This window comes from Mus musculus, chromosome 19 (genome assembly GCF_000001635.26).
Source record: "Mus musculus strain C57BL/6J chromosome 19, GRCm38.p6 C57BL/6J".
In the NCBI taxonomy this organism is placed as follows: Eukaryota; Metazoa; Chordata; class Mammalia; order Rodentia; family Muridae; genus Mus; species Mus musculus.
The window spans coordinates 8,629,597-8,690,544 of record NC_000085.6 but is presented as its reverse complement, the minus strand read 5'-3'; the positions used below and the strand labels follow the sequence as shown (position 1 = coordinate 8,690,544).

General features: G+C 46.1%; 1 protein-coding gene and 1 long non-coding RNA gene across 3 annotated transcripts; one reads left to right on the top strand and one right to left on the bottom strand.

Annotated features, from left to right (window-relative positions):
* Window positions 1-6,938: 6,938 nt before the first annotated feature.
* Window positions 6,939-26,540, bottom strand: Chrm1 (cholinergic receptor, muscarinic 1, CNS). Of its 2 annotated transcripts, NM_001112697.1 has the most exons (3): window positions 26,088-26,540; window positions 25,545-25,636; window positions 6,939-12,683 (listed from the first exon to the last, which is right to left on the bottom strand). In NM_001112697.1, exon 3 carries the CDS (start codon window positions 12,610-12,612, stop codon window positions 11,230-11,232), a length of 1,383 nt encoding a protein of 460 aa, NP_001106167.1. In that variant the 5' UTR covers window positions 12,613-12,683; window positions 25,545-25,636; window positions 26,088-26,540; the 3' UTR covers window positions 6,939-11,229. The 2 variants fall into 2 exon arrangements, with proteins under 2 accessions (NP_001106167.1, NP_031724.2); NM_007698.3 differs by lacking the exon at window positions 25,545-25,636.
* A 669-nt stretch (window positions 26,541-27,209) lies between these two features.
* Window positions 27,210-38,749, top strand: 9830166K06Rik (RIKEN cDNA 9830166K06 gene). The gene is made up of 3 exons (NR_045314.1): window positions 27,210-27,804; window positions 30,233-31,447; window positions 37,815-38,749. It is a non-coding gene; the product is annotated as an RIKEN cDNA 9830166K06 gene (long non-coding RNA).
* The last annotated feature ends 22,199 nt before the right edge of the window (window positions 38,750-60,948 follow it).

The window sequence follows — 60,948 nt, the reverse complement described above, 5'->3', positions numbered from 1 at the left end:
TTCCTGCTCATGTGACCTTTTCAGAGTTCCATATTGGAGGGCTATTCAGACTTCCTGTACCATACTCACCATTAAAAGTGGTTTACATGGTGGCTGGAGAGATGGCTCAGCTGCTAACAGCACTGACTGCTCTGCCAAAGGTCCTGTGTTCAATTCCCAGCAACCACATGGTGGCTCACATCCATCTGTAATGAGATCTGACACCGTCTTGTGGTATGTCTGAAGACAGCTACAGTGTACTCATATAAAAAAAATCTTAAAAAAAAAAGAGAGAAAAAAAACCTCTTTTTAAAAAAGTGGTTTACATTATGGCCTGGTAGATGTGTGTATGTGTGAGTTTTCTCTTTGTAAGTTCAAAAGGCAGCTTGGCAGGTAAAGGTAAAGGTGCTTGCTGCTAAGCCCAGGAACCCCAGTTTGATCCCCAGAAGGAAAAAACAGATTACCCCAAACTGCCTTCTGATGTCTGAAGATGCTCAGTGGCACCCATGTGCATGTGGTGTGCACACACACGTAATAAATGATATAATATAAAATCTATAAGGGGCTGGAGAGATGGCTCAGTGGTTTAGAGCATTGACTGCTTTTCCAGAGGTCCTGAGTTCAATTCCCAGCAACCACATGGTGGCTCACAACCATCTGTAATGGGATCCGATGGCCTCTTCTCATATACATAAAATAAATCTTTAAAAGAATATCTCCAACAAAAGCCTCAAAGAGTGCTCTTTTCCTTCGTGTGTGACACTGTCCAAATATATCCTAAACTACTGCATTTAGAGAAAATTCTAGAGTCTCGAGAACAAAGTGCTTACTAGCATGCACAAGGTCTTGGATTACATTCTCAGTACTAAGTAATATCGGGGTTGGCCTTGTGTGCTGTGTATTCAGATGGTGAGTTCTGTACCCCAAGAGCAGATTGCAGTCTGGACATAGGTATTATATTGATCAATGTGCTGTAAAGAATGTTTCCCAAAAGTCTCTGACTGGTATATAAAAAGCTAGAGCCTCTGACTGGGCAGGGGAGATAGGAAAGAGGAACTCCAGACTGAGTGAGGGGATTTCAACTAGGGACCACAAGGAGAAGAAGGAGGAGACGGAAGAAGGGAATTGTCATGGGGCAAGGTGGAACATAAACATGTGGCTAAGAGAAGCTAGCACTGAGGACACACATGGAACAGAACCAGACTCAGATGGCAAGTTATGGGGTATTTATCTGATTATTAATAGCCTAGCTGGGTTAGAATAGCTCAGAATCTGCCCAGCATAGTGCCAGCAACCTGTTAAAAAAGTCTGATGTTTCTGTGTTGTTTACTTGAGAGCTAAGTAGGTTAGAGGGGGGCAGAAACCCCATGTAGATTTTTAGGAGCAAAAGGAGGCATAACTCTCCCATAATATTACTACCATAAACCAACAGTTAACCAACTAACTAATGAAAATATCTCTGTGATCAGGGTCTGGAGAGGTGGTTTAGTGGTTAAAAGCAGTGGCTACTCTTTCAGAAGAGCCAGGTTTGATTCCCAGCATCCACATGGTGGCTCACAACTGCCTGAAACTCCAGTTCCACGGGATTCTGGCCCCTGTGGGTACCAGGCACATGTTCATATGTGCAGACAAAACACCAATACAGATAAAATAATTAGAAAATATTGCCAATCATGACTTACAAATGGGCCTTACAGTGACTTACAGGGGACATTTTGAATTTCATCTTGAGACTGAGCCTCTCAAGTGTGGAGGCTCCGTCATTGCTTCTTCAGCTGTAACAGCTCTGCCTTCCCAGGAAGGAAACAAAAGCTCAGAGATGTGCAGAAAGTCAACCAGCTTATAGAGGAGTCGGTGTTGAGATAAAACCTTGGTTAGGTTCCACCTTCCTGGCCTGGTTCTGCCACGACCAATCTGGTTTCAAGAAAGCACAACTCTGTGGGCTAGGGAGATGACTTAGAACTTAAGAATGCTTGTTATGCAGTTATGAGGACCGAAGTTCAGACTCCCAGTAGTCAGATAACAAGACAGGTGTCCCACAAATGCCCTTAACTCCAGCCCTGAGGGATCTAACATCTCCTTTTGGCTTCTGTGAACCACGGACACACATACTGGGACATACATGTGCACAGACATAGGCAGAAACACACACACACACACACATCTTTTTTTTTTTTAAGATTTATTTATTATATGTAAGTACTGTAGCTGTCTCAGACACACCAGAAGAGGGCATCAGATCTCATTATAGATGGTTGTGAGCCACCATGTGGTTGCTGGGATTTGAACTCAGGACCTTCAGAAGAGCAGTTGGTGCTCTTAACCGCTGAGCCATCTCTCCAGCCTCCCCCCGCCCCCCACATCTTAAGAGAAGAAAATGTCATTTTGTCCAAGGGTGGACTCCTATGCACATCACCGTAGCAGATGTCTCTCTGGAGATTGTTGTTTGGATATGCAATGTCTTCCTTGTTTTGTATTAAAGTCTTGTTCTCTACTTAGTGGACCCCAATAAGAAGCAAGTGAATCAGGAGAGTGGGTACTAACTTTAAAAACGGGCTACCGGAAAGTGGGGCCTGGTTGGAGCAAGTAGTCCCTGGAGACTGTCTTTGAGGAGTGTGCTTTGCTGTGGCCCTTTCCAAGTGAGCACTTCTATCATGCCCTCTCTGCCTGACAGTCTGCCTCACTAGAGGCACAGAAGTGTGCATCCAAGGGACTGTGGACTGAAACCACTGACACTGTTTTCCTTCTTTTAAATCATTTCTTTCAGTGACAACCAAGATGTCAGGTAACCAGGCTCCTCCGAGGCTGAGATTGTCTACAGTAGGAGTGATGGAGATACTAAAGGTGAAGTGAGGGTAGAAAGAGCTTGAAAGACAAGATTCATTCTCTCTGGGACCCACACACGCAAACCCACTTTGGAACAGATTTCCAGGGAAGACCAGAGAGGAGAAGGAGGAGGAAGGATGTGTGTGTGCGCATGTATGTATATGTGTACGCTTTTCTATTGCTGCGAAGACACAACATGACTAAACCAACTTATAAAAGGAAATGTTTACTGTAGCTCATGGTGTCAGAGGGTTAGAGTTCATAATCATAATGGCAGGGATTATGACAGCAGGCAGGCATAGCTGTAGCTGAGAGCTGACACCCTAATCTAGAGGATCTGTCTCTCTTTGTCTCTCTCTGTCTCTCTCAGTCTCTGTCTCTCTCTCTCTGTCTCTCTGTCTCTCCCTGTCTCTGTCTCTCTTTCTCTCTCTCTCCCTCTCACTGGGAATGGTGTGGGCCTTTGAAACTGCAAGGCCTGTCCCCCAGTGACACACCTCCTAATTCTTCTGAAATAGTTCCATCAAATGTGGACCAAGCATTCAAACATATAAGTTTATGGTGGGCATTCGCATTCAAACCATTACTATGTATATGCATTCATGCGTGCACATATACACGGAGGCCAAAGGTTGGCATGTAGCATCTTCCTTTATCATTTCTACTTTAATTTAAGTTTAATTTTTGGAGACAGGATCTTATCGTGTAACCCTGGCTGGCTTATAACTTGCTTTATAGATCAGAGTGGCCTATAACTCATAGAGATCAGCCTACTTCTGCCAGATTGCTGCAGTTGAAGGCAGCCACCATCATGCTGGGCTTGACTTATTTTTTGTGATAGGGTTTCTCACTGAACCCAGAGCTTGCCATTTTAGGTAGACTGGCTGACTAGGGAAATTTCCACTCCCCCGGAATCTGTGCCCCCCCCCCCAGCACTGGGGTTACAGGTGTGCCAGGCTTTTATGTAGGTGCTGGGAATCTAGACTGTGGTCCCTACAGTTGTGAAGGAAGCACTTTGCCAACGGAATCATCTTCTGAGCCCTCCCATGTTCCTTAATTGCCATTTTTCCTGTTTATCTCTGCAAAGCCCTTACTCCCAGACATCTCCCCAATGTTCTCTCTGTTTAATGGTTTTCTGGTTCTAGTGCTCCTGCATTCCGGTTCCTCTCTGGTCATCTCTTCCACCTCCAGGCTGGCTGAAATCTGTTGTCTTCTGAGGGGCCTGGAGCCCTAGTGTGTAAATGCTGCTTCTTTCTGGATCCTGAAGGGAGCACAGGCAGTCTTGAAGCAAAGCAGGATAAGAAGAGCCTAAGCAGAGGAGTTGGAAAGAGTTGGACATGAAGGCGTGAGTCCAGCACCTATGCGAAGACCAGAATTCCAGAACCTGTAGGAGGGCTCATTCACCCAAGGGGCTGAATGTGAAGACCTTTGGCTAAGGGGCTTGCTTTGGGTTTTAGAGATAAGGTCTCACTTTTGGTATCCCTGGTTAGCCTGGAACTCTGTAGCCCAGGTTGGCCTCAAGCTTGAAATCCTCCTGCCTCAGTTTTCAAGCTGCTGAGATTACATATGTAACTAGCTTTGAGTTTGGGTTCTCTCTCTCTCCTTCCGTCTCTCCCTTCATCTCTTTCTTTTTAAAAAAGATTTATTTATTTTTTATTTATATGAGTACACTGCAGCTGTCTTCAGACACACACTAGAAGAGTGCATCAGATCTCATTACGGAGGGTCGTGAGCCACCATGTGGTTGCTGAGAATTGAACTCAGGACCTCTGGAAGAACAGTCAGGGCTCTTAACTGCCGAGCCATCTCTCTAGCCCACTCTCTTTCTTTTTTGAGACAGAGTTTTATATAGTTCAAGTTGATCATAAACTCCTGATCCTCCTGCTTCTATCTCTTGAATGCTGTGACTACTCCACGAAAGTACAGTGTGTGTGTGTGTGTGTGTGTGTGTGTGTGTGTGTGTGTGTGTGTTTGTGTATTAAGGTTTTAAAAAGCCAGGCATCGCTGGGCAGTGGTGGCACACACCTTTAATCTCAGCACTTGGGAGGCAGAGACAGGCAGCCAGGGATGTACAAAGAAACCCTGTCTCGAAAAACCAAAAAAAAAAAAAAAAAAAAAAAAAAAAAAAAAAAAAGTTAAAAGATGTACCTATTTTTATTTGACGTGGATGAGTGTTTTGCCTGCATGTATGCATATGTGTGTCTGTACCACCTTTGTGCCCACAGAGGCCAGAGGAAGGAGTCAGATCCCCTGAAGCTTCTGCTATGGATGTTTGTGAGCACCATGGGGTTGCTGGGAACTGAACCTGGGTCCTCTGTAAGTTCAACAAATGCAGGCTGGAGAGATGGCTCAGTGATTAAGAGCACTGACTGCTCTTCCAGAGGTCCTGAGTTCAATTCCCAGAAACCACGTGGTGGCTCACAACCATCAGTAATGGGGTCAGATGCCTTCTTCTAGTGTGTCTGAGGAGAGCAATAGTGGTGTACGCCTATGCATAAAATTAAATAAATCTTTAAAATCAACAAATGCTCTTAACCTCTGAACCGTCTCCTCAACCCGTGGGTTTTGAAGGCCTAAACACCAGAACTGTGGCTGGAGCGATGGCTCAGAGCACTGGCTGCCCTTGCACTGGACCCAAGTTCAGTTCCGCAACACTCACATAGTGATTTGCAACCACTTCGGCTTCAGTTCCAGGGGATCTGGTAACCCTCTTCTGACCTCCACACACACACACATGGTGCATATACATATATGCAGGCAACATATTCATACCCATAAAATAAACAAATCTTTAAAAGATAAAACCATAAAAAAGGCAATAATATTTTGTGATGCATGTTAGGTTCAAATGAAGTTTTATTGGTGTACAGCCATTCTTATTTGCTCTAGTATGTTTTTTATGGCTGCCTTCAACTGCAGTGACAGAGCATATAACACAGGAGTGCTCATGGGTGTTCTTCCTTTTGTCTCTTGTCTTTCAGAGTCTGAAATGTCTGCTCCCTGGCCTTTTACAGAAAAAGTTTGATGCTGAAGTCTGAATTGAGGGATTGTTTTAGCACGGTATGCAAGAGCAATGGAGAAAACAGGATATGTTCGTGAATTGTTTAGAGGTAGACTGGGTACAGGCAGTGCGAAGGAGTCTAGGTTGACTTATAGCTCTCTGGCTTGAGGAACTGTGTGAATGGTGGTTCCAGGAAGGCAGAAATACCAAATACCAGGGCCAGGAGGACAAGGATTGGGAGAGAAAGAGAGAGATGGACTTTTAGAATAGAATACTCCTTCTGCTAACTCTGGTTTATCATGAAAGCAAAGGCCCCAGGAGCAATGCATTCTTCAGAGCCCAAGGCTGTCAGGGGAAAACGTGTTGAAAGAGCATTCTTGCTTTAAAGGTGAGCAGGTTCCAAATGCAATTTCTATTTGGAGTTAGTCATAGTCCTGTGAAACCTAAGCTAGGCGCCTAAGAATAAAACCAGGGATTCTACAGGCCTTGGGAGACTCTGCAAGGATAGGTCACGCAGAAGGAAGACTGTAAAGGCTTCAGGCTAAGGGGCTTGCTTTTGTTTGTTTTTGAGACTTGCATGGATGATATTTGGTATCCCCAAATATCAAGACCCCTTTGCCTCCATGGTGATGATGTACTATTCAGAGAGGGCGGGACCTGTTTCTGAATGTTTATGTGTGTAGGTGTCTCTTCACACTTGTGTGCCTGGTGCTGGAGGAGGGCAAAAGAAGACATGGAATCCTGTAGGGCTGCAGTGAGTTCCCTTTTGTTTCCTTGAGACAAGATTACACACATAGCCCTGGCTGTCCTGGAACTCTCTATGCAGACCAGGGTGGCCTCAGACGCATAGGTAGCCTGCCTCTACCTCCCAAATGCTGGAATTAAAGGTGTATGCTCTCATGACTGGCACATTGTTTATTGGCTTATTTTGAAGACAGGCACAAGTGCATGGGGGTGGCGATGACAGCTTCCATGTGTGTGTTCTCACCATGTGGATCTCTGGAACATAACTCAAACTCTCAGCCTTGATAGCTAATGCCTTTACTCAGTGAACCTCTTGCCAGCTCCACTCTTGAAATTTTGAATGAAGCATAGAGACTTTGGGTCTGGTTAATTTTGGTGTGTGATTTTTTTCTTTTTTGCAACGTGTTTTTAATAATAAAAAAGTTTATGGATGAGACATATAGCTCATTTGTAGAGTGTTGGCCTAGTATATGAGAGACCCTAGATTCAGTCCCAATACTAGTTTTAAAAAGGAGGATGAGAAAGAGGAAGAGGAAGAAGAGGTAGTAATTTGGCCAGTGTGATGGTGAACATCTTTACTTCCAGCATTCAGAGACAGAGGCAGTCAGCTCTCTAAGAGTTCAAGGCCAGCCTGGTGTATATAATGAATTCCAGGCCAGCCAAGGCTACATACCAAGAGCTTGTCCAAAAAAAAAAAAAAAAAAGGCAGGGGGAAGAGCATTTAAACGTCAGGTTTCTTAAATTGCCAGCAGGTGGCGCTAAAATGTCATGGTGGAAATGGAAGTAAGGCTGGGCTTTGAGTGTGGGAGGGATTCTAACTTGTTCCTCCTCAGGCTAGCTCCAGTCTGGGATTGGTAGAAGATGTGGTATTCACAAAGCGACCTTATTCTCTCCTTACTTCTACCAAAAGGCCTTTGTTCCTGGGGTAAAGAGACTCCCTCAGGGTAGGAGTGGGTGCTGTGTTTGAGATGGACAGATGCCCATGCAACCACCCTCTTCCTTCAGCCTCATGTTATTCTCCATCCTGGGTTGGCAACTCTTTCTTCAGAGGCCTGCAGGACCCAGACCCCACCTGGACTTTACCCTCCTTCTTGCCCAGGTGTGCGCTGGACACTCTTCAAACCCAGTCACATTGGGATGTAAGATTCTTCTTCCTGGTTTGGGGGAATAGGACTCTAGACTTCCCAAAGCCAGAACAGAGGTACAGGGTAAGACCTGGGTGAGAAACTAGACAGGCCATTACCTGTGGCAGCCTCTTCTGTGGTAACACCGACGGTACAGCCATCAATTGCTTTTACCAGTTTGCCGCATCCCTCTGACACCTGCAAAGGGCTTGCTCCTCTTTTAGAGATGAAGACACTGAAGACAGGAGGCATGCCTAACCAAGGTTATTTGGTGGAGGGCATAGCAGGACCCCGGTGAGGTCCCCAGGAGAGGGAACAAGTGATAGGTGTGGGCTGCTACTCTCATTTCCGGTCCTGATGCTGGTCTCACCCCATCCTTCCTGATGCTGGTCCCATCCCCTCCTTCCTTGATGTTCCATTGGTCCCAAAGCTTCACTTCTTCCAGTGCTGCTCAGCTTCCTCCGCCCTCCACCTCCACACCCTTGACACAGGCAGGGCATTTATTTCTGAAGGGGGCTTAGGGCTACAAGGGAGCATGAACAAGCCAGAAGCCCTTACCAGGGTCTCAGCTGTCAACCTGTACTGGTGATACGGGGTACATGGCTTACATAAGATCATCCCATGTATCTCCTGCAGCTCTGGCCAGCTTCTCCTTGTCCACCTAGTGGGCTATCCTTGCCCACAGTGTTGCAACCATTCCATAGCTTGTGGGTGATGAAGGTGATTGAGACATTTGACACCCCATTGGCTAATAGGGTTGATGCAACTGATCCGACTGGCTCAGTAGGTGTCTTCTTCCTCTATCATCCCTCCATATTCATCTTGTCCAAATCTGTACACCCAGTTCAAGAGGAAGACCTTCCCAGATAAAGGAGGAAGGTCAAGGGTATATACCAGGAGATGCACACCCCAGCTAGAACTGCTAGATAAGCTCTCAAGGTCCAACAGTTTCTGGGAGTTCAGGAAGCTAAATGTGTGGGGGTGAATCCCACCCCTTCCTCTACAGGGATTTAAAAAAAAAAAGGCTTATTTATTATGTATACAGTATTCTGTCTGCATGTATGCCTGCAGGCCAGAAGAGGGCACCAGATCTCATTATAGAGGGTTGTGAGCCACTACGTGGTTGCTGGGAATTGAACTCAGGACCTCGGGAAGAGCAGCCAGTACTCTTAACCTCTGAGCCAACTCTCCAAGCCTGCAGGGATTTTTTTGGGGGGTCCCCACCCAGGACCTCAGCCTTCTAGGATATTTTTTTTACCCCTCTCAAACTTTAATGTGTACCAGAATCACCTTGAGGCTGCTGGTTACAGATAGCTGGTTTCCATCCTTGGAATTCTTCTTTTACTAAATCCATAGTGATCCCAGAAATTTACCTAGTTAAGTTCCCAGGTGCAGGCAATATTCCTGGTTTGGGCTTCTGTTAGATTAGCAGGCCTTGTCTGGCTCCAGGCAATCTTGGCTAACCACTGGATTATCCAGCATTGAAGAAAATCTTTGCTTGTCTGGAGCACATCGGATAATCTATACTAAGAATATGGTTTGTGGTGGAGGTCCTAGGCCACACTCTATCTGTTAAGCCTCTAGAGGGGCTGGACACTGAGGCCAACGGTGTGGGCAGTCAGCCATGTTCCTCCCTATGCCTGTCCTCTAGTACAAACACCAGACACCATGGTTCTGGAGGGTGTTTGTGGCTGGCAGAATGTCATGTAAGCTGTCCTACATCATTGCTGGAGAATTAAGTATTCTGTGACTTCCTGGGAAAAGAATTGGCATTTTGTGCCTGGTTACTCTGGGATTCTGCTCTGTGTGCTTTATTCTGTTGTTTCCTTCTGAACTCTTCCACTGTGACAGTGACAGACTCTAGTGGCCTTGCAGAGCTCTCTGTTTTCCCAGCAAATCACTGACATCTGGGTGAGCCTTGGGACACCCGACTACTGCTATACTTGGATAACCACTGCTTAGGACTGTGGGGTTAATTTGTTCAGGTTCCTTTTCATTAGGCTTTGGGAACTTCCCTTACCAAAACAATGCTTAGGTTGTGCCCTAAGGGTTTCCCTGATTGAATGCTTTGGCCTGAGTATCCTAGGTCTGTCACCCCTACAGTCTAGAGGTCAGGAGGTTGTGGAAGCCTGGGTGTTGTTTTGTTATATAATCCAAAAGAATCCTCTTGGGTCTCTGGGTCTTAGTTTCCCCAGCTACAAATAGGAGTTTGGATGAATTCTGTTCCTCCTGGGAATGATAAGGCCCTAGAGCTGCTATGTACAGAGTACATGGGGCTGTTTCAGAGGTCAGGCCTGCCTGGTTTAGCACCACTCACCTGAGCCATGGACCCACAGGTTGTGCTGGGGCCCCCCTGCAGGGTTAGTCGATCTAGCCATTCAATGCTGTCTTTCCTGGATCCATCTTAAAAGCCGCAGCTCACTTTCTGCATTGTAGTTCTTGTGCCTTCCCTGTCCTTGCATTCCTGGCCTTGGGGCCAAAACAGGGAGGAATTCCTTATAGTGCCCACTAGTTACGTGGCTTTTATTCACAGACTCAGCATATGCTGAGGATGGAAGAAAAGAACAGGGGCCAGGCAGGGCCTGGAGAGTAGGGTGGCAGGGCAGCCATGCACGGATTGGATTAAGGAGTTTACAGAAGAGAATCTGCTGGCTGGGACAGACCCATGTGGGGCAAGGCTGGAGGCAGGCAGCATGCAGGAGGTCTGGCTAGATCTGCCCAGAGCAGATCCACCCAGGTAACGGCTGTGAGCCAGGAGGGTGGGACCGAGGTCACTTTAGGGTAGGGAGAGAGAAGAATGGGTGTGGGATTGGATGGCAGGCACCTTACCCCCTCAACTCCCACCCCCACCCCCAGGAAAATGGCATAGAGGACTGGTTAGGACACCTGACATCTGGTCCTTGATGCTGCTTTGGGACTTGGTGTATTTAACCAAGCTGGTCTCCTCTGGTGTTGTTGTCCTGCTTACGCTTGGACATTTGCCTTGGAGGTGACCACATAGGGCTGACCTGGGGACATTTGTAGGGAAGTTGGACAATCCTGGAGAGTGTGCCTAGGGCCTACCTGGATGAGTTCTGCCTGTGTAGGGAGGGGATTTCCAGCCAGGGTTCACCACCTCCCTCCTCTTCCAGACTTTTCTCTCTGTGCTTGGTGTGATCTCCCATATGAAGCTGCAGCAGGTGCTATCACCACTGCAATCCAGGCCCCCTAATGGGCCAAGGAAGACTGCACCTTTAAACTACTGGCCCGCCCTGTTGGCTCCTGACTTCCTGCCTAAACGCAAACAGACCAAAGCCCGGATCCTCCTGCTGGGCCCATTCCCACACAGCAGGGATCAGAAAAACCAGTTCCCCGGGTTTCACTCTCTGTCTGGGAACAGCAAAGTTTGGAAAGCGGCAAAGTCTCTCTGGGCTGTCCAGGAAGGTGACCCAGGGGCCTGGGAAGCCAGAGGAGTCCTGAGCAGGGCTTTGGGGCTGAAGATGCAGCCCATTTTCCGGGACACTTTCCACCGGCCTCTCCCTGGAGCTGAGGGTGGAAGGATGCAGGAGAAGGGGGCCATTAGCATTGGCGGGAGGGGGTGCGGTGCACAGAGCCAGGGCGCTTGGGGATTTTGCGCCAGCGCCGCTTGTCCCAGCGGCAGAGCAACAGCAGGCGGAAAGTGTCCCGGAAGGCTTTGTTGCAGAGTGCGTAGCACATGGGGTTGACAGTGCTGTTGACGTAGCAAAGCCAGTAGCCCAGCTCCCATAGGGTTTCTGGAACACAGTCCTTGCAGAATGTAGACACCAGCACCATGATGTTATATGGTGTCCAGGTGAGGATGAAGGCCAGCAGGATGGCACTCAGGGTCCGAGCTGCCTTCTTCTCCTTGACCAGTGAGAAGGTCTTTCTCTTGGCCAGTTGTTCCTTCCCTCGGGGTTTTTGGCCTTTGCCGCCTCGGTCTCGGCCTTTCTTGGTGGGCCTCTTGACTGTATTTGGGGAGCTTTTGGGAGGCTGCTTGGTGGGTGCCTGTGCCTCAGGATCTACCATAGGCATCTTGATCACCACTTCTGAGCCAGGCTCCTCACCTTCAGAGGATGTGAGGGACTCCATGGAGCCTTCATCCTCTTCCTCTTCTTCTTTCCAGCTGTAGGCCTGCAGAAGTCTGGGTGCCCGGCAACAGCGACAGCAGCGGCCTGGAGGTGACTCGGGTGAGCCTTCAGCTCCTGGCTGTGACCTCTCTGAGCTGCTGCTGCTGCCACCACCTTTGCCTGGTGTCTCAGAGCCCTGTAGGGCTGCTAGCTCCCGGGCTCGGTTTTCTGTCTCCCGGTAGATGCGCCAGTACAGCGTACACATGACTGTGACAGGGAGGTAGAAGGCGGCCATGGCTGTGCCAAAAGTGATGATGGGTTGGGAGAGGAACTGGATGTAGCACTGCCCAGCCAGCACTGTCCGCTCCCCAACTAGGTATTGCCAGAAGAGGATGGCTGGGGCCCAGAGAACGAAGGAAACCAACCACGCGAGGCCAATCATCAGAGCTGCCCTGCGGGGAGTGCGCTTGGCTCGGTAGCTCAGGGGTCGGGTCACTGAGAAGTAACGGTCAAAGCTGATGAGCAGAAGATTCATGACAGAGGCGTTGCTGGCCACATAGTCCAGGGCCAGCCAGAGGTCACAGGCCAGTGTGCCCAGAGCCCAGTGGCCCATGAGCAGGTATGTGGTATAGAGGTTCATGGAGAAAGTGCCAATGATGAGATCAGCACAGGCCAGGCTCAGCAGGAAGTAGTTGTTGACTGTCTTGAGCTCTGTGTTGACCTTGAAGGAGATGAGCACCAGCAGGTTGCCTGTCACTGTAGCCAGAGACAGGAGGCCTGTGGTGATCCCGATGAATGCCACTTGCCAGGGACCCTTTCCTGGTGCCAAGACGGTGATGTTGGGACTGACAGCAGGGGGCACTGAGGTGTTCATTGCAGCCAGGTGGAATGAAGGGGCAGCCCCTTCCTCCAGTCACAAGATTTTTCTCAGAGTAAGGGCATCACCTGAAAAGAAAGGACACGAGCTTTGGCTGGGCCACTTGGTACCTCTGGCAATTCTGAGTGGAAGATACAGCCCCAGACCTTTCAGAGTGCCAGGCCAGACAGCATCACCCCCAGGCGCTGGCACCTACTCACCGTGGCTAACAATGTGCTTTCCAGCCACAAGGAGATTTTTGCCCGCAGCATGGGGGCGGTCCTGAAAGCTAGGGACCTAAGTCCTCATTAGAGCTTCTGAATGGGTTCAGACTCTGAGCCTCAGTTTTCTCATTGGAAACATTTTCAAGTATTTTTACTTTATGTGTATGAGTATTTTGTCTACGCGTATGTCTGTGCACCACGTGTAAGTAGTGTTTGAGGAGGCCAGAAAAAGGGCATTCCCGGAACTGAGTTACACAAATTGTGACTACTTTCTGGGTGCTGGGAACTGAATCTGAGTTCTCTGGAAGAGGAGCCAGTGAGTTCTCTTAGCTACCAAGCCATCTCTCCAACCCCTAATTCCTGTTTTCTTTAAATTTCATGTGGCAGGAATTGGGAGGGTTCTTTTGTATACAGACCTGCGAAATTTTCCAAGCATTTTGTTCAACCTTATTAATGTCTTCATTTAAGAAGGACTTGCTACATGCCAGACACAGTGCTAAGCACCTAATCAAGTTATCTAATTGAACTGTCCTGCTCATCCTTAGCAGGAAGGCCCTTGCCATCCCTTTCTTCCTGGAGGCAATGGTGACTGAGCAGCTTCAACCTCTGCTATAGTGACAAGATGCCCAGTGGGATTAGAGTTTGCTTCCTCCACTTGCTGTGCACGGGCTGCTCCAGTGTGAGGCTTTCACCAAAGAAAGGGTGATGGAAAGAAGAAGAAAGCTCCAAAGAGAAGAAGAGGGTCGGGAGTAATGGACCTCCTCTGTAATCCCTGCACTTGAGAGGAGGACGAGGCAGAAGGATCAGGAGTTTAAAGTCATCCTCTGCTACACAGTGAATTTGAGGATAGCCTGGGCTACAGTTGAGGGCAGTGTTGAAACAGGGAATAGGGTACAGGAGAATGTGTGGTTTATACCTACACATTCTTCCATGGATTGTATGTGAAGCAGGACACAGGGGCGATGAACTCAGGTCCCAGACAGGTGAGGGTCTGGCCCCAGATGGGATGTGAGTGGCTCTCCTCCCTCTCTCTGGTCTGTTCCTGGGTCCCAGCTAAGAGTAGGGCAGCATGGGGCTGGAGAGATGGCTCAGCAAGTAAGAGCACCCGACTGCTCTTCCGAAGGTCCTGAGTTCAAATCCCAGCAACCACATGGTGGCTCACAACCATCCGTAACGAGATCTGACTCCCTCTTCTGGTGTGTCTGAAGACAGCTACAGTGTACTTACATATAATAAATAAATAAATCTTAAAAAAAAAAAGAGTAGGGCAACATGGGAGATAGGGGGATCCTCCAGACTTTTCTGGAACCTGGAGTCTGCCCCAGACACTAAAGTTGTGAAAAATGAAAGTCTAGGAGGCAGGGGAGACCTCCCGCCAAAGCCATGGCAGACCGAAGGGCCTGCTAAGCTGGAGCCCAGCTGCTGTGTGATTTGGTGGGTCCTTTATTGTATCCCCACCTGTCTACTAAAGAAACTTAGGGTCTTCCTAGCCTGAAGCTGTGGCCTGTAGGACTGAACTGTTGGCGAGATTCTTCCAGGTCCTGGTGTTGCTTGGGGTCAGTGACACAGAGAACCATTGTATTTAGTGCTACAGTTAGGCTGCCTGCATCTAACACTACACTTGATATTAGCTAAAAGGCTGTAGGAGAAGTGGTAACAAGCAAGAGGGTATTGGTATTGCCTTATTTGTTCTTTTCAAGACAGGGTTTTTCTGTATTGCAGCCCTGGTCATTCTGGAACTTGTAGACTCGGCTGGCCTTGAACTCACAGAGATCCACCTGGGTCTGCCTCCCAAGTGCTGGCATTAAAGACCTGTGCCACTACACCAGGCTTTGTGATTTTTTTTTTTTTTTTTGAGCCTAGACTGGCCTCAAAATTTCCATGTAATCAAGGATAACTTTGAATTCCTGATCTTCTTCCTCCTTGCCTCCCTGCCTCAAGTGCTAAGATTGTAGGTAAGGCCTGTCTGGATTTGAATCCACACTTTGCCATTTATGTAACTTAAGACTACAACAACAACAGCAACAACAACAACAACAACAGCCGCAGCAACAACAACAACAGCAACAACAAACCACCCATAAGATCTGGAGAGATGGCTCGGCAGTTAAGAGTGCTTACTGCTCTTCCAGAGTTCAGTTCTCTGTTTCCACATGTCAACTCACAAAGTGTTACATGCATATATGTGTAAGAAAATATCCATATTTATAAAATAAAAATAAATAAACCCTAAAAAATGAAATAATTCACTACAATACAATTCCCACACCTAAGGCTCAGGGAAAAACAGATAGACTGTAAAAGCCAGAGAATCAGGAGGCTTGCTGTGAGATGCTGTCTTACGGGAGTGTCTGAAGCTATTTCCGTAAAATCTCACCAATGTGACTGACTACACCTGAGCTGAGTAAGGACTACAGACCAGACGTACTAAAGTGGGAGCAGAAGGCCGATGAGGCTTCAACACGGCACAAAGACCTACAGGCAACTAAGGACGCTGGGAGTGAGAGAGATAGTCTTCCTCAGGGAAGAACATACCAAACGGTTACCCAATATCAGTGGTCAGCCCTGAAAACACACATACAAGTAACATTATGTAGACTGTGCAAGTTGCACTTACGCAGTTAGGTGTGTGTACACACACACATACACATACACACACATGCACACACATGTAACAACAAGTAAGGAAAAGAGTCTGTGAACTTGCAAGAGAGCAAGGTGAGGTATATGAGAGGATTTGGAAGAAGGAAAGGGAAGCTAAAATTCTGTCATTATATTATCTCAAAAATGAAAAATACTTAAAAATAAATCATTAATTAATTAATTAGTGACAGGCTCTTGTGACAGGGTCTCATACAGTACAGCTTTCCTGTGCAGCCACGGTGGGGAATGACTTCAAACTGCTGATTCTACCTCTTCCTCCCAGGTGATAGGATTACAGGCTTGCACCACCATATCTTATTTTATTGATTATTAATTTACTATTACTATTTTCTTTAAGTGATATGATGTCTATAACCATAGATTCCTCAACAGAGATGTAGGGATTAGCTAAGACCTTCAAGATAATGACTCAAGGAATTGTTGAGAAGATTAAATGAGTTTTTGAAAGTCATGTGCTTGAGAATGGCCCTTGATGTGAACACTGGGTCTCCATAAATTCAGTCTGTGTAGGAATGAGGGTTCTTTCCTGCTTAGGAGTGGCTACTTCTATTAAAAATATCCTTTAGTGAGGGGGGAATAGTCTTACCCAGGGGTGAACCCCCTAATTAGTTATCCAATACTAAGGGGTCAGCCCTGAAATAATATACATACAAGTAATACTAAATGGACTAAGCAGCTTGTATTTATGTATTTAGCCATACATACATATATATGTAACAATAACCACTAAAAAGACATCATGGTTTCAGAGAGAGCAAATTCTGGGGGTACAGGAAAAGGATTGGAGGGAGAAAAGGGAAGCGGGAAAATGATGTAATTGTATTTTAATTAAAAAAAAATCTCTCCAAAGGTTGGGTGTGGTGGTACACATTTGTAATTTCAGCATTTAGGAGGCAGAGGCAGTCTAGGAGTTCAAGGTTGACCTGGTCTACATAGTGAGTTCCAGGGTAACCAGAGCTACAGTGAGAAACCTTGTCTTGGAAAGAAAGAAAGAAAGAAAGAAAGAAAGAAAGAAAGAAAGAGAGGGAGAAAGAAAGAAAGGGAGAAAGAAAGAAAGAACAAAAGGGAGAAAGAAAGAGATAAAGAAAGAAAATAAATAAATAAATAAACAATTCTCCTAGAGGGCTTCGGTATAGCTCTTAGTAAATTACTAAGCATTACTAGGGCCCCATATCTCTGATGGTGCAATAGTGGTGACTGACGATAATGGTGCCTTGTGCTGTTGGACAGCTCACCCCAGTCACTGTTAAAAGTATTTCTGTCCGTTTATGAATTATCTTATTTAATCTCTGTGTGTGTGGTGTAAGGAATCAAACATGGGGCCTTACACATTCTCACCAATTTTTTTTTTTTTAAGACATTTCATGTAGTCTGGGCTGGCCTGGAACTCACGTTGATCCTCCATCTTCAGAGTGCTGGGATGAGAGGCAAAGGGTCCCATGCCAGTTTTACACAGCGTGGGTGACGAAATTCCATGCTAGCACTACAAATTGAGCGACTTCTCCAACCCCCACACTGACTCTCAGCAGGAAAACGACGCAGGCACAAGTTTACAGATAAGGGAACTGAGAGAGACCCAAGCAAAACAGTCAGAGAACCTGCAGAAGACCACACAGGAATGTACACTCAGGACTGGACCCCATTCTTTTCAGTGAAACTTCATTTATAAGAACCTACAACTAAACATTAAAAAACAGCCAAACAAAACCTCACAAAACCCCAAACAAGCACAATGAAAAGACCGAATATCATTGGAAACTAATTCACCAATTTGAAGTTTAAAAGCATTGCATTAAAACACAATTCGGCACCCACATCCACCCCACCAGCATTGTGCTTTAAGTCCAGGACTTTGCAGCTAGGCAGACACTTTGCCACTGAGCTACAGTCCCAGCTCCTGAGAGTCTTGATAGTGTGTATCCAGGCCAGTTTTGGACTCACTATATAACCTAAGTTGGCCTTAAACTCATAATTGAGCCTCCTTCCTTAGCCTTCTGGATGCTGGGATTAGAGGCTTGAGATAACCATATCTTGTAAAATATGATTATCTTTATCGCCCAGTCTTGTCACACGCCTTCTAAACTAAAGTCAAGCTCTGGACTAGAGGCTGGGATCAGGCTTTCTTCCCTGGTAAGACTGCTGCTGGCCACTATCTTGAGAATTTGCCCTGCATAGGTAATGTCTTTGGTTTTCTGAATTTGGGGTTGATTAATGTCCATTGCCCAGAGGGAATAACTGAGGCCCAGCAACATCGGAGAGAAGGCATTACTAAGGTCTCCTTGTTCTTAAACTGTGTACAGCCCCCTTTGTGTCAGCTCCATGTGCTTTGGGACAGCAGAGCTGAGCAAAGACTTGTAAAGGAACTAAAGTAGACTCTCTGGCTGATTGGAGAGGCTGCATCCTCCCAACTGCAGAGGCTCCTTGGCCACAAAATTTAAAGATGTCCCCAAACTCGATAGTAGATAAACTAATGTCTTATATAATGTGAAAAATATCAACACAAATACAATCTATTATGAATAAAATGTCTACAGCAGGATCTAGCCCTACACATGTGCAATCCTATTTCTTTAGTCCCAAACCCCAAACCTGACCCTGGTCCCCAAATAAATAGTTCTTTATTTACAAAAAGAGCAAGCTTGTTGTAGTGTTGATTGATTGATTGATTGATTGATTGATTGATTGAGACAAAGTCTTGAATTTGAAGTCAGGCTGACCTCAAATTCAGAATTCTTTGCTTTAGTCTTCCAATGCCAGAATCATAGCCATGTGCCACCAAGACTGATTTGTTATTTGATTTTTAAAAGTGTTCCAGGCTGGGCGTGGTGGCACACTCCTGTAAACCTGGTGCTCTAGAAGTAGAGATAGGAGGATGTGGAGTTCAAGGCCAGCCTCATTTACATAGCACGTTTAAGGCTAGCCTGAGCTATGTAAGACTGTCTTAAGAACAAAAATTAGGGCTGGAGAGATGGCTCAGTGGTTAAGAGCACGGATTCCTCTTCAGAGGTCCTGAGTTCAATTCCCAGCAACCACATGTTGGCTCACAGCCATCTGTAATGGGATCTGATGCCCTCTTCTGGTGTGTCTGAAGACAGCTATAGTGTATTCATAATAAACAAACAAACAAACAAATCTTTAAAAAAAAGAAAGAAAACAGAAGAAACAAAACAAAACAAAAAAGCAACAAAACAAATCAGTAACAAAGTTGCAATACTGCCTTTCTGGGTTATGAAGTTTTCTTTCCTCTCTGTCTCTGTTTTTTCTCTGTCTTTCATTTTCTTGTGCTGGGGACACAACCCAGAACCTTGTGCATACTAAGCATGTGCTTTACCATTGAGTCACACCCTGTATCCCTGTGACCCCTCAAGTTTTGCTCCAAGGTGAGTGTCTCATTTAACTTGCCCCAGGCTTGGCACTAGTACCTGGGACCCATCGCTCTGGAACTAGGCTCAGTGCTGTCCAGTCTTCCAACTGTTATCAGCACAATCTCCTAACCTGTCACCCTTTTCCCGACGTTCACTCCTCAGCTGATGAGCAGGATCCCAAAGCAGTCACACAGTTAATGACCTTGGCTCTTCTTCTTGACTCCCTGTCACAGTGCTCTGACAGGGGTGTCCACCCCAGCTCTTCCCAGGTTCTTATCTGCTCTTTTGTATGAAGGAAGATTTGGACTATCCTAGCATCGCTTCTTGGCCTTTTGGCTAAGATCAAGTGTGGACTATCCTAGCATCTCTGGGATCTGTGGAGGGTCCTGAATGCAACATGTTCAGATCCTGCACAGGGAGGGCTCAAATCCCTGAGGTGAAGCTGAAGGATTCAGGCCCCTTCACTGGGAGCTGCAGGGACAGCTTGTCCCAACGCTGGGTGGGAACATAGTGACTGATTCTTACTCATCCCAAGCTTCACTTAGAGACAAGTGGTGACTACCAAGAATGCACAAGTGCTTTTATTTGGTTTAACTTTTCTTTTGAGATGGGGTCTCATTACACAGCCCCGGGGAGCCTAGAACTTACTTTGTAAACCATGCTAGTCTAGTGGTAGAGGTGGGAGGATGTGGATGTCCTCATTTACACAGCAAGTTTAAGGGTAGCCTGAGCTATGGGAGACTTTATTTTAAAAGAAAAAACAAAACAAAACAAAACAAATCTCTGCGAGATCCACCTGCCTCTCTGCCTTGGGGTGCTGGCATTATAGATGTGAACCCACATGCCTGGCTAAAGCAAATACTTTTAATACAGGACACTGGAGAGAAAGGATCAATATTCTCAGAGGCAAGGCAAGGCTGGCAGTCTCTTGCCTCGATGGCTAGAAATCTCTGCTAAATCTTTTTTTAGTGGTCAAATTGGTAGCCATCATACTTAGGACATGTGGTGCACTAGATATATGCTCTTCCCCCTTTTCTGCTGGACACTTTTATCTCTGTAGTACAGGTGAGGTATCTGAGGCTCAGAGGGCTGAGTGGGTTTCTGATGGTCCCACAGGAGGTAGTGGTATTGGGACTGTGACTTTAACTTTCCTCTTCAAGGCCTGTGTTCATTCTACTTGGCCCATTGCTCTGTGCCTCTCTGATGTTCTCTCTCTGGGAATGTGTAAGGAGAAAGGGCAGAGGTTCTAGAGTTAGGTTCTCAGCGTCCTTTGGACCTTCCATTCTCCTCAGAGATTCAGCTCTAGCTGCTCGTGAGCCTGCCTTCCCATTACAGTGAGAGCAGAAAGTGTCGGAGTTTCCTGATCACCTACTGTAGTCCTTGCTGTGCCACCTTGGCAGATCTTGTCACCGCAGCCTCTCAGGTGTTGAAATGATGCATCTATGCTACTATCCCTAACCAATTTGTCCTTTCTTTTTCCTTTCCTTTCCTTTCCTTTCCTTTCCTTTCCTTTCCTTTCCTTTCCTTTCCTTCCTTCCCTGGACACTGAACCCACTTACTTATGCTAGATTTCTAGCTGTCTTTCTTTCTTCCTTTTTCTTTCTTTCTTTCTTTCTTTCTTTCTTTCTTTCTTTCTTTCTTTCTTTCTTTCCTTCCTTCCTTCCTTCCTTCCTTCCTTCCTTCCTTCCTTCCTTCCTTCCTTCCTTCCTTCTTTCTTTCTTTCTTTCTTTCTTTCTTCTTTCTTTCTTTCTTTCTTTCTTTCTTTCTCTCTCTTTCTCTCTCTCTTTCTCTCTTTCTCTTTCTCTCTTTCTCTCTTTCTCTCTTTCGCTCTTTCTCTCTCTCTCTCTTTCTCTCTCTCTGTCTCTCTCTCTGTGTCTGTCTCTCTCTCTCTGTCTCTCTCTCTCTTGAATAGGGTCTCAGGCAATCCAGGCTGGCTTTGAGCTCCCTGTCTGCTGAGAATAACTTTGAACTTCTGACCCACCAGTCTCCACTTCCCAGGTGCTGGGATTACAGATATGGACCACCACACCCAATGTGGTGCTAGGGGCTAAACCCAGGGGCTCTTGATTGCCAGATGAGCAGACTACCAATGAAACTACATTCTCAGCTAGTTTCTCATGTTGTTTTTAAAAAAAAGTTTAAAATTTCTCAGTGTGGTAGAGCATGCCTTTAATCCCAGCTTTTGGGAGGCAGAGGCAGGCAGATCTCTGAGTTTGAGGCCAGCCTGATCTACAATGTGAATTCTAGGACAGTCAGGCTACCCAGAGAAAAGCTACCTTGGCTTGAAAAGCAAACAAGCAAATAAGAGTTTAATTTGTGCGTAAGTTTGCCTGCCTATGTGAGTGCGTGCTACATTTCCGGGTACAGTAAAGGCCGCCAGAAGAGGGTGTCTGGTCCCCTGGAACTGTGGTTACAGGTGGTTCAGCCACCTGATAACGGGTGCTTATAAGTGATTTCATTTGAGGTCTCACTATTTAGCCCAAGATAGTCTTGAACTCACAGCAATCCTCCTGCTTCAGCCTTCTGAGTGCTGGGAGTACAGGTGTGCACCATCATGCCTGGCCTAACTTTTATATGTATGCATGTATACACTGAGTTGTTTTCCCATTACCTATGCCAGGCGGACTGATCTGTAAACACCTGGGGATTCTCCTAGCTCTGCCATCTCTGTCTCCTATATCCTTTTTTTTTTTAAAAGAATTATTTATTTACTTAGTATTTATTTTATGTATATGAGTACACTGTTGCTGTCTTCATTCACACCAGAAGAGGACATCAGATCCCATTACAGATGGCTGCGAGGCACCATGTGGTTGCTGGGAATTGAACTCAGGACCTCTGGAAGAGCAGTCAGTGCTCTTAACCACTGAGCCATCTCTCCAGCCCTTCCCATATCCTTGTAGGAGCATCCGGATTAAAAGCAAGTGAAGATGCTTGCTTTTATGTAGGTTCCTGAGGTTTGAACTCAGGTCCTCATGCTTGCATGGCAAGCAAGTTTACTCACTGAGCCATCTCTCTTTAACTTTTCACTGGGGAGATTTCACTATGTGTTTGTTGATGGCTACTGGAGGATGGTAGTCACGAATTAACTTGGTTTCTAATGATTTTAATCATCCTGGGGCTGAGAGTCAGGGTGTTGGGGTTCAGTAATGGAACCAGAAGTTTTATGAAGTAGGAGTTCAGAGTTAGATCTCTGATTGAAAGCACATCCTATTAAACATGCATGGAGGGGCTGGAGAGATGGTTCAATGGTTAAGAGCACTGGGTGCTCTTATAGAGGACTGTGGTTCAAGTCCTAGAACCCATATGGTGCCTGACCACAGTCTGTAACTCTAGTCCCTAGGGGACTCAAGGCTCTCTTCTGGCCTTCAGTGGCACTAGGTAGGCATGTGATGCACAGATATACATACAGGCAAGACAGCCCATACATAGCAAATAAAAATATTATTTTATTTTTTTTTTGCTTTCGAGACAGGGTTTATCTGTCTAGCCCTGAATATCCTGGAACTCACTCTGTAGACCAGGCTGGCCTCAAACTCAGAGATCCACCTGCCTCTGTCACCCAAGTGCTGAGATTAAAGTCTTGTGGTAGTACCTCCCGGCCTAATAAGTCTTAAACAAAACAGAAAGAGCATTCACGGAGGAGCTGAGAGATAGGGATTGCAGGGTGGGGCAGGCAGGAACCTCTTAGGTCAATCCTTAGCTTCAAGCTTTTGTCACACTGACCTTAGGCAAGTCACCATACCAACCTGAGAGCTTTTATGTAGGATGGGGCAGAGTTTCTAGTATGAGTTTGTGTGTGAAGGTGTGTGCAGTGCTGTATGAGACTAGGGATGGTGGGGGTGAGCTCATAGGTTTGTGGGGATGGGTTTGGATCTTGGGGTTTTTCATGGTTTAGGTACAAGAAGGTGTTAAGAAATGCAGAGAGTGATTTTTTGCCCAGGACTTCGGCCTCCTGCTGAAGACTGTTGGGAGCCTTTAATAATATTACTATTATTATCATAGCAACTGATATTTACTGGCTGCTTGAGTATACCAGACATGGCTCTACGAATTAGATGCATAATTTAATTTACTTGTTATAACTCCTTGAGAATAGATTCTATTACCTCCTATTTGCAACCAGAGGTGACTTTAAAGCCCATCAATGATGCACTCGTCTGCCTCTGAGACCCGTCTCTGGGAGCCCCGACCCTAAGCTGCTCTTGATGGGGTGTGCAGGAGAGTCGCAATGGTCTCTTCACCTGTTTCCACTCGCTTAGCCAAACCCTAGTTTGAATCACCAAGCGGTCCTTGCTTTAGATTCTGGCCTGTGTATGTGTCATTTATCTGTGTGATGAATAGTGACAGGGTGGGGGAGGGGCGATCTAGCCATAACTGACGAGGAAGAAAGGTAGTATCTCTGCTTGCTTCATTTATTGGTTTTATCTTAGGGCTTGCTACATAGTAATTGCTCAACAAATATTTGTGGAATAAATGCATGAATGTGTACATGGAGAGGGGTTATTCCTAATGACCTGAGGCTCTGGAGGTTGAAGATGAGCCTATGGGGATGATGACCAGCTCTGGAGCAGAGTTTAGGGGCCCCTTGCTTTTATGATCCCTTACCCACCAGGCCTCAGTTCTCTTGGGTCAGTCAGGGCGTGTCTGTCACAAGAGCACAGGAGAAAAATAAGAAAGAGCACTTCCTCTGCTCAGTGGTTCAAGAAAACCCTGCCTCATTGAGAGGCACAGGGAAGCTAAGTGAGGTTCACAAATAGATGTGGAGTGGTGTGTGTGTGTGTGTGTGTGTGTGTGTGTGTGTGTGTGAAGTTAATATGGGTTGCAAGAGTTAAGGGATGAGGTCAGAGTTTCTAACACAAGGCAGGCCAGACTGATGACCGCCAGGACCCTGAACCAATCTCTAGGGACTGAGGATCTGGCTGGTGAGAGGAAGAGAGAAAGGAATCACTGGGGGAGGCTAGAAAGAGGATGGGGGGAGAAGGATTCCTGAACATTAGACTTTCCTGAGCCTGGGCAGGGAGTGCGAGGGGAGGCAGAGGGTGACAGCATGCTGGGGAGATTCAAGAAGGAGGCGTGGAGCCATCTTGATATTCTGGGGCTAGAAGCTGTCAGAAAAATCTGGCTGGGGCCGTGATAACACTAGGGAGAAGGTGGTCTTCGGAGAGAGCTGTGGGATTGGGCCCCTGGGTAAGTGGGTAGTCCTGGCCAAGGCTTTTGACTGTCCCCTTCTTTAGGGGCCATGGGTCAGAAGCCAGCCTTTCTGGGTAGCTCCCAGTAGGTTAGCTTTTCACTTCAGGTGGCTCTTGGTTCATTAAAGGTTCACAACACTTCCACCCCTGATCCCCTGGCCCTGGAAACAAGGAAGTAAATAAAAGGAATGGCTCTCATGTTTTGGGCTTAAGCTACTACTGGGAGCTCCAGCTAACCTATCAGAGGTCAGTGGTCATTAGTTAAATGCTCCAAAAATACACTGCTGATCTGAAGGAGGGGCATCTGTCAAAGAACCATGGCCAAAATTGCTCACCAGCGATGGACTTTGACTAGTTGACCATCTTTAACCAGGTTGGGAGAGCCTGGCTGTTAGCAGGCTGCAACCTAGACCTTGCTCTGCAAGTGTGGCATCAGCCATTCTGGCCCCCTCATCCTCCGCCCTGCATGCCCCCAGATCCTCACTCCTGTGCTCCTCCCCCTTTCCTTTCTTCTCTCTCTCTCTCCCTCCCCCATTCTTCGAGGCATCACCATGGCATCAGAGCCGAGCAGAAACTCAGCTCAATTCACCCACCTCTTCTCTGCCTGCCTGCTTGGGAGCCCAAGATCCTGCCTCGCAAAGCTTGCTACACCCTTCCCTTTCCCACCATATCCTAGCCTCCTGTTCATGGAGGAGGCAACACAGTATTATGCTGAGGGTGAGGAGAATGGGGTTCAGTTACCGATGGGGCTGCTATGTTTCCCTAATGGGGCTATGGGTACGTTCATTTTGCCTTTTTAGCCTCGCTTTCTCTGACTGTATATTGGGACAGCTCTGCCTAGACCTTTCTGGACACTTAGAACTTCCTATTGCTCTTCAAGATCCATTAAAGCCAAAGCTTCCAGTCCAGCATGGAGGTTAGAATGATACCTTGTAGCCCTGTCCTACCATCTCTTCCTCTTACATATCTCAACAGCGATCATGGTTTGCCTTGTAGCTGAGATCAGAGGGTAGAAAGCTTTCCTTGGGCAGCTCATGGAGTAGCTGGTTACTCTGAGACAGGAGACTGGCTACTGGAGACTGCTAGCCGGTGAGGCAGGGGTCACTGAGCCAATGGGATGAGCTGCAGATAGATGTGCACTGTAAGAAGAACTGAACCCCTCTCCACTGGCGCTAAGAACCTCTAAGGTGAAGAAATTTCCATGAGCCAACTGCCCCTTCTCCAGACACCTGTCTTAGAGGTGGCAACTCCAAGAGTCAGAGCCTCTGGATTTAACTCATCCTTACTGGAGTCAGGGAACATGTGTGTGCATCAGTACCCTTGTATTGCCCGAAACCTGCCTTCTGCAAGCCAAAGATACAAAAACACAGGGAGGGCCCTCTGGGTCCCCTCGCGTGCCAGGACCACATTGTCTGGGTGGTGTGGCTATCCATGTGCTTATCTGTCTCCAAAGAGCACTGGGGCTTTTTGCCTGGTCTCCTGCTGGCTTCTGGCCCAACACCCACCTTGGCATCCAGCTTGTCCATCTGGCCAGCAGCCTCATTCAATCCATCTTGGGGGGCTGAAGGTGGATAGGGGAGGTAGGATTCAGGGTTTCCTGAAGGAGGAGAGAAGGAGGCTCTGGGACTGGTGTCCCCAAAAGTATGTACATGGGGTCACTCTTCAACTAGGTGCTGGTAGCCAGGGCTGCCTCCTGCCCTTCCCCTTCTGCCTTTAGTGTGCTGGGGGATCTGCTAACCACACAGCCATCTAATCTCTTCTGAAGTCTAGGTTGAGTTTCCTAAGAAGGTCTTTACCTCTTCTGCCAGCTAAAGCACAGAAAAACATCAGATAAATCCACTGAGAAGCAGCAGACAGGGTGTTTGTAGCAGCCAATGCCCACTGCTAGAGAGCCCTCTTGGCCTCTAGACCCCTCCCTGGCCACCTCCCCTTTCAAGAATCCACCCCCATTCCTGTCTCATCCTTGTCCCTGCCCTGTCTCAGAGGACCCTGATGCTTCTGCACCCAGCTCAACACAGCCCCTCCCAAGCCCTTCCAAATGTACTCACCATGGGACCGGAGAGGGGTCTGTAGGGTCCTCAGCTTCAGTGCTTCTCCGGGGGCCTGCAGTGTCTCCTGGGACCCAAACACCTGGCTCCCGGGGGGAGCTGCGCCCTGTGCTGGCAGCCGGAGAGGCACAGCCAGTGATTGGCATGTCCCACCCCCTGGCACGCCAGCCTTGGGGGGGAGGGAGGAAGGGAAAGAGAGGGAGGGAGGAAAGGGAGGAAAGAAAGGGAGGGGGAGCAGGAGGGAAGCCTCAGGCAGCATCTGGGGTTGGACTAAGTCCTGGAGTGTGCCCCCCTTGTCCACAAGGGCACCCACTTTGAGCCTCGAGAGGGAGGAGGCAGGACATGAGGAAAGAGAGCCCAGGAAAGCTAAAAGTCCAAGAGGAGAGAGAAGGCGGATACAGGGAGACAAACACCCACACCCACTGCACACAGACTGGCGGCACACACACACACACACACACACACACACACACACACACACACACCCTCTCACAAAGGCACACTCTGTTTCCCGGGCACCTTCCCCCACCCAACCGGAAAGCCCCCAACTCCTGTGCACCATGTCCCAACACACATGCCCCGACACACATGCCCCATTATTCACATGCCTGCTTCCTTTGCATACCCTCCCCCCATGAACATGCCCACGCGCCCACCCACCCACCCACCCAGCCACACACCCTGCTCTTCCTCCCTGCTGTGAGGGAGCTAAATTCCTTCTGTTTGAAAATGACACATTGGGCCTCACGTGAGAGGTTCCAACTTGGACCAGACCCAGAGGGCTGGCTCACCCACCCTGGGACGGAGTGACATGCCCGCATGCTGGGCAGTGCACTCTGGTGTATGGAAAGGTCTGGTGTGAGGGTATATGTGTATCTGGTTTGTGGAGCACTGGAGAAACTGTGTTTGTTCCATATGCTGTTCAGGGTCCGGCATGTGTAGTATGACATGTGTGCTCATGTCATTATGCAGCCTACGTAAATCCAGGTGTGACCCTGCCAATCTGGAGCCAGAACGCATGTGGGAGCGTGTGTCTGTGCTCAGTGTATGTCTGAGTGTTGCCCAACTGTGGAATTGGCTAATTTTGACAAGTGAGGTAGCATCTACCTCCCTGACTGCTCCACCTCCAGCTTCCCCTTGGTAGACAGACAGACAGGCAGACAGACTGCTCTCCTCCCTGCTTGTCAAACTGTCTCCCCTGACTCCCACTTTAGGTTCACAGGTGTGTACCTGGGAAGTACGAGCCACTCCTCCTCTCAGCCTACGGTTTGACCCTCATCCCCCCTCCCCCCCAGGCTGGTTTGGATTTCTGTGTAGAGTCTCCTTGGAGATAGAGACAACCCCTGGGGGCTTTGTCATAGGGACCTGGGTCCAGCAATGCCCCAATAGAGACTTCCTGGAGAGCTGACCACCGAGGAGAATTGGAAACACTAAAAGCTCCTGTGTGTTTTGCCCCATGGGCTGTGATGAAGCCCTGGGAGGGAGGTGGGAAGGACCGAAATCAAGATTGCCTTTATGGAGGAGAGAAAGCTAAAGGTAGGTTCCAGGTGAGCTCTAAGCTCAGGGTTTTGGAGTCCGGGGCACACCCATTCTTCCTTCTCTCTTCATTTTCCTACCAATGTTGAGACTGGAGCTCAGTTGCCAAAGGAACCAGAAAAGGAAGAAATTGACGACGACTCTGGGGCTTGGGCCAGCAGATACGGGACACAGGTGGCAGGTACGTGTGGGGGCATCTGTACTCTTGAGGCTGCCAAGGGGTACCCAGTGCGCCTTCTCTCTGTGTTTGGTCATATACTACAGTTTGGGGCGGAGGGGGTGTCGGGGTCAGAGGATCTGAACAGCTCCTCCTCCCACCTTCGGTGGCATTAGACCCTTAGGGTTAGGTCAGAAAACAAGCAGTCTCTGTGGCAGGCTGCCCCCTACTGGGCCATCCTTAGGTTGCGGGCTGCATGTTGGGAGAGCCGTGGGGGTGCGTGTACTTGTGCGTGTACACGTGGTTTAGAGTGGGGGAGTTAGGCCTCCACATCCATTTCCGAGTCTGAATCAAGCTTCCTCTTTGCCCCCTTCCCCCATTCTTCTTGCTCTCCCTTTTCTCCCACCGCCTCTGCACATGTCCCTTTAGAAATAAAAACACTTATTTTGTGGGCGGGAGGGGAGGGTGTCCAGCTTTCCTCTGCCTCCTCCTGAGTGTCCTCATCTTTGGTCCGTGCAGCGTTCTGGAGTCTGTGCAGCTACAGAAGAAGGGGTCTATAGCCCCGTACCTCCTGTTGTATCACGCTTTTTGCATTCCCGCCTAGCTTGGCTAGGTCTCCTCATACCAGTTGGGGAAACTGAGGCACGAGGGAAGAAGGGAGGCAGCGCGGGGAGAAGAGCTCCCGCCCGGCTCGCTCGCCACCCCCGCACTCGCGCCGGATTTAGCCGCAGGGAGGCTGGGAACATTGTCTTTATTTTAAGCCGCCGAGTGCGGCACGAACGCGGCTGCTCCCGACAAAGGGCTTCGCTAAGCGGCTGCAGGCGGCGCACGTGGGGGTCCGGCCCGGCCCCCACGTGACCCCCCTCTCTGCTGCCCAGACCCTCTTCAGCATTTTTCCCCTCTGTTCAGGTGGGGGCGGGTCTACACAGGACTCGGGGTCTGCGCTCCTGCTGGTTGCTATTTTTGATCAGCATTGGATGACTCGGCCCAATCATAAATGCTTCTAAGTAGGAAAAGAAAGAAAGAAAGAAAGGAAAAAAAGAAAGAAAGAAAGAAAGAAAAAAGAAAAAGAGCGAAGTTGTCCTGGGTTCGAATCCAACCGTAGGTTGGTTCATTCGAACTGCCTGACAAGTCAGAGCTTGTCTCTAGGTCTGTTTAATCAGTTTCGTGGGAGTAGAAGTGCCTCCTCCCTTGGTGGGACAGTTACATCAACCAGCACTTTCAGCGTCTGAAAGAGAAAGCCATTATTGTTACTTATAGTAGGTACTGAGTGCTTGCTTCCGCCGGGCTTTCCTAAGCGCTTTACTTTAATTAACCTGTCGCTCAATGTTTTGTGTGGTAGGCCTTTTCTTACTCCCATTTTACAGATTGAATAGATTAACAAAAACAAAGCAAAACAACAACAAAAAACAAACAAACAAACAAACAAACAAAAAACAAAACCAAAAAAACGTGCCTCGGGCTTTGTGGAGGGTTCAGTGTGCCTGAACAATCCTGGGCCTGGGAAGCCCAGCAGGGTTGGCCGCTCGCAGGCTGCAAGTTTGCAGGAAGGAAGGGCTAGTATTTTCCTTACAAAGTTAAAATTCTATTTATGATGTATGGTATGGGCTCATGTGCGTGCAACACCCGTGCCATAGCGCTCAGGTGGAGGTCAGAGGATAACTTGCAGGAGCCGGTTCTCTCCTTTCACCGTGTAGGTCCTGGGGATTCAATTCAGGTGTGTCAGGTTGGGAGTAAGCACCTCGCGTCCTTGACCTCCATGGGGTGGGGCGTGTTCATGTAGAGCGTTGTACCCATTTTTACTTACATCCTTATCCTCGGTTTCAGTCCAGGAAAGGATTTAAAACCCCACTAAACCTTCAGGGTGCCGCTTCCTTCGCACTAAAGGATGATGGAGGCCTTGGGAAGGGAGGCCAGTTCTTTCAGTTTTACCTGGCCTGTGATGTGCAGGTGGTCCTGAGGGCCCTTGAGGAGGGAAGGCAGCAGGCCAGAGATGTCACCACTTCTGAGGGCATATAGACTACCCGACAGCATGTCTTTTCATTTCTTCCTTTGCCCAAAGTCTTTAGTTTTAACCTTCCCAGACCTTCCCCTACACTCCAACAGACTGTTTTCTAGATTTGAAAGGAAAAGCTACAATCCAGGTTGGGGCTGCAGACCTGCTAGGCCTGGGTAAACTCAGCCACAACAAAATTATGGGTCCAGAAATTGAGATTTTACAGTCTGGTTCTTAAGATGATCGAATGTAGACAGTCTACTCAACCAATTTTCCACCTTCCCAGCCAATTGAGTCCCGTTCCTCTTAGCAGGTGTGACTTGGAAGCAGTGTCTGTCTATCTCATGCCTCACAGCTCAGAACTTTCAGGAACCTGGGTCCAGCAGAGCATGTAGGGTCTGGTCCAGGATTTGCGCACTGAGAACTGAACCTCAAAATTGTGTTCTTTCTTACAAGGTGGCTCTAAATAACCCCTATTCCTGCCTATGAGGACAGGACTCAGAGCTCAGGAACCACTTGTGGCTGCCTAGGAGTTGGATGCATCTTAGAAGCCTCATCCAGATTCAGGGAAGAGGCGGTGAAACTTCCGACATCGGTTTGGAAATTGATGAATCTTCACTCGGCCACATGATCAAAAAGCAAGTTGGGAAAGAAAGGGTTTATTTGGCTTACAGTTCCAGAGTTCACCAACCTATTTTTTTTTTTTAACCCTCCCCAGAAGGAAAACAGTAATACTGTCTTGGTGGAGGTGCATCAGGAATGGTATATGACTTCCACCCAGAAGGCGAGAGGAGCTGGCTTCTTGTCTGTTATGTGCCGTCCCAGGTTCTGGCACACTAGAGCCAGGGCACCTGTGTGCAGGTCAGAGAACAATTCGTGGGGGCCAGAGACGGAGCTCAGGTTAGAGACTGTGGCTTGCCACAGTACCCTTTCATAGTTTGTGGTTTTGTTCCCAGCTCGGAAGCACTCTTTACCATTTGTAAGAAGAAAGGACATTCCAGGAAACCCTAAGCCAAAGTCCTGCCTGTCTGTTGGTGTACAGTGATAATAAATAGTGGCAGCAACAACAACTATTGTTATTATTTTGAGACAAGATCTCATGTAGTCCAGGCTGGTGTCAAACTTGATTTGTAGCTGAGGATGACCTTGAACTTCTTATCATTTGGCCTGCAGAGATCATAAGAGTATAATCTACACTGGTTTTATGTGGTACTTGGGGTAGAACCCAGGCCCCTCAAATACTAGGAAGTGCTGAGCTCTGCAGCCTCAATCTGCAGTCCTACTATTTGATGGACACTTGAATGCATCAAGCATGTGGTAGCCTGGTTTTGAGTGTTTTACATATTTGTAACTAAAAAAAAATTATTATTATTATTATTATTTTTTTAAAAAAACAGGGCCTCACTATGTAGTCCTGACTTGGAACTTACAGAGAGCTACTGGCCACACCTCTGGACTGCTGGGGTCAAAGGTCTACATTATTACATCTGGCTCATTTAATTTTTTAAAGTTTATTTTATCTTATGTGTATGAATATTTTGCCTGTATATATGTCTGTGCACTAAATGCATACATTCCTAGGAAGACCAGAAGAGGGTGTTGGATCCCCTGGGACTGGAGTTATAGATGGTTGTGAATGGATCATCAAGTGGTTCTGAGAACTGAACCCTGGTAGGTGCAGAATCAGGCCACTTGACTCCTAATTATTGCTTTTGCCTTTATAAAGAAGATTCCCAGATGTCAATGTGTCCACATCATCTGGACCTTGCTCCCCCTTTTTTCATTCTCTCTATTTGTGTCTGTGGGCAGTCAGCCCATGGAAAAAAATGAAAAGGAGATGGCTGACTTCATAACGTTGTACTCTGAGTGCAAACGGTTTTTAGCCCTGAACCTGTAAGATCCAGCGTACAAGATCCTGGTCTTTTGAAGGCCCCTCTCATTGCCCCTATGACCTCCTGTCAGCTTCAGCACTGATGGAGGCCTGACCAGGGTGGAGATTAATGAGAGAGGACCTCAGGCCGCCTGTACATTCAGTGATTAACTCTGCGGAATTGAGTTAGGGCTGAAGCTCCCAGGCTGAAGCAGGGAAGGAGGAGGGGCAGGAATGGCAGCTCCTTGGTCCTGGTACAGGTTTGTAAGAGCCAGGGCTTAGCAGCAGCAGAGGAAGTTCTGTAAGCCCACAGGGCTTAGCATCAGTAGAGGAAGTTTGTTGGACATCCAGGGTATGGCAGCAACCTTCCTTGCTTTTTCTATCCCCTTTCCACAGAGGCTGAGCATGTCTCAGCTCCAGGGCTTGGCCAAGAAAGAAAGGAAGTCATTTCAAATTCAGGGAGACCACCAAACAGGACAAAGCAGCAGGACAGGGAGAGAAGTAGGTAGGTGCTGTGTCTGTTTGGGTTTTAAATTATGGAAGACCGATCTGTTTTGGTCCCAAAAGCCTCCTCACTTCTTGGGTGACTTTGTGTTTCCATGCCTTTCTGATCTGTGAAGGGCTTTTCTCTTGAACAGGACATAGCTGGCCTGATGTGGCTTTCTTAATCACAATAGTAGTGGAGTGGTTCTGCATATTGCCTGAACAGGCCCTGGGCTCCAGCCATCCTCATGAGGATCCTTCATTAACTTAAAAGCCATACAGTGCAGCCCATAGCATGCCCTACTTCCTCCAGACCCGTAATGAAGGCATATCCTAAGAGAACAGGCTGCAGTCTGTGCCTACCAGCACTGTGGTCAATACTGGGAAGGGAACAGAAGCTAGAGATAGACATCATAGGAGCTAGATGGGGAGAGATGGTTTTGGGAATGCTTCCAGGAGCACCGGTGTTCACAGATTTCCTGGGAATAGGAGTAGGAGAAAGGTGAAGAAAGTCAGAGGGATGGCCAGTAGAAGCTGGACACAGGAGGTTGTAGGCTTGGGGGAGGAGGGAGATCTGGTTTAAGGCATTCTTTAATATGTTGGGGCATCATATTGGACCAAATTGGAGTCTGTAGAGAACCTGGTGAGAGAGGGAGTCATGGGCTCTGTCCCAGCCTCTGTTAGTCTATCCATAAATTTGGGACAGATGAAGGCAATGGTATGTGAGGTGGGGCCAAGGTGTTCTTTCATCTCTCATGTTTCTGAAGATACTTTACCTGGGTTTGACCCGAGTTGCCTCGCTCCCTCTTCTTCGAATTCCAGTTTCCAGGGAAGTAGAATGGGAGGCCCAGACAGCACAATCTACTTTTTGGATGTCAGCAGATGTTATGCATAGGAGGAAAAGCCTTTATGATTTTTCTCACAGGAAACTGTTCGAGCTAGATTCTTCAGTTATTCAAGATATTTGCCTACCCAGCCTGGAGAGCTGAGTTTGATCCTTGGAGCCCAGGGAAAAGATGAAAGGAGATGGCTAACTCCATAACATTGTGCCCTGGATGCAAATGCTTTTTAGTCCTGAACCTGTAAAATCTAACCAATGTATATTCCTCCAATACACAGATAGACATGAGGTATGTACACTCCAAGATGGTGACCTTGGTTGTCAAGTTGACATACCCAGCAATAAGGAACCTCAGCTAAGGCATTGCCTCAGTCATATTGACTTTGTTGGCGTGTCTGTGGGGGCATTTTCTTGATTTCTAGTGGTGTGGCATGTGTGGCCTCCATTGTGAACACACACACACACACACACAAAATAAAAACAAAAAACCAAAAAAGGTCCTGCAAGGTAGTTCACTGGGTGAAGGTGATGGATACCAAGCCTGATGACCTGACTTCCATCTTCAGTATTCACAAGGTGGGAAGAGAAAATCAACTCTTGCAAGTTGTCCTTTGACCTCCATACATGCACTGTGGCATGTCTCAGGAAACATAATCAAAAGCCCTCAAAACAAAAGAAAACAAAAAGAATCAACTCAGGAAACTATTAGGGCTTTCTTTCTGGAATCCACCAGAGTCGAATGTGTATAAACTTTTGTTTTGAAAGAGGGTCCCAGAGAGCCTTGAACTTTATATGCAGAGAAGGATGAGCTGGGCTTTCTGATCATTCTGTTTCAAGCTCCCATGTGTTTGATCACAGGCATGGGATACCAGGCCCTCCTTTCTGCAGGGTCTTTTTGATGTGAAATGTTTCACTGGTCCGGCTGCTGAGGATCACGCTTGGGTCACCCCCGACTAGGTACAGAGAAACTCTCTGGCTCTGACACAGGATAGTTTTAGGCCTGAATTCCTCCCTTCAAGGGCTTCCTTCCCAGGCCACCGCCTTTCCTGGATGCTTCCCACCTCTGGGTTGTTTCCTCTGCTCTCCTCAGGGTGCTCTTTTCTGTGTGCCAGGCTTCCTGTGGCCTCCTTGTTTAGCTTCATTGAGGACCCAGACTTCAATCTTGCTCTTCCTTCCTTGAGATTTTTCAGTGACCCCAGGGCCACTATTTGAGGTCTCCTGGCAGGGTTCAACATGGTGGTCACCCTCAAAAAACCAGATTGTAGTTTCTTTGTCCTTAAAGCCAAGCCCTAGCTCCAAATTTCCTAGGCTGAGTTTCAAGCTGCAGCCTCAGTTCTCAATCAGCAGGCTCTGTATGACTGTCTCTTTTCCCCAGCACTGGACCATTCTTTAGCTCACACCTCCAAGGCCCAGACTTGCTTCCTAGCCACAGCATCTAGTTTTTCTTTCCAAAGTGATTTCTGAGATTCTGGGCTCTTAAGGGTTAAGAGGCAGTCCCTTCCTCTCTCCAGCTGCAGCTGTAACCTACTTGGTTTTTGGGCCTGGGCCAGATGAGGACAAGTATTTAGAGTAATCCTACCCTATTCCCAGTCTGGTTCAAGGCAAGGGAACCCCTTGTAGGTTAAAAAATACAGATGACAAACAGGAACAGTTTAGGCAGGTAAGTGGGATGTGGGAGTGGAGAGTTAGGTTGTTTTAGTTGATTTACTATTGTTAGTAACAATACCACAGACTGGATGAATTATAAAGTTTATTTTGTCCTATGATTCTGAAGGCCTAAGGCTGAGCAGCTGCCTCTGGTGACGGCCTTGAGCAGTCCATGATGCCACATGACAAGAGACACAAAGTACTCATCTCATATATGTATGTATCTATTGGTCTACATTTTCTTATAAAGATACCAATATAACCATGGCGGGAGGGACTCCACTTTGATGGCATTATCTTATCTCTTGTTTAATTTTTCAAATTAAATTTTATTTGTGCGTGTTTGTGTGTGTGTGTGTGTGTGTGTGTGTGTGTGTGTGTAGGTCTGAGAACAACTTGTAGGATTTGTGAGTCGCAGGGATCGGACTCAGGTCATCAGGTTAGGTACAAGCTCCTTTACCCCTTGAGTCATCTCAATAGCCAACCACTATCTAATCTTAAACATTTCCCAACGTTTGCATCTCTAAGCATTAGAGTGGGGTTGTTTTCATCCTTTTAATAGCTCACAGTGGGGGTTCAATTTCAACTTGAATTTTGAAGAGGACAAATCATACTGAAATTCTTGCAGGTCCCCTGTAAGGGTTAATGTCGTCATCTTGACAGGATCTAGAATTACTGGAGAGGCAAACCTCTGTGAGGGATTATCTAGATTAGGTTGATGAGGTAGGAGGTGTGGGCAGCACCATCCCTGGGCTGGGAATCTGGATGGAATAAAATGGAGAAAGCTAGTGGGTACCAGTATTCTTCTCTGTCTGCGTTCTGGCTGTGGGTGTGATGTGACCAGCTGCCGACTCCCTTGCTGCTATGATTTCCTCGCTATGATGCACTGTACTCTGTACATCTAAACTCCAACTGTGAGCCAGAACAGACCCTTCTCTCTCAAGTTGATTTTGTCAGATACTTTGTCATAGAGATGAGAAAAACAACCAGCTCACCCCCAATACCCCTTCTAACAAATACAGTAATTATTATTTCACTTCTTAGATTGTTCTAGCATCAACTAAGGAGTTCAGAGTTCCAGATCATCTGAGACTCAAAGCAAATGTCTTTTAGCTCTGAACCTGTAAGATCAAACCAATGTATTTACCTCTGATGCACAGTGATAGGACAGACACAAGGTATATACACTCTGTGATGGCTGATCTTGGGGGTCCAGATCATTGTGGATGGTATCACCCCCGGGCAGGTAGGCCTGAGCTGTATAGGAAAGGTATCTGAGCAAGGCAGAGGAAGCAAGCCAGCAAGCAGTGTTCCTCCATGGTCTCTGCCTTAGTTCCTGCCTCCAGGTTCTTACCTTGAGTCCCTGCTCTATCTTCTTTCAGTGATGGGCTGTAAGTCAAATAAACCCTTTCCTCCCTGAGTTGCTTTTGGTCAGTGTCTTATCACAGTAATGGAGAGACAAACTAGGACAGGCTCCCAGAAAGCAGTGGTAATCTGAAAGCAAGACTGAATCTCACAGGGCGGACATTGCATTTAAATCTCTGAGCCTGTCATGTTGTGCATGCTCTATGAAGGGGTTGGCACCTGAGGCACTGAGCTCACCTTCCATTGGCTTTGCTGATCTAAATCCCAACTGGCTGGAAGCGGAGGGCTGTGTGTTGTCAGTGGCTTTCTGAATGGGTGTGGATGGAAGTGTTCTTTTTTTGGGGTCCTCATTGTGGTTCCATTCCCATGGCTCTACCAGCTATCACCCATGGGTTATTCTTCAAACCAACCCTGTGGCAACATTTTTGCTTGGCTTCTAAAGCTTTCTTGTGAAGTCTGAGTGGGAGCAACCACAGCTCTTATTGTGTGCCCACAAAATCACTCGGATGCTGAGGGTTGCCGTCTACACAAACTCATCTGGGCTTGTTTGATGGAGCAATTGGCTGGAAAGCTGAGTTCTGGAGCGAGCCCAAGGCAGTGCACCTGAGGGCTTTGAGGCCTCTTGGCCCATGAGGAGAGGGATGGCCTTGAAGAATTTCGAGATATCATTCTAGCCTCTTCCAGGTTATCTCACCGGTTAGCCCATGGATTCTTCTTGTCTGTGATAGTCTCTAGTTTGAAATCCCTCCTGAACCTTCTTCCCTGGCCAAGCTGTGAATCTTCTAATTGGTTTTACTCTGCTTTTCCTTTCACTGAAAAGCTGACTAAGAATAGCCAGTAATACTCATACCACAGTCTGAGTGTTCTGTTGTGAAATTTCCACTCAGTGAACTAGTGTGGTATCTCTAAGCTTAACTTTCCACAAAGTCGATTTTTGTCCCTTCCCTTCCCTTCCCTTCCCTTCCCTTCCCTTCCCTTCCCTTCCCTTCCCTTCCCTTCCCTTCCCTTCCCTTCCCTTCCCTTCCCTTCCCTTCCCTTCCCTTCCCTTCCCTTCCCTTCCCTTCCCTCCCCTCCCCTCCCCTCCCCTCCCCTCCCCTCCCCTCCCCTCCCCTCCCCTCCCCTCCCCTCCCCTTTCTTCTTTCTTTTTGAGACAGGTCTCTCTATGGAGTCCTGACTGTCCTGCAGGTTGTTATATAGATTGGTCTGGTCTCAAACTCACAGAGACCCTCCTGCCTCTGACTACAGAGTCCTGGGCTTAAAAGTGTGCACTACCACACCCAGCTCCCACAAAGTCTTTCAATACAGATATGATGCACCCACATTCTTTTCTGTGGTATAACACGGGTAAACTTTAGTTCAGTGTCCAGTGGCACTTTATTTATAATTGAGATTAGGTCCCTACTCCGTCTCCTGAGCCCTCACTAGAATCACCCACAGTGCTCCATGCAATATACCTTTTCCGATGTTTCCTCCTGCCCCTGGATGTTGTTCTTCCTTTCTCTCCTGTTGGTGTTCCTTATCTTCCCACTCTGTAAACTTTGGAGAAACTGGCCTCAGCTTGGGCCCTTCACACGCACGCCAGGTGAATGTGTGGCACCCAAACACTGATGATTCTATGTTTGTGTTCCCAGTCTGTGCTCGCTACTGAACATCAGACTTGTAGATTTCCTCATCTGGGGAAGGGGATAGTGACAGCTTTCATCTTAGGAATGTTATGAGGATTAAGCAAGCAAGTCAGGCCTGGGAAGTGATGGATCCCCACACTGCTCAAAGTGAGTACTATGATTTTAAATGTTTTCTATTAGTTTCTTTATTTTTATGTTTTGTGGCAGTGGGAATGAAACTCAGGGCTTTACTCCTGCAAGGCAAGCAGTCCATCGCTGAACTGCACCCACCGCTGAACTGCACCCCACCACTGAACTGCACCCCACCGCTGAACTGCACCCCATCACTGAACTGCACCCCACCATTGAACTGCACCCCACCGCTGAACTGCACCCCACTGTTGAACTGCACCCCATCACTGAACTGCACCCCACCACTGAACTGCACCCCACCGCTGAACTGCACCCACCGCTGAACTGCACCCCACCACTGAACTGCACCCACCGCTGAACTGCACCCCAAGCAGAGCTTGCTTTATGGTGCAGCTGTGATTACTGCGATCACTGACTGTCGTTCCTGCCAGCGGGCTCCATTTGGACATCTAGAATCATCCCCGACATGACTCATCTTGAACCCCAAGCTTCTGCAGCATTGTCTCTCTCAGTAGATGACAACTGGATTCCTCAGAAACTCAGGACAAAAATCTTGGAGTCATCTTGCTCTTTCTTTTTTTCTCTCACATCCCAAATAGAATTCATTAGGAAATCCATTCTCTCTCCCTGGAATACATTCAGAGTGTGGCCACTGTGGCCTTTGCCTGTGTCACCCTGACTGGACCCTCCACATTGTCTTCTTGCTTCTATCCAGTTTGATCTGTGCTTTGCCTTCAACACAGCATCCAGAAGGTTCTTGACACTTGAGTTAAGTCACGTTTGCTAATGCTCTGACTTCCTGTCTTTTTGTTGAGACCTGATGGCCTGTGAACTGCCTTCCCACACCTGTTCCTCTGCTTATCTCCACCATGTTGGTTGTTCTCAGATGTGCCAAACACTTCTCTGTCTGAAGGACTTTCTACTACTGTTGCCTTTGCCGTAGCAAAAACAGATTATTTTTTTTCTCTTTAGAAAATAATTAAATAAGAATTTCTGTCCTGTTCTCCTCATCACCTTTAAATTTTCTTTCACGTGTATGGGATTTTGTCTGCATGAATATCTGTGCACCACATGCATGAAGTGCCTGTGGAGGCTAGAAGAGGACAGTAGAGCCCCGGACTGGAATTACAGATAGTTGTGAGTTGGGGATAAAGCTCTGGTCCTCTAGAAGAGCAACTAGTGCTCTTAGGTGCTGCGCTTTCTCTCCAGACCCATTACCTAAACACTGCTAGTGACGAGTACTTAGATGTTCACTTGTACCCACAGCTTCAAACACAGAACAGTGAAAGTCCTTATAGATGTCTCCTTTGAGATGTCTGTGTGTGTGTGCATGCGTGCGCGAGCATATGTGTGAGTAAATGCAATGATGTCTATTGCTTTCTAGAATGGTGCTACACCTCTCACTCCCGCTAGCCATGCATGTGGCCCATGTGGAGTTACAGGGCTCTTATACCTATGTAATTCTGAGCTCTCAATTTTATCTGGCTTTCTAATACTTGCATTTAACTTGGCCAAGAAGAAAGTGGGAGGTAAGTGGTTTTGAAATTAGGGAATCTGGGTGCATTCCAGGTTGGAGCTTGCTGTATGACTGTTTGGTGGTGGTGGTAGTGGGGCAGTGGCGGGCGTTGTAGTCATCGTCGTCGTCGTTGTCGTCATCATGTGGTTAGCTTTGTGAATTTCCTCACCAGTAAGATTTTCCTTTTCTTTACTTACAATGTGCTGGAGTTTTGGAGTTTCTTTTATTTGAGGAGGGGTCTCATGTAGACTAGAAAGGACCTTGATGTACTTGCTATGTAGCCAGCGATGGCTTGAACTTCTGGTCCTCCTGACTTCACCTCTGCATTAGGAAGGTGTTTGCCACTCATCCTGCTATGGTAGCACATTTGCTTCCATTTTCTGGGGACCAGGCTACCTTTCACAGTCCCATACCACACTTCCTTTTCCTCCTTTCTCTCTACGTTGGTTCCCTCCTTTCCCTCTTTCTCTTTTGAGACAGTCTTGCTGATAGCATAGGGAGCCATTGAGTTAAGGCTTCCTTGTCTCTCCCTCCTGAGTGCTAGGATTACAGGTGCTTGTCACCATGTCTGGCCCAATATGATACTCGTAATAGTATTTTTATTTTTCATTACACATATCCAAGTCAATAATAATTTTATTTTAATTTAATTGTTTTGAGATAGGGTCTTGTTACGTATCTCTAGCTGTCCTGGAACTCACTTTGTAAACCTGGCTGGCCTTGAACTCACAAAGGTACATCTGCCTCTGATTCCCAAGTTGTGTCCCATGTCTTAAAAGAGAGTAGAGTTGGGACTGGTGAGAGAGCTTTGTGGTAAGAACTCTTGCGCTTTTCCAGAGGACCCAAGTTTGGTTCCCAGCACCTATATCAATCAGGTGGCTCACAACCTTGTGGGTCCAGCTTCAGAGGATCTGTCATCGCTGGTGTCTGTGGACTTAAGCACTTACACTCACACACCCACGCATAGACATTCACATAATTAAAGATAGGAAAAGTAGGGCTGGAGCGATGGCTCAGCGGTTAAGAGCACTGACTGCTCTTCCAAAGGTCCTGAGTTCAAATCCCAGCAACTACATGGTGGCTCACAACCATCCATAATGAGATCTGATGTCCTCTTCTGGTATGTCTGAAGACAGCTACAGTGTACTTAGATATAATAATAAATAAATCTTTTAAAAAAATAGGAAAAGTAAATCCTAGTATTGCTATTTGATTCTTCCCCCCCCCCTTTTTTTTTTGAGACAGGGTTTCTCTGTGTAGCCCTGGCTGTCCTGGAACTCACTCTGTAGACCAGGCTGGCCTCGAACTCAGAAATCTACCTGCCTCTGCCTCCTGAGTGCTGGGATTAAAGGCATGTGCCACCACGCCCGGCTGCTATTTGATTTTTTTATTTAGCTTTGTTGAGACAAATATATCTCAGTGTAGCCTTGAACTCCTTGGCCCAGCCTGGTCTTGGAACTCAGCCCCTGCTCCCATCCCCATCCTCAAATGCTGGGTAATGAGCATAAAAGCCACAACACCTGGACACCTGGCCAGTGTTTTTGTTTGTTTGTTTTTTACTTCTCTGCTCAAAATTGACTCTATGATCTTGGTTCCTTTTTCTTCAATGTAAAATTTAAATTTTAGTGTAAAAGTTTCTGAGTTCCTAAAAATAATCCCAAGTAAAATTAAAAATTAAAATAAAATTAAAAATAATCCCAAGTAAAAATTTGATGATAGCACATTAAATTTGAGGAGGAAATCATTCTAAAGATGAGTATGAAATGTTTCCCATCTACTAAGAGGATATTTGTGATCGTAAAAATTATCTTACAGTTTTTTTTTTTTTTTCCTCTCTGGATGGTTGAGTATCCTTAACTGCCTAAGTAACGTTGAGCTTTGGGTACTGTTGTGGTACCTTCAAAGTCATGTTTTAACACAGTAGTTTCAACTTATTGCTATTGCTGTTTTGATAATTTGGTTTTTCAATCCAATATTCTTGTGTGGCTTTTTCATTACTTTTATTTGTATATTGATTTTGTTGGCTTAACTAGGTAAGTGATCAGACTCCTTCTAAGTAATGACATTTTAAAGTCTTATGTTATAATCCTTAATTTTCTTGTATTTTTTTTTTAAAGTGGAGTATGTGTTAAGCCCCTAGTCTCATGACAAATGACTGGCCCTTCTGCTGAAGATGCTGTACATAGGCAGCCTCACCTGGACTCTTTCCGCACTGAACTGGATGGTTCACCCATCTAGGTTCCCACCTGTCGGGTGATTGACCTACTCTTTCCACACTATCCTTTTTTAGCGAAAAAATTGATTTTTGGGAAGGGTCTCACTGTGTATAGCTCTGGTTGGCCTTGAATTCATAGAGATTCATGTATCTCTGCCTCTACTATGTCTAGTCTGCTATTTTATTTTTATTTTCTAATGTATATGAGAGTTTTGCGTCTCTCTGTCTCTTGGTGTTGCTTTCTCTCTGTGTCTCTCTGTGTCTCTGTCTCTGTCTGTCTCTGTCTGTCTCTCTCTCTGTCTCTGTCTCTCTCTGTCTCTCTCTGTCTCTCTCTCTGTCTCTCTCTCTCTCTCTCTCTCTCTCTCTCTGTGTATGTGTAAACATACCTGGTGCCCTAGGAGGCCAGACGAGGGTGTCAAATTCCCTGGATCTGGAGTTACAGAAGACTGTGCGCCAGCGTGTGGGTGCTGGGAGCCATACCTTGTTCCTCAGCAAGAGCCACCAGTGCTCTTAGATGCTGAGCCATTTCTCCAGGCTCCTCCTTACTATTTTTTTTTTTTTTTTTTTTAGTTCTTTGGTGGTGGTGGTAATGGTGGTGGTGGTCTATGTGTCTGCCTTCCTCCTTCTAGGGTACTCAAGTAACAGTTGAATTCCAATAAAGACTTCATTTGTAATAGGAATTTCGGGTTTCTAAATCATTTGTAAAATTTATAGTCACCTGAATCTTTAGGCAATGGAGGAGTCTTCAGAGGTTACTGAGGGAAAGAGGACAGAAAGGAGAGGGCTTGATGGCTGTTTTCCAAGGATGGCTCTGAAGGAGAACAGAAATGTCTGTTCAGCAGATTTTCAGATATGCTGCAGGCATCTCCTTTGTCTCCGGGGGAGTCCTGCAAAGTCAATGATGTTTAGCGACATTTGTGGGACAGATTTGCTCTTTTTTGACAAGAGGAAGGACTATTCTTTGCCTCAGGGTTGGTAGAGGGCATAGCAGAAGCTATGGCAGGAAGAGTCTTATGTAAGCAACACTCCTTTCTAAATAACCACTTTATGAAAGTCTGGGAGGCGTCTTCATCCACACCAGGTGCCCCTGCTCTTTCAGAAGTGACCAGAGAGCTGCCTGGCTCTGCAATAGACATTCTGCTCAGTGAGGCTGAATTTTAGAAGCTGTGTGATAGGTAGCATTTTATGCCAGCCAGGAATCGTGGGGCTATTCAGTAAATAGATTTGGAGCAAATAAGTCATTTAGACACAACAAAGCCAAAACAAGCAAAGAAAAGAAAAATAAAGTTTCTTTTCTTTTACTTTGTGCTAAATTTCATATACATAATGATAAAACCTAAAACCTCAAATGTGCTTTTTGAAGGACGTGTGGGTAAATAGTTTTGAATTCAAGGGGAGAATTTCTTTCTGTGTTTTTGTTTTGTTTTGGGTGGTCAAACCTAGAGCCTTACACAAGCGGTCTACCAAGTTGCCAACCCTGGAAAGGCCTCCTGAGTATAATCTGAAACTCAGAAGGTGAATTAAAAAAAAAAAAGAAAAGAAAAAGCTGAGCATATTGTCACACACTTGTAATGGAAGTTGGAGGCAGGAAGATTTCAACTTTGAAGATTTCAAGCCCACCTGGGGTGAATAGTGAGACACTTTCTCAAACAACCTCCAGTTGGGTTGTACCTTGTTCGTAGGACACTTACCTAGGCTTGGGTGTAACATTCAGCCCAGAGAGAGGAGGAGGAGAAGGAGGAGGAGGAAAAGGAAGGAGAGGGAAGAAGAGGGGGAGGGAGAAGGGAGAGAAGGAGGAGAAGGAAGGAGAAACAAAGTTAAAGCAGTGTGGTTGGAGATACAGCCTAGTGACAGTTCACTGCTTAGTATGCTTGAGGCCTTGGGTTTACTTCCCAGAATCAGAAGAAGAAGAAGAAGAAAAGAAAAAGGATAGATGTGATTATATAAAGTAGTAAAAGAGCATCTTTTTTTTTTAAATTAGGTATTTTTCTCATTTACATTTCCAATGCTATCCCAAAAGTCCCCCATCCTTCCCCCCAACTCCCCTACCCACCCACTCCCACTTCTTGGCCCTGGTGTTCCTCTGTACTGGGGCATATAAAGTTTGCAAGACCAATGGGCCTGTCTTTCCAGTGATGGCCGACTAGGCCATTTTCTGATACATATGCAGCTAGAGACACGAGCTCTGGGGGTACTGGTTAGTTCATATTGTTGTTCCACCTATAGGAATAAAAGAGCTTCTATTTTCAAAAGAAACAATATATTTGATTACTTTCAGCTGAATGTGGTGGCACACACCTGTTCTCCCAGCACTGGATGAAGGGGACTTCTAGGAGTTACAGGCATTGTGAGCTGTCTGACCTAGGTGATAGGAACTGAACTTGGGTCAGAGCACTGCAGGTGGTGGGGGTGGGGTGAGGTAGGGGCGTCTCCCTGAACCTCCACCACCTCACAGCAGACAGGTCCAGCTCTCCTGAGCTCATGCCCTCCAGGCCAGCATTAAGTCCTTGAAATATAAAATTCACTCATGTGAATCACTAAGAAACAAGTTCAAAGAGTATGGTCCTAGTAGTCTTTGCTCCTTAATTCAGCGCTGTCTACCACTCATCTGCTGGCCAAACTCCCAGACATCAGTCTTCTCTGTACATCCCTGCTGTGGAAATGATTTAATTCAGCAGGGGAATGTGGTGTGCAAACACAAGATTCCCCTGTGAGGGAGGAAGAACTGGGGTCAAAGAGACTGAGAGAGTTACAGGAAATCCCCATTACCTCTCCCCTAATAGGGCTTGGGGAGGGGGCGGTCTTGCTCTAAAACTAACCCACCAGGAGCACCTCCCCCCTCACTGCCACAGCTTTCTCATAATTTACCTGAAGAACATGCCTTTCGGGATGTCTGCTCAGCCTGTCTGCTGTTTCTGAGCTCTATCTGCTCAGTCTCCCAGGGCATCTGCAGTAATCTTAAACCAACGCCCCTGTCTCTCTTAGACACACTGAAGGCATCTGACTCCAGGATGGGTCTGAGTGAATTACATTCTTATGAAGTTTCGAATATGACTCAGACAAGCAGGATTTGTAAGGACATCTAAAGTTGGAGCTGGATGGCCAAACTTGTGCCAATGTAAAAGCACAGTGGAGAAAACTAGAGAGAGGAATGGGGAGGGGAGAGAACTGGAGGGAGTGGAGGGAGAGGAAAGAGAGAGAGAGAGGAACGAGGCACTAAGATCTAGAGGAGAAAAAGGAGTTAGAGGTGAAGGAGGAGGAGAAGGAGGAGGAGGGAGTCATGACGAGAAATTCTGCACCTGACAGAGAGGTAGAGAGTCCAGCTGCCTGCCCCCAAGGCCTTATGGTCCTTTGCAGCCCTGAGATAAATAATTGGGCCCACACCTAGTAACTTAAACGATATTGCTCTTTTGGGATGCCTGCTCAGCTTATTTTGAATTACTGATTTTATTATTTAGAACAGTTTTTAGGTGTCTGGCATCGTGGTTCATGTAATTCCAGAACCCGAGAGGCAGAGGAAAGAGTTCAAGTTATTTTTAACACAAAGCAAGTTTCAAATCAGTCTGGACTGCATGGAACCCTGTTTCAAAAAACTGAAACCAGCGCTGGGGAGATGGCTCAGGAGGTAGGGACACTTGCTATGCAAGTCTGAGGACCTGAGTTCAAATTCCTAGTATCCACATAAAGAGGTGGATATCGCTGTGCATGCCCGATGCCTCAGAACTGGGGAGGCAGAGATAGACTGATCCTGGGACTTCACTGGCCAGCTTGTGTAGCAGCACTGGGTCTCTGAAAGGCCCTGCCCGAGAGGAGTAAGGTGGAAGTGGTAGAGGACAACAACTGACGCCATCCTCTGGCCTTCATATATGCCCTCACATCCATGCACGATACTACACACCACAGGGAATAAAATACAAAGGGAACAAGGTGTGACTCAGTTGTTATGAGGATGGACTGCTCTTCCATAGGATCTAGGTTCGATTCTCAGCATCCATGTGTTGGCTCACAACCATCTGTAGCTCCAGTGTCAGGGGAGCCAACGCCTTCTTCTCACCCCCACTGGCACTCAGAATGCACATGGTACATAGTCACATGTGCAGGCAAAACATCAGTACACATAAAAGAATAAATCCTAAAAAAAAAAACAAACCATAAAAAAGAATAAAGCAAAACAACATCAAAACTACCAAGCAAGTAAGCAAATAAACAGACCAGTTTTTAGGTCCCCAGAAGGAATAGAGATTTACTGTACACTCCCATCACATGCACACAGCTTCTGCTGCTCTCAACACCCCACAGCAGTGTGGGTCTCACTAGTTACAAAGAGTAACTATGTTTACATTTCATCACTGCCAGAGCCGGTAGTGCACTTTTTGGCTCATGCTTAGCATTGTATGTTCTATAGATTCTGACAAGAGTGTAATGGCATGTATTCACCAGTATAGTACCAAAAAGCCTACACTCATGGTCCCCTCAGTCTCTGTGCCCTGTCTGTCTCTCCCTTCCTCCTCCCTAACCCCTGGTGATCACTGACGATTTTTAGTTGCAGTTTCCCCTCCCTCCCAGCCCCACTCTCCTCTCGCCCAGTTCCACTCCTTGTCCATTTCCCTTCAGAAAAGAGCAGGCCTTCCAGGGATATCCACCAAATATGGCCTAACAAGATATAATGAGACTAAGCACAAATCCTCTTATCAAGCCTGGGTGAGGCAACCCAGTAGGAAGAAAAGGGTTCCAAGATTGTCAGAGACACCCCAACCCCACTGTTAGGAGTCCCACAAAACACCAAGCTAAGGAGATCACAGACCCTTTTATTTTCTCCATTATTTTGCCTTTAAAAAAAAAGAATTATTTATTTAATGTATATGAGAACACTGTCCCTGTCTTCAGACAACCCATTGCAGATGGTTGTGAGCCACCATGTGGTTGCTGGGAATTGAACTCAGGACCTTTGGAAGAGGAGTCAGTGCTCTTAACCTCTGAGCCATCTCTCCAGCCTGCTTTTATTTATCTATTTATTTATTTATTTATTTATTTATTGTTTTTCAAGACAGGGTTTCTCTGTGTAGCCCTGGCTGTCCTGGAACTCATTCTGTAAACCAGGCTGGCCTCGAACTCAGAAATCCACCTGCCTCTGCCTTCCAAGTGTTGGGATTATATTTATTTATTTTTAAGAATGTAATAGAGCCAGTCATGCCAGCTGAATCTCTGAATTCCAGGCCAGCTAGGGCTACATGGTGAGACACTGTCTCAAAAAGTGTGTCATATGGTAAAAGCTATATATTATATAGTATATATTGTATAGTTCTTTGTGTGTGTATGTGTGCCTGTCTGTGTGTCTACAATGGAGAAAACTAGGGAGAGATGGGGATGGTAGAGAGAGACCTGGAGGGAGTGAAGGGAGAGGGAATGGGGGAGAGAGAGGAATGAGGCACTAAGACCAGGAGGAGAAAAAGGAGGCAGAGAAGAGAGGAGGAGGAGGGAGAGAAAAATGAAGAAGCATAGTCTAGTCATGACAAGAACTTCATATATGCATATGTATGTATGTTTGTATGTACATATATATGCACATGTACATGTATACACATACATACACATATACATGTGTATATATACATACATACACATACATATATGCATGAATGTATATGTGTATATATGGAGCTGTATAGTACACAGCTTTTTCAGACTGGTTCTTCTGCTGAGTAATATACATTGAAGCTTCCTCCATAGCTCTTCATGGTTTGGTAGCTCAGCTCTTTTTATCACTGAATAATTTTGCTGTTCTTTTAAGTCAAGATAAGAAAAGAATTCTCCTTCTGAAATTATTTCTTCTCTAGGTTCAATCAAACAGCTCCACAGCCTACAGAAATCTATACTGACAAAGGATATATACCATTACTCTTAAATTGAAATGATGAAGAGACATGCCATTTTTCTTTCTAAAATTAAGAACTTGCTTTTGCCTCCTTTTGAATGGGTTGTAAAAGCAGAGACAGGTCTATCAGCCAGGACTGCTTAGTGAGGCCGTGTCTCAAAGGAACAACAAAGGTCCACAAAGAACAGAAAGACAGGAAGGATCTGGAATGAGCAGGGCAGCCAGAGTCCCCATTGCATGTGCTGTTGCATGTCCAAAGGAATTTACCCTTCAAGCAAAGTCACTTGGTATGTTTGGAGGGAAGCCCTTGTTTGTAAATTTTGTTATTGTGGGATTTGATTAATTGTGTGGTGTACACACTTGTTGTGTGTTATATATGTGTGTATATGTGTGTCCACACATGCCTATCTGGAGGGTGCTGGGTGCCCTGCTCTATGACTTTCTGCCGTATCCTCTGAGACAGCTCTCTCTCTCTCTCTGATCCTAAAGCTTGCCTTTTAAAACCTATGCTAACCCGGCCAGCGAACCTCACTATTCTTGTCTCTGTTCCCCATTATCCTAGTACTGGAGTTACAGATGTGCCTGGCCACACCCAGTGTTTACATGGGTGGTGGGGACTGAACTCATGTTTTCATGGTAATAACAAGAGCTCTTGCACACTCACCAGCCCCACTGTGGGTTTTTCAGTATCCCATGGACACAAATATCACATAATGCAGAACTTGGGACATCAGTGCCTGCATGCTTTGCTCAAGGAGCAATGGGATGGTATTAGTCACTCTTCTGTTGCTGTGGTACAGCATCACCACAAAAAAGTAACCCAAGGAAGGGAGTGTTTATATGGCTTATGACTCCAGAGATATCGGATCCATAATTGTGGGTAAGACATGGAGCAAGGGCAGGAAGCAGAGAGATCACATTTCATCCTCACGTAGGAAGCATCAGAGAAAACAGGAAGTGGAGCTCAGATCCTTCAAACAACCTTCAACTTCCCCAACCCCGACTGTGAAGGACTTCAGCAGAGATACACCCGCTAAAAGTTCCACAGCCTCTCCAAACAGTGCTGCCAACTAGGATCCACGAACCTATGAAGACATCTTTCATTTAAATCACAACTGGAATTGTTTTCTATTTTACTGAAATAGCTACGGTTATATAAGTCTACATACTGTCTGATACAGCTTTTATTTTATACGTTGTGGTGGTGTGTCAGAGAAGACTGAGAATTAATTTTAACAGCACTTGAGTGGAACAGTGTGTGTCTCTGTGGAGATAGAAATTGGAACACACTGGGGAGACTGGGTTCATGATGTTTTGGACAGAAGCAGAATAACAAAAGAATAAAAATCAAAAGGATGTCAGAAAAAGGCAAGAAGTCAGAGGGATACGGTGAGAAGAAAATCAGCGGTGGAAGACATGGCTCAGAGGGGAAAGGTATTTGCTTTCCAGCCTGACGATCTGCATTCGATCTTCAGAACCTACATTGTAGAAGAAGAGAAACAACTACTGCAAGTTGTCCTCTGATTTCCTTATGTGTCATGGTATTCATACATGTGTACGTGTGCACATAAATGAATGAATGAATGAATAAATAAATGCAATAAAACAAAGGCTGGGGAGGTTGTTCAGTGGTTAAGAGCACTTGCTGCTTTTCCACTGGACCCTTATTGTATGTCTCAAAGCTGTTTGAACCTCCAGCCTCAAGGGACTCAACACCTTTTTGTCTCCATGGGCACCCACATGTAGTACACACACACACACACACACACACACACACACACACTCAACACAATAATAAAAGCAAATCTTAAAATCTATATGCAGTCTAAATTTTCTAGATTAAGAACCTGACAGTATTCCTGAATATAGAGGACTCAGAAAAAAGTCTCTTGGCTTCTTGTCTGCTCTAATTTGCATCGTATATACCAGAGCAACAGTTGCTTGGGACTTCTGCCATCTCAGAATTGTCATTAGCAATTACCACTCTGTTCTCTTCATGTGTGCCTGAAAACCCAGGAGATCAAGTATTTCTGTGTGCTCCTGTGCCTTGAGCATAGAGAATTATTTTTATCAATAGCAGGAGCCAAAGTCTAGGAATATACAATGGTGAGTGTAAGAGAGACTAAGAGAATTGCTGCCTAAGGCAAGCCTGCATTCCTGGCTCCATAAAACTTCAGATAAATGACAGATGCTCTGAGACTGGCCTCAGGAAAAAGGAAAGGAGAAAAAGAGAAAAAAAAAAACCGAGTGACCACAGGATGCTAAGGTGGCACGGTTGCTCATCTGCAGGACAGGAATGGGCAGGACACTCAGTCTTTCATGATTCTTTCTTTCTTTCTGCCCTAAAACTTGATGAGTGGGAGGGATACAAACTACACTAACAGTATTGGCTTTGGGGATGGGGAGATGGCTTAGTGGAGAAAGTGCTTGCCACATAAGCATGAGTCCTGGAGTTTGGATTGCCAGTACCCACAAACCAACTGGGTGTGTGTGGAGGACAAGCTGTAATCCCAGCCCTGGAGTGTACAGATGGGGTTATCAGCCAACCGGATTGGCTGAGTCAGTGAGCTCTAGGTTCAGCAAGAGACCTTGTCTCCGTAAATAAAGTGATTGAGGAAGAAACGTGACATCAGTTTCTGGCTTCCACAAGTATATGTGTACACAGGAATGCACATACACGTACAATGTCACCCCACACGTTTAAACATGCATGTATACCTATCTGTATGCAACACACACACACACACACACACACACACACACACACACACACACAGAGGTGGATTTGGGTGAAAGGATCCCCTTTTTTGTCTTGGTCATAAAGTTGATAAGGATGATCCCAGAATAACAAGAGGCCACCTTACAAAGCACTTGTGTACAGTACATGTGCCCAGCATGCAAGACAAACATGGAGGAAGGCCAACCAACAAGAATGCTGATAATATCCATGTCTTTGTTCCCATTCTCATTGTCTCTAGGGCGGCTTCAGCTTGGCTCATCTTGTGTTTGGTTATGACAGCCATTATACTTCCATCTCATTTACACTTAAAACAGTTAGAATTGTCATAGAACCACATATAAACCAAGAGTCCTGACCAACATAGGTTCAGAAAAGCGGCTGTTTATAGCCCAGAATTTTTCTGGTGCTTGTGTGTACGTGTGTGCCTGTGTGTGGAGGCCAGACACTGAATTGTAACTGGTCTTTTGCTATGTGTGGGTTCTTCTCTCCTACATCCTTCTACACCCCGTTTCCATTCTTTCAACCCCCTAACACTAGATTGGAGAGAAAAAAGGCTAGAAAGAACATTATTGTTACCCTACTTCCTGCCGATTAGGGGCTTTGAGTTCCTTGGGGCAAGTTTGATCTTTGCCATCAGGATCTCTAATTTCTTCTCCTTTCTTCTTTGTGCACAACTAATTAACAAATATGACTAACAGTAATTAGCAGCAATCAACAGTAACCAATCACCAACCTACCAACAAACCAACCAACAACCCACCAACCAAACCTGCCTCTTGGGGATCTTAATATACTTAATATACTCCCCAAAAGTCCCCAGAATCCAAACATCACACATTTGCAGAAATTATCTGCAGCTGACAAAATCACTCCCCTGCTAGAGCATGAGGCAAATCATAGTTGCTGTGGACAGTCTGAAGCAGCCCCATGTCCCACACTTGGGATTGAAATAAAAACATATTCTTATAATATTTCTGTGTTTTTTAAAAGAAACCAAAATTCCAGAATTCTCACTATACTGGGTGTCTTTCTGTCAGTCCATCTTATTTATTTTACATTTTATCTTAATTATTTAAAAATTATATGTTTATGTGTAGGGTACATGTATGTGTGAGTGTAGGTGCCTGTGGAGTCTAGCAGAGGGGGACAGATCCTCTACAGCTGGAGTTACAGGCAGTTGTGAGCCATTTGATGTAGATGCTGGGAACAAAGCTCAGGTGCTCTGGACGAGTAGTATGGGCTCTTAGCCAGTGAACTATCTAACTATCTCTCCAGTTCCTCCATTTTATTATTTATTTATTTATTTATTTATTTATTTATTTATGAGTCAGGTCCTCTCATTGAACCTGAATTGGGCTTAAATCAATGGCCAATGAGCTCCAGGCATCTTTCTGTTTCAGCACTTAGGGTCTTGGGGTTTCATTCATATGCATATAAATATATATGTATATGTTTATATTTATATATGTATATGTTTATATTTATATTGCCATATTTGGCTTTTGTATGGATCCAAATATTCTGGTTCTCATGTTTGTTTACTGAGTCATTTCTCTAGCCTCTTGTCTAGCATTTCTAATTTATAAGAACAACTTACAGGAGTTGTTTTTCTCCATTCACCATTTGGATTCCAGAGATCAGATCAAACATGGGTCATCAGGCTCAGGCATCTTTATTGACTGAACCATCTTGCTGGCCCCAGGGCTTTTTTTTTTTTTTTTTTTTTTTTTTTTTTTTTTCATTTCATGGAGACTGGTGAGTCTCTCTTCCCAGGTTGTGACATCTTTAGGAGTTCTTCTCAAGGGGCATTCTGGGACTTGTCTTTCCCAGATGACAACCCGGTTTGTTGTACTTACCAGACATGGCCATGTGGTCCTGGGTGAAATGTCTTCATTGCAATTATGTTTCTTGCTTAAGTAGTCCCTGCTGATTTGTGAGCCATTTCAATTGCTTAACATCTCAGAAGGTCCAGTTTCACATTGGGTTATGTGTGTTAGCTGCCTATTATCCTAATGAGATGTTCTTGGGAGGCAGCCACAGGCTTTGATATTATTGACCTAAGGAAAAACTATCATGACTGTGTTGATAAAACAGACTTTCTAGTGGTCCATGTGGTGTGGCTGATAGCCCCAACTATCCATTGGAAGATCATTCTTGGCATCCATGCGCACTTGTTTGGAATTGACTCAGGGAATGAGGTAAACGTGTATTTTGGTCAGATATTAAATCTAAAAAAAAATGTTGAGGAGATTAGCATCATCTTCATTTATAAGGGAATTCAAGACGCTCACTTAGATTCCTTAGATGATAAGAAAGCTGAGCTTTTAGATCAAGCTGCTTGCTGTTTGGGACAGAAGAACAGCAGGTGGGTTGGCAGTTTAGAGAGTAGAGTCAGCTTTGGAGCTGATTTCACAAAGTGGAGACCTTGACTTGAAAACGGGGTGGGGGGGGGGGAGAGCTGGGTGGTGGTGGAGCACACCTTTAATCCCAGCATTTAGGAGGCAGAGGCAGGCAGATTTTTGAGTTCGAGGTCAGCCTGGTCTACAAAGTGAGTTCCAGGGCTATACAGAGAAACTCTGTCTCGAAAAACCAAAAAAAAAAAAAAAAAAAAAAAAAAGAAAAGAAAAGGGGGGGGGGAAAGAGGAGGGGCTGGTAAGGGAACTCAAGAAATAAAAGTAAAAAGCATTTCCTGGGAAAATCTGAACTTGATCTGCAGAAGCCACATGAAGGCAGGCTAGAACTAGAATTGTCCTCTGATCTCCATGTGTGCTATCCTCTTTCCCTGAATCGCACATACACTATAAAATAAAATTTAAAAGTTAAAAAAAAGAAGAGTAAAGGGAAAGCAGAATTGGGAAGATTGTTAAGATATGTGGAAGTGAGTAGACAAGGATAGCTGAGATCTTGGGTCTGAAAATAAAGAAGAAATCCCCAGGCTGGAGACAGAGATGTCTGGAGGGATTTTTTTTTGGGGGGGGGATATGTCTGGAGGGATATCTAGAGAGATGTCTGGAGGGATGTCTGGAGAGTTGGCTGGAGGGATTGTGGGAAGCCGTTACAGAGTGGCAGTTACAGAGTGGCAGTTGCAGAGTGGCAGTTACAGAGTGGCAGTTAGAGTGGCAGTTAGAGTGGCAGTTACAGAGTGGCAGTTACAGAGTGGCAGTTAGAGTGGCAGTTAGAGTGGCAGTTACAGAGTGGCAGTTACAGAGTGGCAGTTGCAGAGTGGCAGTTGGCTACAGCTGGCCACCACACATACATAGCCAGTAAAGGTTCTTTTGCCAAGGTGAGGTTTTGAGAATTGACAAAAGTTAACCAATCAGATGAGAGACAAGTTAACCAATCAGATGAGAGACAAGTTAACCAATCAGATGAGAGACAAGTTAACCAATCAGATGAGAGAGAACGCCTGTCCTAGGCCTATAAAAGCAGCACCAGTTCTGGGCTCGAGGTCTTTTCGCCTCTACAATCAAGCTCTCCCAATAAACGTGTGCAGAAGGATCCTGTTGCAGCGTCGTTCTTCCTGGCCAGTCGAGCGCGCGCAAGAAGTGGTGCCGAAAACCCGGGAAAAGAAACATCTTCAGGCATGAGCGAAGACCCCCTGCTACAGGGAGGATTCAGAACTGCATCACGGGGAAGGAGCGGTTAATAAAGGTTCCGGTAAAACAGACTGCTGAGAAGGATCCAGCGTGGATTCAGAACTCTTCAGCTGGGGAACGGTGGTAATAAAGGTTCCTGTAAAACAGGCTGCTGAGAAGGATTCAACAGCGTGAATTCAGAACTCTTCAGCTGAGGAACGGTGGTACTGGTAAGTCTCCCAAATTGATCCCCGGGTTAAAGGGGGATAAAAAGGAAAAGAAAAGGGAGGAAAAATAAAAGGAATCAGTGATAAAGAAAAGGAAATAGTGAAGAAAAGGAAAGGGGAAAGAGAAAAAAAAAGGGAAAGGAAAGGAAGGAAAGAAAGGATTGAGACAATAAGGTTCCCGGCTTTGGGACAAGTTAAGGTTCCCGGTTTTGGGACAAGTTAAGGTTCATGAGTTATGCTTTTTTCTCCTATTGACCCTTTGTGGGTAGGTCTGATAGTTTTGGTCTTGTTTGTTCTGATATATGGACTCTGTTACTGTTTGAAACTGTGTGTAGAGGCAGTCAAGACAGGTCAGAAAATCCTTACAGAGCAACAAGAAAGTATGTCGGAAGAGGAGAAGGGCTTAAAAAGAAAAAGGAAAAAGAAAGGAGACACAGTGTTATCAGGTGGACAGAAAGGACAAAATAAAAGAGCCGAGGCAGAGGAGGAGGAAGGCATGCCTTTCACCTGGGCAGTATTTAGATTGGAAAGCCTTCCTTATTGAATTTGCAAATGAACAGGCAGTGGCTAACTCTGCTGCAGGAAATCCAGCATGGGATAGGGATATGCTGCTTGGTCAAGGTCGCTTTGCACAGCAACAGACAAGATATCCAGTGCAGGTGTTTGAGCAGGTGAGTCAGATTGCCATAAGGGCGTGGAAATCATTGCCCACAGGTGTTGACTGTGTTGACGTGGGCGAGAGGGTCTGTTTGTTTCCCCAGGATCACTGACAACAGCTGTGGGTCCCAGAACGACTGACAAGGACTGTGAAAGATCAAGATGAATCCCAAGATGATCCTGCTCCTGATGATTGAGACTGGGATAAGTATACCTTTGTGGGCCATAGTAAGATCATGGCCAGTACCTTTACCAGTGCATTCCAATTCTTCTACCTAGCCTTTGTTTTTTGCAAAGGAATGTTTTTTGGATGTGCCTTATGCACGACAAACTCCTCAAGAACCATGGGTGTATAAGAATACTAGTTTTCATTTAAATTATACATTATGCTTTGTGCATAATGTGGATAAACCTTTTACACCCTGTAATTTTTTTAAAGAAAAAGATTATCTCTAATTGGGCAGATCAAATTAATACTGCTGACACTATAAGTCAGATAGCAAAAACAAGACAAAACAAAACAAAAACAAAAAACAAAAAAAAGTCTGAGGCATTGCTTACCCTGCAAAGGGCAGATTCTCATATCGCCTCAGGGTTAATGTTAGTGAATCAGAGAATGGATATTTTACAACATAACATGGAACAGATGATGGATGTCATACAAATGAGTTGTGTGGCATCCACTCCGCATGTGTGCACTACTCCCATTAGGTATATTAATGATTCTTTTATTAAAAGTACAGACCTATCGAATTACCTGAAGGGGAACTGGTCGCAGGAGCTGGAGAGGTTGCAGACGAGGCTGCAGATGCAGATCCTGAACCTTAATGGGACCAGAGTGGAACCAGTGACCCTCGGAGACTTTACCTCTTGGCTTACCTCTGCTTTTTCTTACTTTAAGGAATGGGTGGGAGTGATTTTGTTTGGTGCTGCCATATGCTGTGGACTGGTGTTCATGCTCTGGTTGGTATGCAAATTCAGAACCCAACAAAAACATGACAAGGTGATTATAACTCAGGCACTTTTAGCTATTGAAAACGGCACCTCCCCTGAAATTTGGTTATCTATGCTCAAGAATTAGTTGGCATCTGAGTTCTCTGCTCTTGAACCCAATGGCACTGGGATGAGAGAGACTCAACGATCATTGATCAGCCCTTGCTCATCAATAGGGTGATCATGATTTCCCCACTAATTCATTTTTTGGCTGGCCTCTTTTGCAGAGTTCGCCCTAGGTCATTTAGCAGTTACTGTCACACAGCACTGCGGTATCCAGAGACGGGCAACTTTCCTCATGCACAGACCAACCTAAGACATGGGGCCCAGTGGCGATAGGGTTACCCTATGACAGGAAAGGCTGTGACATTAGAGGAATGACCTAAAACAGGAGCCACGGCGGATGGACGTAATTGCACAGGCCTAGACCAGCCTCATTTTATTAAAACAAAAAGGAGGAGATGTGGGAAGCCGTTACAGAGTGGCAGTTACAGAGTGGCAGTTACAGAGTGGCAGTTGCAGAGTGGCAGTTGCAGAGTGGCAGTTACAGAGTGGCAGTTAGAGTGGCAGTTAGAGTGGCAGTTACAGAGTGGCAGTTACAGAGTGGCAGTTGCAGAGTGGCAGTTGGCTACAGCTGGCTACCACACATACATAGCCAGTAAAGGTTCTTTTGCCAAGGTGAGGTTTTGAGAATTGACAAAAGTTAACCAATCAGATGAGAGACAAGTTAACCAATCAGATGAGAGACAAGTTAACCAATCAGATGAGAGACAAGTTAACCAATCAGATGAGAGAGAACGCCTGTCCTAGGCCTATAAAAGCAGCACCAGTTCTGGGCTCGAGGTCTTTTCGCCTCTACAATCAAGCTCTCCCAATAAACGTGTGCAGAAGGATCCTGTTGCAGCGTCGTTCTTCCTGGCCAGTCGAGCGCTCGCAAGAAGGGATGTCTGGAGAGATGTCTGGAGGGATGTCTGGAGGGATAGCTGATCATAAAGAACATTTGCAGCCCTCCCTGAGCACCCATGTGGAGGCTCACAACTACAGTTCCAGAGGTTCTGACGCCCTCTTTTGGCCTCTGGGTGGACTGCATGCACATAGGAGATATACATACACACACAGACAAAACACCCATACACATGAAGTAAACATGGGCATATCTTTGAGAAAAAAAGAAAGACGTTATAAATGTGCCTGGAGGGACTTGCACATGCCACTTGTGTGTGACAGAGGGAGGAAGGACTAGCCATGCCATACTAATTGCCTGATACTTCTGTAGGTAGCTTTCCAGTAGGGTCTTTCCAGTAGGCATATAATTTACCTTTTATGTGTTTCAGACAGATGCTGTATGAGCGAAGACTGGGTCTATGCTTGACTTCAGCTCTTTCTCAGGGCATCTTCTCTTTGCACAGGCTGATGTCAGTCAGCCAAACAGCTCACCACTCTCATCCTTGGTGTCAGTGATGGTTAAATTGATTATTTGATGATGTTTAGAATCAACATGGAAATAAATCTCTGGGCATGTTTGTGAAGCATTACGTAGGTTAGGCTAATTGAGATGGAGACTAAATCCCAATTTAGGCAGCATTATCCATGGGTGGGGGGGCCCAGACAGAATAAAGAGGGGAAAGTGAGCTGAGTACATCTTTGCTCCTCGATTGTAGGTGACATATGACCAGCTGCCTCACGCTCCCGCTGCCATGGCCTCCTCACCACAATGGACTTTATTCTTAAACTGTTGAGCCAAGCAAACCCTTCTTTCCTTATATTTGTGAGGTATCATCACAGCGGTAAAACATAAGCATTAAAGCGCATTTGTTAGATAAAGTGTGGCCACGAACCAAACGCAGAGGGGAAGGCTTGTTGCCTTAAGTCAATCAGAACTTCTCCTGAGAATTTGAACTAAGCACACAAAAATGTTCTGATTGGTGTTGAGCCCTAAGCTTTAGAGGTAACGGATCAGAGATAGATAGGGTAGGTGGCCATTTTGTAAGGCACACAGAAGAACCGGCAGTAGAGAAGGAACAGAATGAGCATACAGAAACCTTTGGTGTTCCAGTTCTTGGTTCCAGTTTCCATGAGTCCTGGACATGTTTTATCACCTGTTCCTAAAGTCTTTTCTTTTTTTAAATCCATTTTTAGTATCTGTAGCTGTATCTGCATGAGGGTGCAATGTGGGACAGTTTCTGCACATGAGTGCAGGTGCTTACAGAGGCCAGAGATGGCAGATCCCCAGCAGATCACTAGCAGATCCCCAGCCACTGGAGTCACAGATGGTTGAGAGCTGCCTGACTTAGGTGTTGGGAGCCAAGCTTGGGTCCTCTGGAGGAGCAGGTGCTTTTTTTTTTTTTAATTATTTTATGTGCATTGCTGTATTGCTTGCATGTATGTCTGTGTGAAGGTGTCAATCACATGGAGCTGGATGGATTACAGTCGGTCGTGAGCTGCCATGTGGGTGCGGGGAATTGAACTTGGGTCCTGAGAAAGAGCAGCCAATGCTCTTAACTACTGAGCTATCTCTTCAGGTTTGAGCAGGTGCTCTTAGTTACTAAGCAATCTCTTCAGGCTCCTTGAATTCTTTTGTGTACCTGAAGTTATGTCCTCTTTCCCACTGGCTGATTTGAGAGAGGCTGTTCTTGCTGACCAAAAGACCTTTGGCTGTAACAGAGGTGAAGAACATGATTGGTGTTACAGCTGTGAGGTTTAGAATGCAGCCTAATGAGCCACTCAGCATGCCATCATGATCCAATCATGTGTGTGTTTATGTGTGTGTGTGAGTGTGTGAGTGTGTGGCTAAGATGAAAGGAACCCCACAGCCCTGTTGTCCTTCCTATCTTAGCTCCTTGGCTGTGTTCCATCTTCAAGCCCAGCTACCAGGAGCAATTTCTAGATAAAGTCAGAAAACTGTTTCGGTTTCCAAAACTCTGAGCTCTGAATCTCCAGCCTCCACTCTCTTTCTTCTGTTCCTGCCTTGGGGATTTGTCTGATTCCCCAGTGTCTTTTGGCTTTTTGAGAAGGTGAAGGTTAGCATTTGGCTCCTGTTGCAGTGTCTTCTCTAGTGTGATCTGGGCAGAGAGCTGCTTCCTGAAGGGATTACTGTGTCTCTTCCTGGGTGAACCTTTCAACTTGAAAAGCTCTGTGTTTTGGGAAAACATTGTAGCTTCAGCGTCTTTCCCCATTTCAGACAAACTCAAGTCGTGGTCACTCAGAATGTGTCTGTATGTGGAGAGGGCAAGAGAGGGTGGGGAAGGGATCTTGATGAGCATCCTGGCAGGATTTAGAAATATGTAGCAGATAAACTTCTGCATTCATCTGTGAGGATATCTCTGGGGAGATTTGACTGAGATAGGAAGATCCACTCTAAATCTGAGTGGCGCTATTCTGTGGGGTGGGGTTCCTGAGTGAATAAAAGGAGAAAAGTAAAACACAGGCAGTCAGATCTCTGACCAGCTACCCAAGGCTGCTGCATCTCTACCAGGACGGACTGTATCCCCTCTGTGAGCCAGTTCTGAAGACACAGTACTGAAGAAGGTAACTGACACAGATGCAGTACGGAGGTTGGAGAGTGGCCCAGGTTTCATCACCTCAGCCATGCTGGTAGAAGGGAAAGAAGATCTAGCTATCTATGAAGAGCTTTGTGGCTCCTGTGCTGCTGGCTTCTGTTACTGGGAGGAGATTGTTCCCATTGGAGGAGAGAAGAGGACACAGGACTCAGGCAGCCAGACTCCAGGTCTCCTGTCCTTACTGAAGTTGAGGAAGTGAGAGAGAGGGAAACATGTCAGGGATATCTGGGAAGAGTGGGAGTTGGGGGAGGAACTTGGCATGTGTTATTTGCATGTGTGGAATTGTCAAATAATAAAGAGTAAGGTCCAAATCTAAACGTCTGATGTTTTTATAAAAAGAAGCAGCAGGTGTGTGTGTGTGTGTGTGTGTGTGTGTGTGTGTGTAGGAGAGGCCATGCGAGGACACGATGGGAAGGTAGCCAAGGGAAGAGGCTTAAACCTGCTGACTCTTTGATAACGGACTTTCAGCCTCTAGAACTGTAAGAAAGTGATTTTCTGTTGAGTAAGCTGTCTGGTATTCGGATTTGGAACTCTGTATATTAGCTTTTTCTCACTGTGACAAATACCTGAGGCACGTCAACTTACAAAGAGCAAAGGTTTACTTTGGCCCACTACTGCTGCCGTTGCTGCAAGCCTAGGTTTCCACTAGAACTGGATTTCTGTTTCTTCTTTTCAGCACATTGGTGTGCTCAGCCTCAATTTATTTTTCAAGGAGAGAACACATTTATCAATAGCCCATTGGGTAGTTGGGGGGGTTATGGAGAAAATTCAGGTTGCGTAGTATAACCCACAAATTAGCCCAGTGAAGGCACTGGGGTCTGTACCTGAGCTGTGGACCTGTCATCATGTGGAGGTGGGGAGGGGAGTATTCTGTTGGGCTCCATTTTCAAGTCACTGTCCCCTGAATCAAAGTCCAGTGTGGGTAGGTCTCACTAGCCGAGTCTCAGCCTTTTGGCTGCATTTTGGTCACATGGAGTAGCAGGAAGTCCAAAGTCAAGGGGTCACATCTGGTGAAAGTCTTTGTGTTGGTGAGGAGCCTGCAGCATCCCATGGTGGCTGCCCAGGGCAGCACATGGCTGCATAGAATCCAGAGTATTATGTGTTAGCTATTCGCATGGGTGTGACCCAGCATCTCACTGTGGTTTGATATTCATTTTCCTGAATTATAATGAGGTTGATCATTTTTTGTGCTTATTGCCTGTTCCTGTATCTTCTATGGCAAAGCCCGTGTTTATGGATTTTTGGCTGTATTTGGATTGGGCTGCTTGAGTTCTTTTTACTGAGTTCTAGGAATTCTTTTTTTAAAAATTCATTCTATTCTCTATGTCTGTAGTTAGAGATCAAAACATAACTTTCAGGAGTCAGTTCATTGCTTCCAAAGTGGGTTACAGGGACAGAACTCATGTTGTCAGGTTTGTGTGGCCAGTGCTTTTATCCCCTGAGCACCTCACGGTCCCTAGACATTCCCTTCGCCTGCCTATCTAACTATCTATCAATCTATCAATCAATCAATCTATCTATCTATCTATCTATCTATCTATCTATCTATCTATCTATCTATCCTTGTTTGTTTGTTTTTGAGACAGTCTTATGTGGCCGAGTCTGGCTTTGAGCTCTCTATGTAACTGAGGATGACCTTGAACTCCTGATCGTTTGTGTACTGGGACTGTAGCACCACATCTGGTTTGTTTGCAGTACTTAGGTAGATAAGCCCTCTACCAACTGAGCTGCATCTCCACCGCTAGGAATCCTCTTTAGATTCTGCAAACCCATGGTCCCTGCTGCTTGATTACCTCTCTCGTCTCTAGAAGCTTTCGAGTTCTCAGTTCTGCAAACTCTCACTGCCTTGGC

Excerpts from the sequence above, each read along its gene's own strand:
- Chrm1 (NM_001112697.1), bottom strand. The coding sequence starts at position 12,612 with ATGAACACCTCAGTGCCCCCTGCTGTCAGTCCCAACATCACCGTCTTG.